Here is a 62749-nt window from a genome sequence, read left to right on the forward strand (position 1 = left end):
ATTGTGGTAATTACATGAATATTCAAACTTAATGCATATACTCTATTGAACACTTGCAAATAATATGTTGATAGTGATATAATTTTTTTATTTTAATAAAAAGCTTTCATGTTATGCTGATAATGATATATTACACCTTACTGTTTTAACTAGATATTATGTCATTAATATTTGTATAATTTTATTATTTAATGACAGTAAGATATCAAACATTAATATCTTAACAAAACATACACAATTCATTAATACTTGTATAAATTTATTATTCAATGAATGAGTTAATCACAATTAAAATTGACCTTATTTATCTACTCATATGTAATTAGTGCTTGTAAATTTATTGTCATAAGTAGTAGTGTTTTATTGTCAAACATTATTGAGTATTTGTTCTGATACACTTAATAGATTTATATCACTTAGGAGTTGAGCCCGAAGTCAATTTAAATACATATTATCCCCTTACTCTTCTATCACGCCTTTTAAGACACAACTTTGAACTCCAAAACAAACAATACCTCATGCAATTATTAACCCTAACAATGTTATCTCAATAGATTTGATGTCGGAACAACATTGACATCGTATGTGGGAATGAGAACATGGTTCTAAAGTAAAACCCTAATTACCCTTAGTCATCGACTGATGAGTTTGTTTTAGTACGTCCTATAATCCAACATCATAGACGAATTTAAGGATAATTTAAATATACTTTCTTTTTTTAACCCTTCAATGTGCATTTTAAAATAATGCTTTGAATTGGGTGATTGATCCTAATAATATTATTTCAATAGAGTTGAGGTTGAAACAATGTGAAATTAAATATGTAACTACTATTCCATATTGTTATAAAGTTTGATAATTAATATTTTTTTTTATTATGGATAATAAGTATTTCAAATTACTCACACTTTTGGCAAACTTTTCATCGCACCATAAATATAATTACCCTGTTGATGAAATGGTTTTGCAAAACAAGAAATTTTGTTTCTCTCTTAAAGAATTTTAAGTTACTTTAAAAGTGTTTAGTGTTAAAATCGATTGAATTTCCAAAAAAGTTGGATTTGAAAGTAAAGCAAAGGTAAATATATAAACAAAATTAAAAGAAGTTAAATGGTACACTTTAACAAAAAAAAGACTAAAATGTAAAGATAGATAAAAGAAGCTAAAATATGGAAACTTAGGGACTTTATCTCTTTATTCCAATATTAAAACAATCTTTAAATTATTATACAAACTCGAGATAGTCACATTCTTATTATTTTTATCAGATTTACCAATAAACTGACTAAATCAACTTAAACTTTATAACTAATCAATTTTCAACTCAACTCAATCTAGGTAAGTCTACTATTTTCCATAATTTTTTTTTTGTGAAGAAGCTTCAATAAGATTTTTTCATAAAAATCTAAACATACTCACTCAAAATCTATGAATATTTACTCACCTTATAATATTTACTCTTCTCAAATCCAAGCTGAATATAGTTTTGACAAAACATAGGTTAATTAGAAACAAATGAGAGAGGAGCATTCCAATGGCATAGATAGTGTAGATGGACTCAAGAAAAGAAGCAGTTGATGGGCCATTTTGTAAGTTTGGAGATGGTGTAATCCATAGATTTTGCATAGTAGGAGGTGATTGGATAAGGAATTGATGAGAGTGGAGAAAGGACAAACGAGTTGCGAGGCTTGCAGACTTGAGCTTTTTCCCTTTTCCTTTTTCCTTTTTCACTTCACTACTTCACTACTTCCCCCTTGTGACTTGTGTGTTCTATTGTGCCCATACTTTCTAAGGCTTAGGATAGCCCCAGCCGGAAATAGAAACTCAAACTTACCCACTCATCAAATTACTCAACCACCATGTTCTGATATTTCCTCCACCACACACACAAATTAACTCTCACATACCAACCAAATCAGTGCAGATGCAAAGCATGTCAACCACCATGGCTTCCTTTTCCCCTCCCACCCATTTCTCAGCAACTCCTTCCTCACACTCCAAACCCCGTCTCTTCCCCAAGACCAACTTTTTATTCTCTCTCAGGTCCAGGGCCCTTGCTCTCTCTCCACTGAAGACGGCTGCTGAGAACGGCGTCGGGACTGCCGTCGAGCCGCCGCCGGAGACTTCTCCCCCGCCGCTCGAGAACACTTCTGTTGGGACCAATGGGGCTGCTGCTGCTGCTGCTACTGTTGCGGTTCAGAGTGAGGAGGTGAAAGTTCAAAGTGGTTTTGTGGATCCGAGGTGGGTTTCAGGGACATGGGACTTGAAGCAGTTTCAGAAAAATGGCACCACCGATTGGGATACTGTTATTGATGCTGGTAATGCTATCCCTTCCTCACTGTGCTGTATCTCTTTCTTAAGTTTTTAATTTTTAATTGAAATCGGTCATTTCGTTTTCTTTAACTTCGGCTGAAAATTGAAGTTGGGAACTTTTTTTATTTGTTTTAAATTAAGTTTTGGCTGGTGCCTGTATCCTTTATAGATTCATAATACATGGCTGTTTCTTCTTCCGGGGCTGCCTAAAATGTCTCCTTTTACGTTATTTAAAGTAACCATTTTGCACAACCAATGGTAGCTCATTGCTACAAACTGTATTGATGTAGATTGTGATTTCGTGATGTTTGGCATAGGGCTTTCTCTTGACTCATATCCTCTTGTTGACAAGAAAAAAATGTGCCTTTTGGCGGATCTTAGATTTTAGATGTGTTCCATTATTATGTTACTTGTGATCACATAAATGTGCTCCGTTCATTTGTTGACCTCTTCTATGCCTTAAATGTGGTTTGAAGTTTGTGCCATTTCTATATCCCAAGAGAAACCAGTTTGCTAATAAAGTGAAGTAAATGGGTGTTCTGCCAATGTCATGTTGACAGAGCATGGGTTCATTTTGTGTTTATTTGATGGAGTGGTAAAACACAGTTGGTGTTGTATTAGATGCATATCTTGTTGGTTTCATTTTTTTGCCCTTTAAAACTACATCAACCTTTACTTCATCCCAGGATGTAATTGTTTTCAGAGGCTAGAAGGAGGAAATGGCTTGAGGATAACCCGGAATCATCCAGTAATGAAAATCCTGTAGTGTTTGACACCTCCATTATACCCTGGTGGGCATGGATGAAAAGGTTCCATCTCCCTGAAGCTGAACTACTCAATGGTCAGTTTTGGTTTGCATTCCAGAATGAAATTAAAGAATAATTTCTTATGTTACTAAGAGACAAATAAAAACTTTGGAAAACCTTCACTGCTAATGTTTTTCTTGTTTTGAGTATCTTGCAGGTCGTGCCGCCATGGTTGGATTCTTTATGGCATATCTGGTTGATAGCTTGACGGGAGTAGGCCTAGTTGATCAAATGGGAAACTTCTTTTGCAAAACTCTGCTGTTCGTAGCAGTGGTTGGAGTTCTTCTGATCCGAAAGAATGAAGACCTTGAAAACCTTAAGAAGCTATTGGATGAGACTACATTATATGACAAGCAATGGCAAGCAACTTGGCAGGACGAAAATTCAAGCACTTCCAAGAAAGAGTAGTGGATTTGCTGTTCTGTAGTTCTCCCTCTATCTGTCTCTTAATACAGTTCTCTATTAATATTTCTAGTACAAAGAAAGACATGGATATGAATTAGACATTGTATTTCCATTCCTTCTCTCGTCCTAGCTCCAAATGACCTAGATAGTTTGTGTTTGTTTGCAGTGCGGGAATTGTCTTTTTCTTATTTTAAGATCCCCTCAACTTCCAAAATTAATACACCTTTGTAGCAATTCTATTTTTTGTTCTTATCATTTTTTCAGTTTCATTTTTGTTGCAGTCTCCATTGTGATAACTAATATGAGAACAATGATTCTCCCTCTCCCCCTTTTCAGTCACATCAACTCCCATCTTCAACTTTCACCGCCATAACAACTCCTCACCTTCCCTTTTCAGTCACATCAACTCCCACCTTCAACTTTCACCGCCATAACAACTCACCTTAATCGTTTAAGCACACAAAAATGTTTTACGGATCGACAAATACAGAAGGAATGAATTTAATGAATTCTGGATTCTAGAATTCGGGATACAATATTTCAGATTCTACACTCCTGAATGTGAAATTTTGTATTTTAGATTGTAAATTTTGGAATACAAAGTTTAAATTTTAAATTGTAAAATTTGAAATGATCAATTTTGGTATTTATAAAATAAGAGAGTGGAAGAAGAAAAGAAGAAAAACTATGAAGATGATGGAAGAATTTCCCTAAAACGAACTTGCAAAGCCCATCATTCCCAAGTAGTGATACGTGGTTGACACCTTTGAATTGATTGCCATCAATGGCATCAGCTCTTTCAAGGGGATGATGATTGCAATAGAAGAATTACGCATTGCCAAACATCTAAAATGGAAAGCAAGTGTTGATTGCTCTTCATTTCCGCCTCAAAAAAGATTGTTCCATCACTGAACTAAACTTGCCATAATTCAATGAATTGAAACTCGAGATAGAGACCAATGTATCATTGTTTTTTAACACGAGAGTGGTCCTCCTAGAGGTGATCTTCCTTTAATGGATGTCATTTTCATTGGGGATGAGAATGAACATCTCTAATTGGATTTGTTTTAAAATAAAAATATTACTTAATGTAGATCTTACACATGAGTTGCCAAAATTGAAAAGAGTTTTTAAAATAAACAAATTTGATTTATAAGTAAATTTCTTCTAAGTTTAGCAACTTATTTGTACAACTCACATTTAAATAAAAATTTCCAAAGCTTCCTCCATAATTCCGTACAGAGTATTGTGTGATATGACTTCACAGATACAAGACTGTCTTGACAAGAAAGTTGTGGTAGCTTACAAGGAAGACGAACAACTATAGATGCAACTATAACCTCTGTTCTCAATTCTAAGAAATCTACTATGCTAATAGTTTAGCTTTGTCATTTTATCATTTTATGAACGATGACTAGGAAGCAATGTTTGGTACTTTCCCACTGTACCCTCCATGGTCTTGTGGAGATTGTTTATTAGTTTTTTTTAATGAAGATTATTTTCTGATAAGGGAAGGTGAGGAAATGAGTAAGATTTCAAAATAAAAAAGCAATGGCCTCAAAAACTGCAATCCTCATAACATTTAAAACTAGAACATTTAAAACAAATATGGCTGTAACCAAATGAGAAAAACCATACTCTAATCGCATTCTACAGACCAAAGGACGAGAATAATGTTTTATTGGCAAGTCTCTAATGCCTTTTTCTTGACTCACTAACACTAGATCTAACATAAAGAAATCACAGCCATATAAAATCCAACTATTGCGGTGACAGGACCTAAGCTTCCCAACCTCTGAGAAGGGTAGCACGAGCAACACGGTTTACTCCAAGAGTAAAGGCTCCCATTCGCAAGTCACAGTTATGAATCTTACACATTGTCTTGATGTCTCGGAAAGCTCTGGTCATGTATTTCTTCAACTCATGATTCACCTTTTCTTCATCCCACATGAAACCTTGAATATTCTGCACCATAGAACCAGAAGTTTAGCATTAAAACTGATACATACATAGTCAACACTGTCAAAATAAACTTGGTTGGTTCTATCTACCTGAACCCATTCAAAGTAGCTCACAGTCACTCCACCAGCATTGGCATAGATGTCAGGTAATATGATGACTCCTTTCTTAGACAAAATCTACAAAAGAAAAAAAAAAATCACTCATTATATCTTTACATTATGGCATATATATATATATAGTCTGAGGGCAATCAACTTACCTCATCCGCTTCAGGGTCAGTGGGATGATTTGCTGCTTCTATTATAAATTTTGCCTTCACGTCAGAAGCATTTTCCCTTAAAAAACAATATACTAAAGTTAAGTTCTTGTTAAAAACAATAGTAAAGAAAGAACTAAATAAGAGGATTTTAGTCAGCAGGATCAACTGATAAATAAAATCTATGGATTGGCAAGTGGGAATTGGAAACCAAACACACTCTTCAATATGTTAATGTTCTTCAATACTGATAATTTATATTTTAATTGACAAACACAAGCAAACAAACATAAAAATTCATACCTATTTAGAACTCCACCCAATGCACAAGGGATAAGCACATCACATTCATGAACAAGCAACTCATTTGGATCCATCACTTCTGCACCTGGAAAGTCCTTCAGGGTTTGATTGCCATCATCCTTGTGTTTCAGAAGAGCAGGAATGTCGATTCCATTTAAGTTTTTGATAGCACCACTGATATCACTGATAGCAATCACCTTTCCCCCCCTCTCATAAATAGACTTGGCAGCCCATGTGCCCACATTTCCAAAGCCCTGGTGTGATTAAAATCAAATAGATGTTAAAACTGGGATTGATATGTAAACACTATATCACCCTACCATGGAAGTGGAAATTATTACCTGGATAACAAATGTGTGATCAGAAATGGACTTTCCATATTCAGCAAACAAAGCTTCAGTTGCAAAAACTACTCCAAGACCTGTGGCAGCCTCCCTTCCCAATGACCCTCCAAGATCCTATAGGAAAGAGACATGAACATTCAAAACAAATTTTCTAATAACCCAAACTCAAATTTATTAACAGTTCCTAAGGTATGTGCATTTGAGACTTACAATAGGCTTCCCGGTCACAACTGCAGGTGAATGACCGTGAAACTTAGAATACTCGTCAAGAATCCATGCCATGGTCTGTTTCAGTGAAATGATAAGAAATATATGAAACCATAAAGTACAATCATTAATAAAAAAATGCTATTATCAGTACCTGGGCATTAGTTCCCATATCTGGGGCAGGAACATCCCTTTGAACACCAATGAGATCATGAATCTTTTGAGTGAAAACCCGAGTTAGACGTTCTAACTCACTAATGCTCAGATCCCTTGGGTTGCAGCCAATCCCACCCTTTGCTCCTCCATAGGGAATGTCTGCTACAGCTGTCTTCCATGTCATCAGCTGAGCTAGAGCATTCACTTCATCAGGGTCAACCTGGCATCAACATGCAAAAATGATTGTCAAAAGAACTGTGTAAATCAACAATCTCTTTTAGGCAAGCAAAGGATATATCAGAACTATGATGCAGTTAACCAAATCAAAGTTGAAGCACTATAAACCAACATAGCTAGCATGGTTTGTAACCGGATTTATTTAGCATTCCTAAATTTTGTTGTGCTGTGATGGAGGAAAATCATCTCAAATACAACTATAATATCAAACTACATTTACATTACTCAAGTAAGTAACAAAATGAATAAAAGATGCAACATGCATCTCATGATTGAATTCAGAAGATCAGATAGGAAGGTAAAATTTGAGAGGCATTCATGCAATTTCATTATGAGACAAGGACATCTGAAGAAACATGCAGATCTAGGAACATAATATCAGCACACAGACAAAATCACTGCATTACAAAAAGTAAAAGGTCAAGGTTTTAAACTGTAATTGCTATATATTGTGGTTCAGTTAGGTTGAGAAATGCAGCATGTATCTTGTGGATTCAGCAGATCTACATGAAAAGGTAACATTTAAAACTCAATTTGCTGCCTGTATCTTATGATTGTATTCGGCGTAGATCTCATGATTCTGTTAAGTGGAAGGAAGGTAACATTTATTTTTGGGATTTCATTACAAAGTTACCACAACAGAAGATAGATAAGGTTACAAAAGTTATTATTTATGCATCAAGTAAATCATCAACAATAAACAATGGAAACATCATAAAATTCTCAACCAAATTTTAGAGAAAATAACAACAGTTCACAATTTTATATCATCACTTTCACAAAATATTAATTATAATAAAACTGAGCAGTTCAGCACAAATTTTACATTTTTTTTATCGGCTCATTTTTTTTTACATGTTGACACCAGTATATACTCAAATGAAATACTTCTCGCAAAATTGCACACTTGAAAGCTAAATCATAATATCACAATATGAACATAGTTCGGTTTAACAAAATCAAAAATCAAATTCAAAATCCACCCTTCCCGATGAGAAAAGAAAATAAATAAAAGGATTACTGACAAAGAACAACAAAATAAAACACAAACAACAACCTCTGGATGATAACGAATTCCTCCTTTCATAGGACCACGCGCATTGTCATGTTGGATCCTGAATCCCACGTATGAAACCAGAGTTCCATCATCTTTCGGGATGGTGCATTCAACCTGCGAAGATCAGACACAAACAACATATAAATCCTTTTGGATACATCCCAAAAACAATAAAATGAAAAGATAATCACTTTTTTTTATCAGGGTGACTGAGAAAAACAAGCCATGCAAACAAAAGGAGTGAAACATATTGAAATCTATAAAAGGGATCATCAGGATGAATACCTTGATTTCTCTGAAGGGTATGAGGAGACTCTTCTCAAGCTTGGAATCCAAGCCGAGAATGCGAGCTGCACGTTGAAAGTTGCGGTTGGTAGCAGCTAGAGCATTCATAGTTGCAAAGGAGTAGATGCAAGAGAGAGGTGAGTGACTGAAAGAGTCAAGGGAATGCTCTGATATGGTTATGCAGCAATAGCTGTGTATCTATATAGCATGAGAAGAGAGAGAAATCAAGAATTCATTACTTTTTTTTTTTGTTTGGAAACACTCAAACTGAACTATACATGCCATCATGATATATTTCTATTTTCACTATTTTATTATTTAATTATCTCATTAATTAGGCATTGATATATTTTATCTAAATCACACCCTCTTCCCTTCTTCCATGTCATTCTTATCTATGAAATGATGATTTTAGTATCATTCTTATCTACAACTACTTTATTTTTTACATTCCTAACTCTTATAATATATTTTTAAAATATTTTTTATAAACTAATAATCTTATTGTATAGATAATTAAATGGAAATTGAAAATAGCTTATAGTGTCTATTTAAATTCAATTATTATGCTAATATACATAATGATTTTGCAAATGTAAGATTTGTTATTCACATATAAATTATCATGGAGGGGTAAATTAACTAATATATATAATAAAAAAAATTAAACTAATTAGTTGATATTAAATATTTATATTGACCAAAAAAAAATGAACTCTATATATAATCCTATCATGAACAGTCAAACATACTTTTTTTAGTAATAATATAAAATTAAAAAACTTAACACATTAATTATTAACATATAAATAATTTGGACAACTATATTTAATAGTTTAATTTTTATTATTAATTTAGTTGTTAACATTTATTTTTATACTAAATATTAGTATACATTAAATATTAAATACTAATGTACATTCAATGTTGATATTTATTTTTATATTAAATATATGAGATATTATCTTATAATACATTTAATATTATACATAAATATACATGACTGTAAATATTTATAATATAAATTTGTGTATGTCAGTAACTATGCTAAATTCTCCCTTAATTATAATTTATAACTATCAACATTAATTTAAGAAAAAATTTATGCAGTTATATTTAATAATTGTATTATTAATACTGTAATTACAATTATTATTCCGGTATATTAAAAAAAAATAAAGGTATGGTTATCCTCCTAATTTTTTTGTTTTTGACATTAATTTTTTATGCAAATATGATTTCTTATTTTGAGCAAAATAATTTTAATATTTAATTTTTATTAAAAATTTATGTCAACTTAATTAATTATTTTTTTTATATATTTTTAAACATTATTTTTTGAACTTAATTTACTAAATTAAATATTTTTTATTAATTATTAACTATAAAAGATTTATATTTTTTAATAAATTTTATTCATTTTTAAGTATTGATACAATCTAATTTTTTACCAAATTATAATGCAATATAAGGTGAACATATAGAACATGATTGTTTTGATGGTTAAAATGAATCTTGCATTAAGGGTATACATATAAGACCTTTCTTTTTAAAATAATAATTTTTTTTTTATAAAATAAAAATTCATCAACTTTCACACAATTTCCAAAAGTGATAAATTAAGGCCATTTTTTCTAATGTTAATGAATGAAGTGTTAGTGACATGGTGGAACTATATTTACTAATAAAACTTTTGTATATTTTTTTAGAACTAAACTACTTTATAAACATACTTAACTAGTTTAGCCTTATCCAACCGAACTTTTGTGTAAGTAAGAATTGGAAAGGACCAATTATTCTGAGAGAGAGTGATAATGAAAAAATGTGTGATTCGAATGCATTTGAAAACTTTGAAGGGTGTGCGAACATGTTGGGCAGTGTGTTTGCATTCAACATATATTGGGCAGCAGACTGATCATGCACCGATACGCTCATCCGGTCAGCGTAGTAGTGTCCACAACGTATCCGACATTCATGGTTTCAGATACGTATTATATATTTTAAATATGTATAAAGTATCATACGATGTAAATTTATACATAGGAAGAATGTACTTTGGTACACTGATAATACTGAGTTACGGATATTTTGTATCTTTTCAATTAAACCTTAATATAATAGAAAAAGTATCTTTTCAATTAAATCTTATTAATAGAACAAGACTTTTTCAGTGTTTTTGAGTAAGGTCCACAACTGCTAAATACAACCAACACCTCCTAGGATCCACACAAATATTTTTTTTTTTTTTTTTTCTAAAATAGTCTTATATGATATTTTACTTGAACCGACTTCCACTCTTTTGTATAATATTTAATAGTTGGTGTGAGATCAGAAAATTTAGGAGCTTGACTTTTACAGTTAAAGTGCAAATAAATTAAACATTTAATTAATTATTTAGACTAAAAGATTATGTCTGTACACTCTGAATAGATCATGATAATTACATGTTTTCAAATACAACTATTTAGCAACCTTGTTCTAACTACTTCTGACCCTTTCTTGTAGTGATTTCTTCTTTCTTTCTAAAGAATAGTGATTAATGATTCAAAGCTACACTCTGTTATCTTCATAATCATTATTAATTTAATTAAAAAAATAATAGTTAAAAACTTCTTAATTAATATTAAATATTAATTTATAAAATTTTATAAATAATAAAAATTAGTAGAATATTTCTTTAATTAAATATATATATATATATATATATATATATATATTAGAATATCTTGTATTGATGCTTGTTTATTTTATGTTATATTTTTTATTTTAAAATATGTATGATGAAATTTATTAATATAATTGTAATAATATATTTGGTTTATTAGATTGGTAGTGTCAATAATAATTAACATGAACTAACAGGAGTGAAGTTAATAAAAACATTTATCAAATATTGATATCACATAGTCTTATTAATATAAGTATTGAAATTTAAATTCTTGTTTGAACATTACAAAATTTCAGTTATCACCATAGTTCAAGGTAACTGAACAAACCCTGGATGCAGTTTCTATGAAAGTTTTAATTCACTTCACCCATTTTTTTTATAAAATTAAAAAAATTAAATATTAATTGTATCCTTCTTCCATGATAAATGATTTGTTTTATATTAATCTTATTTTTAATTTTAAAAAAAAATTAAGTTATAGAATTTATAATAAATTTAACCTTTAACTTTAGGATAAAGTAAAATTTGTTACAAATAAACTAAACTATATGCATTATTTCTTGAATACCTAAAAGCATGTGCACTTCATGTGATACTTGCTTCACTATTCCTTATTCATTGCAGGCAAATTCTTCCGGCACCATATCAATTTTAACGTTCACCATATCAATTTTTTAAATTTCCAAAATTACCTTCCTGCACCATATCAATTTTAACCTCCACCATATCAATTTTTTAAATTTCCAAAATTACCTTTATTCCAAATTAAAAAATCTAAAATAATAATTATAATTGAGAAATAAAAAAATACATTCTTAAAAAAAATTATGAACAAAAAACTAAAAATACATTATGGATAAAAAATTTCAGAATATGTTTCAAAAATTGAAATCCAAAATATTTTAGATAAAAATTAATAATTTTCCCCATTTTTGTGTAAGGTTATTTTCGTCATTTAGAAGGGATATTTTTATCATTTTTTAGAGTTGATTGAGTGCATGCTGAAATTGATATGGTGGAGGGAGAAATTGCCACTTTGTGAAAATAAATTGAAATGTGAAAAAAATTGAAATCATTAGTAGTAAAACAGTGTCCGTAACCTTTTGAAACAGGTACTATAGATTTTTTTTTTTTAAATTATTTTCAGAACTGGAATTCTAAAATTGTTAATAATTTATTGGAATTTAAAATTGTTAATAATTTATTTCGAAATAACGGTTTTCGTAGGTGTCTCTTCAAAAGTTTTGGAATAACAGTGTTGTAAAATTGCTATATATTCATATCTTTTAAATTAAAAGGTTCAATAGATTGGAGATTCTCTGTTGATGATTACAATAAGTCACTTTAATAAGATTGTATTAGACTTAATTCCAATACATAGAGAAAAAATTTTAGAATCCAATCCAAAACAATTTATAACTTCAAATTACATTATATTTTATGTTTGAATCTTCAAATTACATTATATATTTGGATAGGTTGAATATAATTTTCAAATTACATTATATTTTATATTTGGATATGTTCAATATACAATATAATTATATATCAATAAAAAGAAGACAAAGAAAGTTTTTTAAGTTACATTTAATGTCTAAATCTAATGCCTGCTACCAAACCAAAAAATAATTATATTTTATTTTGCATTAAAAGAAACTGAAGAGGGCAGTAGGGGCCTATAACCTTTCTAAGCACTTCACACTCACTCTCTAAAAAGAAGATGAAAAAGGGAAGGAGAGTATTCAGAATCAAATTAATAAAAAATAATTAAAAATTATCTAAAAGAATTGATAATTAATTAAAATAATTATTTTTTGGATTGATTTAATTCTTTCTCAAAATTGAATGTTATTTTTGAAATTTCGAAACAAAATCAAATTGAATTGAATTGAGATTAATTATTTAAATATTATTATATTATCTATTATTTTATCTTATGTACACAAAAGATTTGTGTGTAAGAAGGAAACATGATAATCGTATTCCTATAAATATGTTACATTGAGTAACCCACATGTTTATGAAAGAGGTGCAATAAGTGTTGTCATGTGAACTTTAAGTTATTAGTCTTTTGAACAATGTTAAAACAAGATAAAATGTTATTAAAAAAAAAGAATACAAATAACAAATAAGGAACACACTTGTTCATTTGGTATTTTGTCTAAGAATTGATAAACTGAAAAAGTAAACAAAAATGAACTGATCAAGTAGACAAAAATTGTTGGAAATCTCACGTCTATTAGAAATAAGATATTTTATAGTATATAACATCATCTTATGAGGGGTCGGCTTTTTTTTCACAATAAGACCTGGACGATTATCCCTACCCTCGGTAGCTTACGACTTTACGTCCATCCCTGGTTGGATACAGTTTCCTTTCGATTTATCCCGTGTAGCCGTTACCCGAATTCGCGCAAGTGTGTCCACACCCCTCAAACTTACTTGACGAGGAATCCATTCTCGCGAACAAACACAACCCCTACACACACCGACAACTGATGGCTGTTGGTCACGACTACCACCAAAAAGCTCCAATGAAGATGAATATTTCACATTTTGGAGTGTGCATCTGTACTTAAAATCTACTTCTTAAGATGGTTCAAAGTCATTTAGAATCTATATGAGTTTGTTGGACTTATCAGTACACTGCTATCAGTTCGCTATCAAACCTGTCATAAATATATAAAATCGGTTTTATATGATTGAGTTAAAGTTAAATAAGTATATTAGTCATGATTTAGCAGTTTCAATAAGTTAGTTGAAGATGTAAGTATTGAAGCTGGTGTGTGGGGTGTGGGTGAATGTAACAATCAAATGAATCTTGTTGAGGAAAAACAAAGCAAAGCACAAGCTGCCCATAAGATCCCAGGTTTAAGCTGATGTGGTCGCCGCACCATAATTGGGGCCCCATCATAGGTGATCACGACAAATAAATTGATAATTACGTCAAGTGGAATTTCGTTCCACCCAAAGAAACATACACAGTTATAAACTCTACATAAACATTGGTATTAATTAGTAACATGTCCTAGTCCTAGGCCTGCATGATGCATATATATATATATATATATATATATATATATATATATATAACTCAATTCTCATAAATCCTTCACTTCCTTCATCATCCTAAGATGCCAACGAAACAGGTAAATGAGTTGTTGGTGTTATGTGAATGGCTTTGTGGTGTGTGATGTGTGAGCTCTGACATATGATATGATATATAGGTAAGTTACTGCAGTGATAAAAAGGTGGTAGTGAGGCTATACGTTGAGAAGCCAAGAAAGAAGAACTCATCTTCAATTCAGCATCAGCTTCATGGCCCTATTAGTATGGGATGTGGAAGAAGAGCAGGGTTGCTTAGCTACTCTCATCTGCTACGTCAGTCTGCAAAAGAAGCATTATCAGCACCTTCATTCTCCAAGTGGGTTACAAACAACAATCTCCACCCACCAACCCAGGTACAGTACATTCTATATTGCATTATCATCTTCTAAAAATTTATCAAGAGTTTTTATGTTTCATACCTTAAATTATTAGTTAATATCAGAGTTTATATATGATTCCAACCTTCGTGTTTTCAAATTTATCAAGAAACGTACTTAATATATCTGAAGTTTTAGGGAGAAGTTACACTTAAATAAAGAAACAAAAAGATGTGATTTTGAAAATGTATTGAAAATAATTTTTGACCCATTTTGTATAGGATGTGCCTGAATTTATTATTACATTACCTTGTCTTGCAGATAACCCCTTCCAACATGAAAAGGCCAACATGGCTTGGAAGCTGCAGCTGGAAACTACTGATTCCAAGGTTCCTAAGGTCATGGTCAAAAGCCAAAAATAAGAAGAATAAGAAGCAAAATTGTGGAGATTTTTCAGGAAATGGAATGAAAACGATATGCTGTTATAGGTCTTGAGCATGTTAACTTCTGAGGTATGGAGAGGGAAAAGGTTCATTCGGAATGTATTATCAACAAGACGCAAGTTTGCTCGAGGTACAATGTCACCAATCTCATAGAAGTTCATATCATTTAATTGGATTCAACTTCTTATCTTCCATCACGCTAATCACTGCAATGGCCCTCAATTATTGCTGCTTATTTGAATGCGTATCATAAGTGCGTGTCACATACAATCAGACTTTCCACATCTTTTTCTGGTATAAGCACAGACTAAGAAAAGTGGGATTCACCTCTTTCATTCCGACTTTTCTCTGTTTTTGGTGATTTTAAACCAAATGAAAATATCCACATAATATATGGTTATTAATAATAATCTATTTATATCCCTTACTTTTTATCTTATACTCACATATGTGAAAATACTTTACAAAATTTAAAGGATCAACAAAATTATTGGAAATATAAACCACGTACTGTACCACTTGCGTTGATAGTCCCCTTGTGGCGCTTGACCACTCTTGTAAGTATAGAATACAACAAATATTTCAAAGGGGAAACCCTAACCTCGAAAAACCTCTCCTATAATTAATCTGACGTGCTTTTATCCTGTTACTTTCAAAATGGCAGTAATGTGAAACTTCAAAATTTTGGAGGACTCTTTTGCACGTTTCTAAAGTAACAAAACCAAAACACATTTGTTACAACAAGAAGGAATTTCCTAGAGTTTCACCTATTTTACATATGTGTATTACAACGTAATTGGCTTGCAAAATTAGTCTCAGTCACGGGCTATTGAGATCTCTGCTGTCGAGTATACTCCCAGAGAGCAATTGCACCACTGACATGAACATTAAGAGATCTAACAACACCAAATTGCGGAATTTCGATGCAAGCATCCAAAATATGAATTACATCTACAGGTATACCTTCTTTCTCTCGGCCAAGAACCAGGACCTGAGAAAATAAACAATAACATATTTAAACATAGGAATGTTATGCGGCATAAAGGTTGTCTAAAATGTAAGAAATTGTCAGAGATTGATAGAGAAAAATAGCCAACCAGTAAGTAAAATTTGACTAAACAGTAACCTATTAGCCATAAGCTTCTCACCCACCAGGAACACAAATTGAAAAAACAAGGTGAAAAGTAATAACTTTATTTTTAACAACTAAATATTCATTCCAGGCCACCATACACATACACACACGATACTGGTGAAACATCACACTGGTCATTCAATGATAATTCCATTAGTTTTGTCCTTCAACGACTAATTTGATATCATTAAGGACCAATTTGAAAGCAAAATCTGACATGGAAGAACCAATTAAAATACATAATGATGGAATTCTAATTTGATGTCACACCAAACTTGGCTATGCACCAACCATACCAAGATCAATTCTTTTTGCTCCCAAACTTTTCTCACATCACTTTGGTGACATTTGTGAGGTTTGAGTCCAGCCACATTTCCAAAACCATGATTTTCGTTTTTCACTCCCACACTACCAAGTCACAAAATCTAGCCAAAACATCAAAATCACCAAACTTGGCTATGCACCAACCATACCAAAGTCAATTCCTTTTGCCCCCAAACTTTTCCCACATCACTTTGGAGGCATTTGTGAGGTTTGAGTCCAGCCACATTTCCAAAACCATGATTTTCGTTTTTCACCTCCCACACCACCAAGTCACAAAATCTAGCCAAAACACCAAAATCACAAAACTTGGCTTAGCACCAACCATACCAAGATCAATTTCTTTTGCTCCCAAACTTTTCCCACATCACTTTGGAGGCATTTGTGGGGTTTGGGTCCAACCACATTTCCAAAACCAGGATTTTCGTTTAGTTCATAAATTCCAAACAATGTGTTCGGATGGTGAATTTTGAAAGGGTAATTTTTTTAGAGAATTAGAAATATTTTATTAGGAAATATATTGTTTGAGTAAGAAATTTTGAAAGAAATAGAAATTCTAAACATTTTAAAATGTAAGAATTTGAAACTCCGTACTCTTTTCTCACTTATTACATTTGTCTTTCCTCTTCATACTCTTTTCTCAGCTCGTGCGTCATCAGTTCAATTTTGGTTAGACTGAAACTTAAATGTGATCAACTCGGTCATTGCCAGAGCATTTTTGACTCAACATCGTTTCTTCTATTGATGTTGGTAGGGGTTTCTTCCAGGCAAAAGTCAATCGTGGTTATTCTTCAGAAAATGTTAGTTAGACTGTTAGACTTTTCTTTATCAATATCAACAATGTCTTTCAGCTCATGTTAAACAATTTTTTCCACTCCAACTGTAGTTATTTTTCAGTTGGGGTTGTCTTTGGGCCAACACTAACCAATGTTATTTTTCTACCAATGTTAGTTGAGATTATTTCCTGACCAACATTAGTCAGAGTTTTGTATGTCAACTTTAACATGAAATTTTTTCAAACGATGTTAGCCAGGTTTTTTATCTACGACAATGGGACAAACAGACCAAAGTATTTATTACAAAGTGGACTTTAAGTCTAACTCAACCCCATAAAACCGGCTCATAGAGTTGAGGTTTGCACCCACTTATATACAATGAAAGGTTCTAATCTCTAGTCGATGTGGGATCTCCAACACACCCCCCTCACGCCGAGACTACCAACTCGTGCGTGGGACTATATATTTATGGGTGGTCCGATAGCAGCCCGATAGCGGGTGGCACGATAGGTCCAACATAAACACTCGCTAGGATAGGCTCGAAAATGGCTCTGATACCATATTACAAAGTTGACTTTAAGCCTAACTCAACCCCATAAAACCGACTCATAGGGTTGAGGTTTGCACCCACTTATATACAATGAAAGGCTCTAATCTCTAGTCGATGTGGGATCTCCAACACACCCCCCTCACGCCGAGACTACCAACTCGTGCGTGGGACTATATATTTATGGGTGGTCCGATAGCAACCCGATAGCGGGTGGCACGATAGGCCCAACATAAACACTCGCTAGGATAGGCTCGAAAATGGCTCTGATACCAAGTGAAAAGAAATAGATGAAATATATTTCTGAGATATCTTACAAATGTGATTACAGTCTCTATTTATAGACTGTTTTACAACCTAATTAAGGAAAGAAATAATAGGTAATGAAAGCAAGAAATAATGGGTGTTTAAAGCTGTACAAATCAAATCACTAACAAATCTGTCCTAATAAATATAAAATGGAATATGCACTTAATTATAACATAATTCTCCTGATTATGCAACCGTATTGAACACTTCAAACAAACTCTACATGATACAAAGATAATAGACATACAGGAAAAGGAATAATGATTAAGAATGAATAGCAAATTCTAGGGTAATCTAATCTCAGAGGGTTCAGAAACCACACGCCCTAGCATAGCCTTTCTCGTTCAATACACCAAGAATACATATGATTATATAGACTTATCATTCCTTGCACATGATTATAGGATAATTTGTTTCCCCAAAATGAGATATACATGCCTATAAACAAAATTTATTACGTATGATTCAGAATATTTGATTTAATTATCACAACTATTATCTCTAAGAAGGTTTTTAATTGATAATATGATTAGAAGAGTAATTTCTCTTTAAATATAATACATAAGGTCCAATAAAGGAAATTCCTATACTGTTAATTCATAAAATTGAGGGTCAATGATTCTTGTACAATAATTATAAAAAAAACAGATGCCCAATCCCCTAAATATAGACATTAATAGAGTGCAACTACACAAGTTACATGCAGAAAGAGAAATTTACAAGCACCAAATACCAATTCAGAAGGCAATTCAACGTAAGCAGATAATGCAAATGCAAACCAGTCAATTGGTTTAACCATCATGTGATTAATTGGCTCTCAATTAGAAGGTAAAATCCAATAACTACATTTCCTGTAAGATTTTATAGACAGAAATTTCGACATTCTGATGAAAATGCACTATTGTATATGGTAGAAGTAAACACTACCAAGGAAGAAAATCTACTAGCCCTGGCGGCCAGAGCAGCAGCAAGAAACCACATAAAAAATAAGTCCAAACAACAGTATATACACTCCTGATGAGATATCCCCAATCATGAAAAAAATAGTTAAAGAACTCGAAGGTTGGATACTTACCATTTTCTTTGGAAAGATATACTTATCAAGGGGTACACTGTTTGCAGTTTGTTCCAAACCCAAGATGCAAAATCCTTCTCTCTTTTTCTTTTGCAAGTAAACCTTTATGCTATCTACTGGCACTTCTATTATAGGAACCCACTTTTCAGCTGTCACACTGCAAAGAACAAACAAATTTTGGAAAGATTGAAAAAATAAGTGTGCATATATATGTGTGTGTGTGTGTGTTTGAGTAATCAGTTCATTTGAATTTAAATCTGAAATTGAATTTGCACTTACAATTACATTTTTATTACTTTTGAATTTAAATTTAAATTTGAGTGCATTTGTACGTCTGAATTTGCATTAGTAAGGTCCTCTCAGCAATGTAAACAATAAGCCCCAAGCACAAATTCTATGAAAAGTTACAATATTTTGTTACTCTTACAATAGTAGAATTTAAGTTTAACTCAACCCTACAAAACTGGCTTGTAAGGTGAGGTTTCCACCAACTTAAACTATAATTTGACCTTATCTCTAGTTGATGTAGGCTCTTCAATATATTCCTTTACGTTGAAGACTGGAAAACTCAAGTGTAGGACTAGGGGAAACCTGATAGCGAGTGACACAAGGCCCAACTCCTTGCTAGGATAGGCTTTGAATGGCTATAATACAATCTTAAAAAAGTTGAATTTAAGCCTAATTTAATCCTACAAAAGCGACTTGTAAGGTGACGTACATACTATAATTTGACTTTATCTCTAGTCGATATCATCTCTTCAGCAGATACAAAGATATTATATATCAAGAGGTGATCTAACTTTTTTGAAACCAAGAGCTAACTATATGTTGCCTAGTCCATATCAGCCTTCAACAGATACAAAGATATTATTTATCAAGAGGTGATCTAACTTTTTGAAACCAAGAGCTAACTATATGTTGAAAACTGAGAAATTGAGAAAATATATGATGAATTCCATATGATATAGACCATAACTGAGTTGTTTAATTTTAAGTGGGTGAACATAATTACAAAATATTTAGTTACAAAAAAGTATAATTAATCCCAATACCATCAATTACTATATCTTTAGAATTTCAAGATATCTAAGATTTTAATGAGACCTCATGGTGACTTGGTGAATATATATGCTAGTTGATAATGGAAATTGAAAAGGCTAGTAGATGTTTCTCTGGATATGACTTTCTCTCTTGTAAAGTGACAATCAACTTTAATATTCTTTGTCCTTTCATGCAATATTGGATTTGAAACAATGTGTGACTACTTAATTATCACATATAAGTGATAATTGTGTAAAGTCCCCTAACTCTAGTTCTTGAAGCATCAGAGATAGAACTTCTATTCCTGAAATAATAGAAGTGGTTGTCTCCAAACAATATTAAAACCAGAGGCAAAACGTCTATCAACAGGGGAGTTCACCGGTTTGCATTAGAACACCTTACAACTCAAGTGTGTCCTTTGTCTTAATACAAAAGACTAATTTTTGGATCCCACTTGATGTATCGAACAATGTGAGTTACTACGTCCCAATGTTCTCTTCTCAATTTTGGTCATTGTTCTTCGTCTCTAAGATGGCTTCAATAGGTTCTGCTCCTTTCTTTTCGGCTACTTCAACCATTAAAAGTGCAAGACTCAATTAGAAGAATTATTCGTATTGGTCTTTATGTAATTATGGTTCCTTGACTAAGGATATCATGACTTCCAGATCTACTCTTGATGCAAATAGATCTCAAAGGTAAAAGATTGACTTCCAACCAGGATTATTGATATCAATGAAAATATCGAGGACCCCAAAATTCTTTATAAAGTTATAATGGAAATTGTAACGAATTATAGAGGAAGCATTGTTGAGTACAAGAAATTATTAGGTTAACTTATAACCTTTCAATTGGGTTGAGTATAATATGGCCTAATTTATTTCAGGGTTTTACTACTTGTTAATTTATTAGGGTTTCGTATACCACTCTAAGTCATGGCTATTGGTCGTTGTTTATGGGTTATTATTAGGTTAATATTATTACATTTCAATTGGGTCGGGTATTGAATGGCCCAATTCATTTTAGGTTTTGCTGCAACTTTTTTAATTATTAGGCTTCCTCACTCACCAATATAAGTCTTGGAGTTGTAGCACAACTAATCAAACATGGTGCTTAGATTTCCACCGTCACTGTCGCCGCCCACCTTCATTGAACCTTGCACCGCTATTGTTCATCTCATTGTACTTTGCACCGCCGCCGCACATCCTCCTTCTCTCCTCCTAGGAATCTTTTAACTTCTTCTGCAGCTATAGCCTTTGCCATATGTGAGACTATATCATGGTTATCTGTTTGAGAGAAGTTATTCTTTGAGTATCATTAAAGAGATGTTGGATATCATTAGCAAAAATTTCTTGTGCACTCTTCCAAAAATTGAATTATGTTTTGAAGGATATGGATTATCTAAAATATTTTCTTGGTATTGGAGTGGCTCAATCAAAAGAAGGTGTCATCATTTCACAAAGAAATATGCTCTTATTTGGAGGAGACAAGCCTTACAAATTACAAGCACATTGATAGTCTTATGGACTCAAATAAGAAATTAATATGACCAAGGTTGGTGGGAAAACTCATTTAGTTCACTTTAACAAGACTTGATTCTTATCAAGTGGGAGTTGTGAGTCAACTTATGCAAAACCCTCACATTAATCACTAGAATGTTGTGATTAACATTCTCAAATATGTAAAAGGGAACCACGACAGGAATTATTGTATGAGAACAAGGAAAATACTCGAGTCATAGGATACAGCGCATTACTTAGAGGGAACCATATATATTGGAAAAATAAGAAATAAAGTGTTTTTTGCTCGATCTAGTTCAGAATTTGAATATAGATCTATGGTCCTAACTACATGCGAACCTGTGTTGATTAAACAACTCCTTCAAGAGTTGACAATCAATCAACACTTCATCTTGCCTCCAATCTGGTGTTTCATGAGAGAACTAAACATATAGAAATTGATTGTTATTTTGTTACACAAAAGTTGTTATCCAAGGGTCTTATTAGAGAGTTTGTGAGTTCTAGTGAAAAACTTGAAGACATTCTATAAATCTCCAAGTGAACCTAGGATTCAATTTATATGTTCCAAGTTTTGTGTATATGATGATATGCTGTAGCTTGAGGTGAAGTGTTGAAATCTAAAGTTACTTTATTAATATTTCCTTTTTGTGTACCCAACTTGAAGGTTAGGATTTTGGGCAAGTGCCTTGCCTCTTTTTGTATCCTACCTATATACATTAATAAAAAGCACAACAATGTAGGTTGAACACATTGTGTTTTATCTATCGTATTTGTTTTAGGAGAAGTTTCAAATATAGATAATGCAAGCTCAACAAATGGAATTGCTTCAAAGAACACATCAACAAAGAAGAAATACTGGTGAAGATTACTGAAATAATGTTTTTTTTATATCATGGGTATTCACGGAAAACACAATTATGAGACCGACAGGAGTTTATCAATGCCCAAATTAAGAGTATGAGCAAAACAAATGGAACCAAAGACCCAAGGAGGTAAGGGATGGAAAGTGGTAGGGATTTAGAAATTGGTGAGGAACTTTATCTTTCAAGATGAAGGAGCGCATGCAATTGATGAGGAACATGAATGGAGAAGAGTTTTGGACGTCTTATGATGTCTATTTTTTCATTCAACCACTTCATTCTATTGTGAGTGTACGAGGACAATATGTTTTATGCAACACTACATGAGATGCCATAAAAGTTTGAACCTAAGTAGACAAATACTCACATTATTTTTTATTTAATGAAATAAGGATTAAAAATTAGAAAATAATTTTGAATGATCTTTCATTAAATATAACTAAGTACAACTGGAAAAATCATCAACTAAAGTAACAATATATTGACCTAATGTAGAGGGAAAACAACTCGTATCTCAAACATCTAGATGGACTAAAACAAAAAGGAGCCTGACTAATAAAGTGCAGCTAGGAAAAGAACTAAGAATATGTTTACCGAATTGACATGACTCACTAGGCAAATATTCTAACTTTGAAAGACTTGGCGTTAACTAATTCAACTTATCAAGACTTCGATGTGTTAGAAATGACACAGTCAATATACCTTGTAAGTTTATTAATGGACAACAGATTAGAGGGAGCCTTAGAGACATAAAGAACATTATGAATAGAGGGAGGAAGATAGACAACAACAACACCTTAGGACTATGTTTGAGAACCATTTGCCATGATGATGTAAGGTACATCACCAAAAGTAGAAAGAAAAGAAAAAATATTGATTACTAGTTATATGATTGGTGGCCCCAAAATCATGGATCCAGTGGCCCAAAGAGTGAGATGCCAACAAGATAATACCAGTTTACAAAACAAAAGTAGTGGAACCAAAGGCTTAAGGGTCCCTAAGGAGTGCAATCCCTTTATGTGAGTATAAGCAAATTCAATAAGAGCAGCCAGTGTAAGAAAATTGACAGGAGAAAAGATTACCACATTAGATGTTTTAGGAGGTCAACCATACAAAGCATAACAACGATCAATGGTGTGACCAAGTTTGAGGCAATAATCACACTGGAAGAATGGCCTACAATTACCATTATTTTTGTGAGACTAACCATGATCACCTCACTACAAGATCAAGGTTAAAGAGTCAACAGAGATAAAAAAAAAAAAACAAGGGTCCAACTAATTGTCAAGTTGTTGGTTATTTTTGCAGGAATTCAAAAGCAAAGAGGACCAAACAACAGTCATAGTAGGGAGACAAAGAGACTCTACATTTTGCTCCCAAACTTGAGAGTACTCTGTAGGAAAGCCATCCAAAGCTAATAACATGGAATAGATCTCATTACTCTACAATTCCTTGGCAGGGGTTGTAGCAATTGGCAGAAGTTCATTAAAATCATGAAGATCACTTAGATGACGAAAATAGATAGAAGATCATTAAAATCATGAATGTGAAGGAAAGAGAACCAAACAACAATCATAATGGGGGCAAAGAGAGATTCTAAATTTTGTTCGTAAAATTGAGAGAATTCTAAAGTAAGCCATACAAAGCTAGTAACAAAAAAAAAGTCAAACTACTACACAATTCCTTGGTACGGGTTATAGCAGGAGTCCCACCAAGAAGAAAGGAAACTCTTGTTTTATTACAGTGCAGAACAGAACACCCAAAAGGGTTATAAAGGAGAATAGCTCCTTTCACACAGGTTTATTCTTGTCACTTCATACAACAATATAGATACCGTTCCCCACAACAGGTTGGTCTTTATTTAAAGACCCCCTCACCACACTAACTAACCCGCTCAACCCTTATTTTTAAATTTCCTTCTATGATACAGCCTCCAAGTGCTGTCTTTATTTTCCTACCTAAGACTTACTAACATACTCTAGAGATTTTGTATGTCATTAGGATAATCCATTCAACGTTTGTGAGAATTATAAATCACAAAAAAACTCTACTATCAACAAAACCTGATTAGTTGGAATTGTTTGTCATTCATGACTTTTGTATCAGCAATGGCTAGCCCCGATGCTCTAAATACCTGATTTGTACAAAAAGAGTTAAGAAAAATACAATTTTTTTCCCAAAAACATGAAATGAAAAAAAAAAGTGTAGATAAGACTGACAAATGAGAAACTTACCTCACATGAACGAGCCAAACCAGCAAGATTGGGTATGCGGTCAAGCAATGATGCAACAAGAATAAAATTTTGTCGACTAGCTTTTTGTTGCTCAAGAGATGACCTTCTTGACTGCAACAATTGGTCAAGAAGGAGATCATCCCTTTCTATCTCTGTCATAACAATCTTGAAATTAAATGATGGTAAATACAACACTATGTATCACATAAGAAAATGTGAAACTAAGACAACACACAATACAAAGTCATAACTATCCATCAAAAACATGTAGACATACCAGACATTTTTTTGTAGGTTTCATCGTTTCCATAAAGGAAACCAGTCGCATTGTCCCCCTTGTCATGTTTAGAAACAGTAACCTTTTTCTGGAAATCTGAAGAAATATCTTTAGGCACAGCTCCTTCAATAACACCAGATAAAATTTCCATGCAATCCTTGTCTGCATTGAAATTGAGAGTCTCATTCCTGATTGTCACCACATCCTTTGCCATTGAACATCGTAGGTCTTCTCTAACATCCTTTAACGACAGAGGAAAAACTTACAAGATGAAACAAAAACTATAGCCTTTCTCTTTTTGATAAGTATGGCAAGGCACTTACATTTAAAAACTTGAGCACCTGCTCCATGAGAGAGGTTGGAACACATTCAAAATCATCTTCCTTCACACACCAAAAAAGAGAGAGAATAAACAAATCTATCTCACCATCGGAAATATAAGCTAATTCACATTGACCACACACATTGAAACAAATTTTATTTAGAGACAATAGTGTTAGTTTTGTTAATTCAAATGAGTAATCGGAAAATATTCCCAAGTCAATAAGGGGTCATAGGATAGGCTACATATGAAACAAATTTGACACATGATCTAAATTCTCAGCTTGAAAATGAGTGTTAGAAACAATGCACATAGGGTAATTATATTTTCTAAGGGTATTATTTTCAATGTAGGTATTATTTTCATCATAAATAATATTCATAGCCATGTAATTTCTGCACATGTGATTCACCATGTCTCATTTATCATAGTGGAAGCATATGGGTGTTGGTTGCAATCTATGGAAATAACTAACTACAGGAACTGTATGCATTCCCCAAACTCCAAGGGTTTCCCCTTCACAAAGGATTTCTCCTCTGACAAAGTGTAAATGCTCAATCTACAAATGAACATATGTCCCCTCCCTTCCCCCCTCCCTCTTTGCCTACATCCACCTATTAACTTCACTCATTACTCCCCTAACTAATTAATCAATATCGTCACTGTACTATTTTCTCTTAGTACTTACTATTAGACTGAGGTATGACCAGAATAGAGAAAAGGCAGAGCGGGACCAAAGTTAATTTTTTTTTTTTTATGAATTGCCTATATTTATATACATTTCAGAACTAATCACATTTAAGAGCCGTTAATATAAATGCAATGCCCAAAGTACATAAAATAACCACTATGCATACTTCTGAATATTCCTGTATCCTAGACTTTAATAAAGAAATTCCCAATATATAAGCTCATTTCCAACAGTAAGACTACTTGAGTAACCGTAGGACCAAGGGTGGATGTAAGCAGGTCCAAGAGAGAAGCACTTACAAGTAAAACAATATTATTTAGCATTTTATGGCTGCTCCAGGAAGGGGACTTCTATTTAAATACGAGGAGAGTTTATCCATGGAAATATCTATAAATGTTGACTAGGCAGAGCCAATTTCCAACAAGACATCCACCACAGGATATTTTACATGTTTTTAAGTGGAAATTTGATGATATGGTAAGTAAAGAACAACTAGTTGTAATATCCCGTACAGATAGAATTTAACTTGGGCTCAAGGGGAGAGATTTTATTATATTTAACACATTGAGTAGGTGGGTGATAATATACTTGACAAGATTGCCTGGGCAATTGGACCACACCCTACCGCAATCTTGAATGATCCAAAACAAAAACACTAAAATATTAAGAACCTCATAATTGAGATTGATATTCAAGGGTAGCATTTGTATAATTGTCCAAATACATGTTAATCACCAACACCGACCCTCACCTCAACTCGATTAATGAAAATTCCAGCAGGTGTGACAGAGCTATGTGGGTCATAAGCACCAAGATATCCTTCCATTGATGTTCGTAAGCTGAAACATTATGTAAATTAACGAGTTTAGTCCAATAGAAAGCAATGAATTTAGTCAGTTAGAAAGTGGCACAAATCAAATACAAAATATAGAAACTTCCTGTTTTATACTAGAAGGGAAAGAGAAAATGAACTGATGGAAAATGATACTGACCTGATTTTACAATTTAAAATGCAAGACATTAAACATCAATATTATACTAGTCATTAGATCACATACTTGAATTGAACTACAAGCTCAACACCAATCAAAGAATAAAATTAGGAAACATCATAAAAATCAGGAAACTGCCAAGATTGTATTACCAATTAGATTACTAATAATAGGTTCCACTATATATTCTACATACTGGTTTACAAAAAAGTGGAATAATGAAAGAATCAAGTGACATCTTAATTACCATAATTACAAGATAAGGTTATATTATTAACATTATAACAAATTCAAACTGCGCATGGAGATTAATTACTTTTAGATGGTCATATTCCTATTTGCATTCTTTTCTTGGCTTTATCTAACGAAGTGCAAAATTAAGGATAGATCATAATATACCTGAAGAGCATTAAAGATATAGATGTAAACATTCAATTATTCAACTCGATGTTAAATAGTTATCTGGTTTTCTGTTATGATTAGTTTGTTACTGTTGAACCTCTTCTTGAACCTATATATACTTATCTTTCTCATTCAGTCCAATAATAATTCCAATCTCTTTCTGTTAATCTTTTCTCCGTTTTCTCCCATACTAAAACTTTAATATGGTATCGTATGAGCCAGGGATTGTTCCTCAATGGCCAATTCTAATTCCAAAATCTGTAGCTGTAGCTGAAAAAATTGATGACTCAAATTATCTCCAATGGAAACAACAAGGTGAAATTGTCATAAAGTCATGTAGACTTCATCGATTTATTGTAAACCAAGTGACTCCTCCTCTTTTTCTTAAAGATGATGACCGTCGTTCTGGAAAAATAAATCCAACCTATGAAGTATGGGCAGTGCAAGATTAAATGTTGCTTTCTTGGCTTCAATAGATGCTTTCAGATCTTTCTTAGATTTGTCCACCCATATCAGATGTGCGAACAACTTCAAGACCACTTCTTCACCCAAACCAAGACACATGCAAGACAACTTCATATCAGAGTTATCTAAAACCAGTTATGGCAGCGCTACGACAAAAATTAGTGGCAAGTTTCTCATGGTGGATTTTTTGCATCACGAGATACTAGGGCTGAACGGAAATGGCAAAAAAGCGGGGAAGAGAGGTTTGATACCTCTTATTATCATTACAAAGGTTGCACCAAGATAAGGGGAATTTGAGAAATATGTCCATTTCAGATGAATGGAGCAACAATAAGTTGTCTAAGGAAGCAACAAAAATTGTTCTTATGCCTTCATTATGGAATCATGTGGTTTTTACTCTCAAAACAGTTCCTCTTGTTCATGTACTTTGTCTGGTGGATGGAGAAAACAAAGGAAACAATAATGAAGTTATTCGAAAACAATGAATTTATGAAAGTAAATACAAAAATGTATTTACAATTATTGATAATAGGTGGACATGTCAACTTCATCGACCCTTGCATGAAGTTGGTCACATTTTGAACCCACAGTTCTATTATTCCAACCCAAAACTGGAATATGATTTGGAAGGTACAAATGGATTGTATGCTTGCATCAAGAGGTTGGTGTCAAATAAAGATATGCAACTAAAAATTTTAACTGGGTTGCCTCTTTATAAGAGTGGAAGTGGACTCTTTGGTGATGACTTTGCCAAAGAATCAAAGAAGACCACAACCGCAAGTGAGACACTTAATGCTTTCTGAATTGCATTATGATATAAGTTATATTATATAATGGTTACGCAGCTCAGTGGTACGAGAATTATAGGCACGCAACTCTTAACATACAAAAGCTAGCAATCAAGATTTTAAGCAAGTAATAATTATTGTTCATGACATGACTAATTTCATTATCTTTTATGTAGAAAGAAATTAATTCCTAGTTTACATATTCATAATCCAGATTCATTGAAAAGAAAGGAATAGGTTGGTGCACAAAAGGTTGCATGATTTGGTTTATATAAAGTATAACCAACAACTTACTCAAAGATACAATATTAGGGATGAAATAGACCCTATTGTACTCAATAACATTGATGAGTGAATGAGTGGTTAATGAGACAAGTAGATGATGATAATGATAATGAAGAGGGGGGAAATGAGTTGGCTTTTTATGATGATCCCACTCTTAATTGGACCACTGTTTATGAGACTTCAGGTGTTGGAGAACCAATAATTTACTCAAGGAGACTATCAAGTGGTGGTGGTATTGTCATTGGATCTTCCCATGCTTCTAAGAAAGGTCCAGGTGCAACTTCATCCCCAACAAGGAGGGACAAAGAGAAGATTCAAATTGGGGTTGAGAATAAACTGCATGATAGCTCTGATTTTGAGTTTGAAAAATTACTTAACTTTGAGAAGAGTTTCACTGAAGGGGAAGAGGAGGAGGGATATGCCCCATTACATAATATTGAAGACAATTATGTTGGGATTGAATAAGACGCGGATAATTAGAAATATAAGACATTTCTTTTATGTTTTGTTGTTATTTTAAGTTTTGAACTTGAAATTTGTGGTATTTTAATTTGATGTTTATTGTTATTTGAATTTCTAGACATAATATTATTATTAGTTAGTATTGTCGCTTTCATTGTTCTTGTACTTTTTTTAAAATTATCTATACATATTTTATTTCATTTGACCAAAATGTTTTCGCCATATCCCATTATGATTTTCTTTATAACTTCATAAAGGAATTTTGGGGTCCCTGATATCCGATATCGATAACACTGCTTCACATTGATCCATGTGCCACCTTTCTTGACAACAAAACTATGTATGATTTCTTCGGACAAAAATAAGTGCATTGTTGATGAACTTGCAAGAATTGGATGTCCCGCAAACTTGACGAATATGTTGATGCAATTCCTTGTTACTGGTGAATCTCATAACATAAAGCAACTTCAATATTTTGATTGTGTTGACTAGATGTTCATAGGCAACGATGCAGGTTTGAGTATGTATGGTGTTGGTATCTTTTCATTTATCCCATAACTCAACTGTCATGCTCAAGACATAGTTTGAAGTCCAAAATATTCTTGAATTTTCTCCCAAACTTCATACGAATGATTTGCACCAAGTACATGAGAGAGAACTAATTTTGAAAGAGTGGACTAAAGTCAAACTAGTAACATTTCATCCTGAACCTCCTAAGCTTCATATTCAGGACTAATATTGTTGAATGTTTAATCATTTTCAATAAGAAAATGAGGAGGAACAAGTGGATTTACAACAAATTGTTGTAACTTGTGTGACTTAATTACCAGTTCAACATATTGTCTCCAATGGAGATAGTTTGTATCATTAAGTTTCTTAGCAATTGAGGTAAGGCAGGACTACGAAACGAAAGCGGAAGCCATAGTAACAGATATGTTACCGAAACAACTAAACAAAATGAATCCACGGTACAACTTGTAACGCAACACAAACAACAGAATTAAAGCAAACCAATTCCAATTCACGGAACAAACCACAAACACAATGTTTCTCGATCACAAATCACACATCGAATTGATGAAACGAAACAAAACATAATTTCATACAACAAGAACAAATAACAACCCAAGTACAATCACAGAATCACGAGAATGAAGAATAGGAGAAGAAGAAGCGCAATGGACAATCACATTCGAGTGATGAAGAGTCTGGATTGTCGAAAAGAAGCTCTACATACCATCTTAGAGAAAGTGAACAAGTGAAATTTTATTAATTGTTAAACAATTCAATGAAAAGAATATTATAAGTATTTATAGGGTTTGCACCCTTCAGCAGTTGTGTGCTACCGCCTAGCAATGTTAGCTAATATGAAAGTTGTTCACTAACGTACAAGTAAAAAGCTAGACATACACTAACAACTAACAATTTTGAGCTAGACACAAGTACATTAACATACAAGTAAGCAGGTGGATAGTTGTACACTAACAAAAAAGGCAAATAACTCAACGGTTGTACACTAACAATTCTTACTAACAAGGAATCTAATATTGATTATCAAAAGTCTACTTCTAGATCTACAATATTTTTGGGACCTAATCTCATTTCTTGGTGGTCCTGCACCGCAAGTAGTGTGTGGCTTCCAGATCAAGCACTGAACCTGAATATCACAACTTAGCTCAATCTACAACAATAATTACCTAGATTCCAGATCTACAACCTTATTTATCACTCTAGAACAAATCACATGGAGATTGATGTTTTTTTTTGTTCGTGATAAAGTGTTGTCCAAACAACTTGAAGTCTATTATATTCCTAGGATCAATGGGTGAATATTCTTACCAAGCTTATTTCTTCTAACTACTTTGAACTTCTTAGGAGCAAACTCAATGTCCAAGATATTGTTTGAGGGGGGGATTACAAATATAAATGCAAATATTTAGTTATTCAAATGGATGTTAGTTATTTGTTCTTTTGCATTTGTTTGTTATGCCTCTTCTTGAGCCTATATATGCTCAACTTGTGTCTTCTTTCTCATTCATTGCAATAATATGTCCATTCTCTCTGTGATAATCTTTACTTTGTTTTGTCTCACACCTAAAACGCTAATAACTCTAATAAAGAGCATCGTAAAAATGACTTAAAATTCTAACTATTTTACAAATGTTATAATATACACACCAAAGAAAGAAAAGATTAATAAATATACACACACACACATATATATATATAATAGGAAACAAAAAGTAAAAAACAATACCGTGCACAATCAGAATTTCTTTCGAGGTATGTCTTTAAATCTACAAAGCACCTCTTCTCTAACGGTACCATCTCAGAAGGTCCACAATTCAACAATGGAAACAATTTATGAAGAATTTGATATACAAGTAACTGCAACAATAAGCATAGATATTATGACCCATTTATTCTAGTGATACATGTGTGTATGAGAGATCAATATCATAATACGTAAATGATAACCTGGGCAAAACCACGTAAGCTGTGATGATGAGATGTTAGTAATGGAACTAGAGGAGGAAACAATTCATCCAAATGACGAGATTGAACATCTTTAGATGAATTGAGAATGACATTAGCTGCTATGAATACATATGAAGATAGTGCCTGCATATTAAGAGTAAAATTACAACCCTTTCATAAGAATAAAGCAATGTCTAAGAATTGTATTAGTAAAGTTTCAATCATTGTATAGTTAGTTATCAAAGGTGTATTTATTTTTGTGTATGTTGCATAATCAGGAGAATTATGTTGTAATTAAGTGCAGATTCCATTCTATATTTATTAGGACGGATTTGTTAGTGATTTGATTTGTACAGCTTTAAACACTCATTATTTCTGATTTTCATTACCTATTATTTCTTTCCTTAATTAGGTTGTAGAACAGTCTATAAATAGATACTATAATCACATTTGAAAGATACATCAGAAATACATTTCATCTATATATATTTCTTTCAACTTGGTATCAGAGCTCCTGATCTGGGAGACACTGCTTCAGCAATATTTTTTTAGCAGCCTTAATTGCTGCAACTTTTTTTCCTTATCTTTTCTCCATTGACCACAACTTTTTTTCCTTATCTTTTCTCCATTGACCACCACCTTACACCATTGACCTTACTGCCACCACCATTGACCGCCGCCGAACACCACCACCGATAGCCGACAGCCGGAAATCGCCACCGGAAAATTTTTCCGATGAGTTTTTTTTGTGAACAGGACCAAATTTTGCCAATCTACAAAACTTAGTTGTTTTTGAGGTCTCATGGACTCCCTTAGTAAGACATCTAGCTATTGATCCTTCACTATGAGTGGTAGGAGTTCTAGTTTCTTATCCTTTAATGCTTCTAGTACTGAAAATATCTGGATTATAGACTCTGGATTATAGTTTCTTATTCCTCTTCTTTGTCATCCTACACTGCTTTATCTGGAAACCAATATATTATTGTTGCTAATGGTTCCAATACCCCCCGTTACTGGTCGTGGTAGCATTCACCTTCAACCTTCATTTCCTTTAAAAAATGTGCTTTATGTTCCTAAAGTATCCAATAACCTCTTATCTATTCAAAAGCTTACCCAAGATTTAAATTGTGTAGTGGTATTTTTTCATTCCCATTGTGTATTTCAGAGGATCTAGCCACGAGGAAGACTATTGGCATTTCTAAAGAATAGCACGGGTATATTATTTACAACATGAAGAAAATAAAAAGTGTGCTAGACTACAGGCACACACTTAAAATCTTCAACAAGGTCGTGAATCTTGGTCATCCTCTCAGATATGGCTTCAACACAGATGTCTTAGTCATCTTCCATTTAGTACTCTAAAGTCCTTATTTCCTTTTTTATTTACAAAAGTGTCTGCTGAGTCTTTTTATTGTGATGTTTGTTAGTTTCCTAAACACCATCGGACAACTTTTCTTCCCAATGGTAATAAAAGTTCTAAACCTTTTGATCTTATTCATTCAGATGTATGGGGACCTTCACCTATTCTTAATATCTCGGGTGCAAAATAGTTTGTTTCATTTATTGATGATTGTACTCAGGTTACCTGGATATTCCTCATGAAAGATAAGTCTAAAGTTTTTCACCTGTTTGTAAAGTTTCACAAAATGATTCAAACACAATTTGAAAGTCCAATTAAGAGATTGCGTTCTGACAATGGAAGGGAATATGTAAACCAAAACCTTTCCAAGTTCCTTTAGGAAAATGGAGTTGTTCATGAATTAACCTGTGTGGACACTCCTCAACAAAATGAGGTTGCTGAAAGGAAAATGTGAAGTTACTAGAGCTTTACTTTTCCAAATGTTTGTTCCTAGATCTTACTGGGAGAAGCAGTCCTGACTGCCACTTATTTGATTAATAGATAGATTACCCTCTCGGGTTCTAGAGGGTGTTACTCCTATTCAGCTTATGACCACATTCTATCCTTCTATTCCCATGTTGACTAATCTTCAGAATCGTGTCTTTGATTGTCCTGCTTTTGTCCATGTTCATAGTCCTTATTGGGGTAAGTTAGATCATCGCGCCATCAAATGTGTCTTCATCGGTTATGCCCCTAACAAAAAGGGGTAGAAATGTTATCACCCTTAAAGTCGTAAAGTCTATGTTTCCAAGGATGTCACCTTTCATGAAACAAAGTCTTTCTTTCCTAGTTCTCAGCTTTAGAGGGAGAGTATTCAAGAAGCTGAGAATCTGGAATTGCACCTTTTCCTTTGTTGCAAGATTTCATTCTTAGGGAGGATGACAAAGACCCTGCACCACCATCATTACCAGAGAAGAATAATGAGGACAAATATTTTTGAAAACAATATCAGCGAAGGCAACAAGAACCTACCCTGGTCAAACAACAACTTCAATTGTCTGAATCGGAGGTAAGAACTCATACCTATGAGACTCTTGAGGACACCTTAAATACTACTTTTGAACCTAACCTAAATGATTTACCTATTGCCTTGAGAAAAGAAAAAAGGGCTTGTGCCATATATCCTATATCCCAATTTGTGTCTACAGAAAAAACTTTCTATGCAGTACCAGAGTTTTCTTTCAGCTATTGATTCTATCAGATTCCCTACATCAGTAAAAGAAGCCTTAAAAGATGAGAACTGAATTCGAGCCATGAATGAAGAAATGAGTGCATTAGAATGGAACGAGACTTGGGAGATTGTAGAGAGACCAAAAGATAAGAAAGCAGTGGGTTGTAGGTGGTTATACACAGTTAAGTATATGTCTGATGGCACATTGGATCGGTATAAAGCAAGGTTGGTTGCAAAAGGGTATACTCAAACCTATGGGATCGTTTATGAGGAGACTTTTGCTCTAGTGGCAAAAATGAATACAATCAGGATTATTCTCTCCCTGGCAGCACACTTTGGTTGGGCGATGCATCAATTTGATGTTAAAAATGCCTTCTTGCATGGAAGCTTGGAGGAAGAAGTATACATGGAGATTCCACCTGGTTATGGTAATGTTAATGAAGAAAAGAAGGTGAGCAGACTTAAGAAGGCCTTGTATGGTCTTAAACAATCACCTCGTGCTTGGTTTGGAAGGTTTACTTGGTATCTTTGGGGTACCGACAAAGCCAAGGTGACCATACTCTGTTTATAGAACATTCTCAAACTAGTAAACTCACTCTACTTTTGGTCTATGTAGATGATATGATTATTACAGGTGATGATGAGATTGAAAAACAAAATTTGAGGGAGAGATTTGTTGCTCAATTTGAGATGAAGGATCTTGGGAAGCTGAAGTACTTCCTTGGGATAGAAGTTGCTTACTCGAGACACGACATCTTTATTTCTCAAAGGAAATACATCCTTGATCTTCTCAAAGAGACTGGTAAGTTGGGTTGTAAGACCACTGGAGTGCCAATAGAGCAAAATCATAGGATTGGGAATGATGAGGAAAACCCAAAAGTGGAGAAGACACAATATCAAAGACTTGTGGGAAAACTCATTTATATATCACACACTAGGCCAGACATAGCCTATGCAGTTAGTGTGGTTAGCCAATTTATGCATGATCCAAGAGAAAGACACTTGCAGGCAGTAGATAGAATTATTCAGTACTTAAAAGCCTCTCCAGGAAAAGAATTGCTATTCAAAAAGGGAGGAAACTTATCCATATATTGATGTTGACTATGCAGGATCGATTATTGATAGGAGATCCACCACAGGCTACTGCATGTTCTTGGGTGGAAATCTGGTGACATGGAGAAGCAAGAAGCAAAATGTAGTTGCAAAATCAAGTGCAAAGGTATAATTTAGAGTCATGGCTCAAGGGGTGTGTGAACTATTATGGACATACTTGATGACCTAAAAATAAAATATGAAGCTCCTATGGGTTTGGCGTGTGATAATAAGTCCGCTATCAGTATTGCACACAATCCGGTTCAACATGATCGAACAAAGCACGTAGAGATAGACCGACACTTTATTAAGGAGAAGTTGGATGATGGTCTTATAGCCACTAAGTACATCCTTTCAAGACTCCAATTGTCAGATATGTTTACTAAGGGACTTCCCACAAAACAATTTGAAGATCTTACTTGCAAGCTAGGAATGATAGATATACATTCACCAACTTGAGGGGGAGTGTTGCATAATCAGGAGAATTATGCTGTAATTAAGTGCAAATTACATTCTATATTTATTAGGACAAATTTGTTAGTGATTTTATTTTATTTGTACAACTTTAAACACTCATTATTACTGGCTTTCATTACCTATTATTTCTTTCCTTATTTAGGTTGTAAAATAGTCTATAAATAGAGACTGTAATCACATTTGTAAGATACAACAGAAATACATTTCATCTATTTCTTTCAATTGTGTACTTAGTTACTATTGTATAATTGTCACTAACAATTCCTATAATCCATTATGCTCTATATAAGAGCATCTTGCATGCTGTAGTTACTACATTTTTAGTAATAACAAAACTTAATTTTCATTTATCTTTCTCTATCACTTTAACATGGTATCCAAAGCTTGAAGACTTTCTACAGCCGAAAATTAGGGCAACCTTCATCCTTCTCCTCCCTCCACTGCTTTTTTGAAAATCTTAAACAAGCTTGATGATCATAATATCTTGCTATAAAGTCATGCATCTAATCGCAACTTCTTCAACATTCGATGAATCAGTCCATTCCACTTCGCTTTCTCATTGAAGCTAATCACGATGCAAGAAAACTAAATCCAACATATAGTTTTGGGAACAACAAGATCAAATGTTGTTAACATAACTACATTCCACGTTATCGCAATCTTTTCTTTCTTGCTTGGTTGCAAATGGGTATTTATTCTTTAATACAACTTGGATAGCTCTTTGAAATGTACAAGGCTCACATAGTAGCTAAAATCTTTATAAAACGTAAGGAGTAACTTATTTTGAAACTTTTACATCAATGGAGAAGTGAAAAACTATTTAGGTTCATCCTAAAAAGGCTTGGTAGACTAATCATGTCACTCATTATCGAACCACCCAAAATATATAGTCTCATGCTTAAAATGTTCAGTCCGTAGTGCATATGAGATGAGTGTTGAAGGTCCTACATCAACTAAAGATATGACAAAAATTATATCATATAAGTATATGCAAATCTACAAGCTAGTTTTGTAAGATTGAGTGAGATTTTTAAGGCAAAATTTAAAGTCAATACCTAATAATAGGAAATATTTGCTACGACATTTCTCTATCAAATCACATCTCTAGCAACAACATAGTAAAATAGTGGTCAAATTAAAATTTACCTGTTGTCTCATGTCATAGTCTCGCAATATGGGGACCAATCGCTCTTTAACCTGGGGATTAGACATCATGAAAATTGGAAGAAAACATAATTTCAACAGACAGATTACAGAGAACAAATTGTACACATTAGACATTCAAAGGAGCATGTAATAGATTTGCAAAAAAACAAAGAATCCAAACAATTCTCCATCAACTTCATGCGAAATTAATTTGAAGGAAACTGAAAGAGTAGCCGCTTGTTCTAATCCGCACAAAAAAAAAATACTAAAATTGATTTCATATACACAACTTATCGAGCCACAGTAAACACCTAGCTTGTAGCTTCTTGGCCATGCTATAAACAGAAAGTTCTTTCTCTTTTGGCAAGCACTTTAAGATTTAAATTATATTTTTTGGTTCACTTTTATGATAATTGACCATAGGAAGGCCCTTTTTTCCGAGGTTTTAAGCAAAAGTGTAAACTACAAGGTAGGATTAGCAAAAGGGATTGGTTCATCTTGACATTAACCTAGCTGAGCAGGAAGCAAGTTGGTCAAGTCAACCCACTCCATTTTAAGGCGGGTAAGCCAGTTAACCAACCAAACAATTAAAAGAAATAATAAACTTGCACTCCTATGACAATTTAATTAATTGGAAATAATTAAATCAAGCTCATAATAGTAAGTAACATTTTTCAATTTTAGTTATAAATGTTAAAAAGCCACAACCCAGTGGGTTCAATATATATTGGAAGTGGGTTAAACAAGCCATGTTAAGAAGGTTAATGGATTCTAAAACCTGACCCAACCCACAAAATAGGACGTTGGGTAGGTCAACCCGTAAGTTGGACCTGTTTTGCCAATCCTACTACTGAGCTCTTTTGTTAACATGTACAAGCAGAAAATATGTTGTTAAGAAACAAGAAACTCTAATAAAGGAAAAGCAGAAAATCATCCTTTTGTATATTATATATTCAGCGGGAACTTAAAAAGAAAATTATCTATCTTAAGACCTTTTATGATGATTAATCCCACTTTAGAAAGATTTCTCTCCTGGGCATGACTCTTATTTCTATTCCAATAACTAAACTAGTTGCAAATGAATACAAGCATAATATAAAGAAAATGACAATCCAAAAAAGGGGGAAAAGAAAGTCTTACAAGAGATGGAAACTTCAAGTAAATGTTAATCGCAAATGTCTCTAAGTATTGACGAACAGCAGGCAAGTTATTTCTCTGCAAGAGAACAAAAATTAGTTACATATATAGGCATTGGCAAGAGCAATGCATGTAGATAACAGTAAGAAAAATGGTAGTACTGTATTAAATTCAAAATTGATAATTAGATATGTAGTAATTGATATGTCTATAGCAATTTTCCTTTTAGCAGTCAGAAGTGATTTCTATTTAAAAAAAAAAAGAAAATGCAATGCAAACACAATTTTAGCACACAAATACAGAAGCTAAGTATGCAACACACACAGAGAAAAATGAGGAAGGAAAACGTGGTAGTCTTAAAAATCAATAAAAAAAAATGATGTTATAAATAAAAATATTATAATAAAACATTTCAATGAAATTTAGATAAAAAAAATGTAATAACATGCATGGGCATAAAGGAGATCACAAAAGCTTCCAATAAAATTAAAAAATAACATATTAAAAATTCCAATAGGAAGTAAATATTAAGAAATATGATAACATGGAAAGTCAACTTACATTAAGAGCTATGTATAAGTATTCTAAGACTTTCCCAACTATATCTTCCTTGACAAATGGTGACAATACACATATTATTTGCCAGGCACGTATTTTGCGTCTATGAATCTGTAACAACAATGTAGCAAAATAAGTTGTCACAAATACTGATTGATGATAAGAGCAAACATTCCAGTAACAATAAAATTTCCCATATCATGCCATATTCAAACCATTGAAAGCAGAAAATCCTTAGACACATTCTCAAGGACATAAAGCTGACCAGTATAAATCCAGTTACACAGAAACAAAAGGTTACAGTTTCTAGCATCAGCTTGGTAGTTGTCACTGAGAGATATTGTCATGTCGTGACAGTACGGGATTGAAGTCCAAGTTAACAAGTAAGACAAAAAGTATCCAAAGACGAAGTAAATTTCGAAAAAATATGCTGTAAGTTATAATACTACACTGATGCCATATAAATTACTCATTGCTAGAAATTTCATTTTTAGGTAATGATTTATAATAAATCAAAGTTTTTTTTAGTTCAATAAACATAGCATGTGAATCTATGCAATGAAACATAATAGATGAGTAGAGGAGAGCTACAGATTTGGTGCACCAAAATTAAGAAGCAATTTTGTATCCCAAATATTCCAGGGCGTGATTATGCTGTAATTTTATCAGTGGATAGACCTCCACAACTTGATACCAAAGAGAATATAAGGAATGTGTAATTGTTTGAACTTGGTTACTTGTAAAGATGATAACGATGATCTATAAAACAATGACTCTAATACAGACCCCAAAAAAAACTCAGACACCAAGACATCAATTGAGTACATCTGTGAACGACATGACAAAAACTAAAATGAGAATTTAAGTTTTACATATTCATCTTCTAAAAACATGGTTGAGATTGGAGATGAATGCAAGATTGAGTGCAAAGATGTTTGTGTTCAATGGAAGAAAGGGTTCCATTTTGTGCTTCAAGGTATCCTAAATAATTTGAATTTTCAAATAATCTTTAATATTTACAAGTACACTTTTTAAGCAAAAAACTATGATAGAAGTCTTTGAGATGTCTAACAAAGAGTAGGTGCTGTCATTCATTAGGGCAATGTCCAAGTCAGGTCTAAGCAGGAAAAAAAAATTAATAGCAACATGGTAAGGGGTGCTTGTGTTGGTGACCAAGCAGAGACTGACATTGATACACCATTATGTAGGGGTGCCGGAGCACAATAGAAGATGGATACAATAAGTAGTAATTCAAAACTGTATTTTGGTTATTAATATTAAGGTGACGCTGTGTTTTTAACTTCATAATGTTTCTAATGAGTCTTCATTAGTCAGTTGTCATTGTCAAAGTACTCGGGTAGACATCACAATCCCTCGACACCATGATAAAACAATAACAAAATTATTTATTATTCATTTTTCCCCACTTTCTTACAAGACATGGCAAATATAATAACTCTCATCCCAAAAATAATTTCAAACAGAAATCAGGCAGGCTGCTCTAGCCATTTCCAATTCATCAAGCTGCACAATGAATACTTACAGCACTATACTTTTTGTATAACTCCTTAGCAATATCTTTATCATTCACCTGCATTAGCAGGTGTTAAAAATAACATAAGCATTCTAAAATAACCTTCTGAACTATGTAATAAATTAAAACTGGGCACTAAAAATGGCTTGAACAGAATCAAACAGGGCATCACAAAGAAAATTATTTGAAAGAAACTACACTCCAAAATTTGCATGATATAGTGGAAGCCATATTAGTTAATTTGCTAACATTATGCTCATACTCCGAATTTATAACCATCATGCTCTCAATTCACATTAGCATCACTCAATGTTATATTGTCACAATAATTTGTTATCAAAATCTAGCTCACAACATTTTAAGTCACCATTATTTACTCAAAATTGATAAATACCCAGGGACAAAAAAGTAGAAACACGCCACAAAATCTAGCATTGCAGTCAGAATTCTCAAGGCCAAATAAACCCCAACAAAAATCCTGCACTTCTAATGTGAGACTTTCTTAGGACTTACATATGCCTAACTCAACCCCAAAAGCTACAAGAGGTGAGGGTTTCCTCCATTTTATATTTTACTCTGATACTATACCTAATCAATGTGGGAGTTGATGTTCTGACAATACACTCCGTCATGTCCAGCACTATTGCCCTAACCATGCGTATATTCTTTATTTTGGCATTATCTATAATCAATCTGAGACTTGGGTTTTCTCCACTAGACTTAACACACCTCACAAACCCATTGCCGTAGTTTGATTATGCACTGGCCCTTTAACTAGTTTGTAATGCCAGCATGCATCAGCACTAGCCACTTATTTACGGGTCAAACAAAATAATGGTGAAAGGACCGATTGATAAAACCGTGTGAGAAATATACCACAAAATGTTAGCCAGTGTAAACGGAGAGCCAAAACCTTAAATGAAACCCACTCCAGACCCAAATCCCATAATTCCAAAGTGTGACTCGAGTACTATGTTCAAATCCAACTGGATCCTAACAAAAGCTTATGTTATTGATAGTTGGGAGTGTTCCTTTCTCAACTCAATATGTTAGTTAAGATATTATTCAGAACCACTGGACAGTATGAAACAGATGATCTCAAGCAATTTATAAATTAAAATAACCCAAAGGATTCTTTCAAAACATGAGACGAAAGATAACAGGACTGGCAGTGAAAAAATGGCTTGTACTGTATCAGCAAGAATAAAACCTAATAACAGCCGAAACCCAAATATATAATATACAAAACATATGTGTGTCATCAAAGTACTCTAGTAGCAGAAGCAATTTCAAATATAGCATGGAATATATTTCTTAGCATTAATTGATAATAATAGTAATCTACTACCACTGTGTCAAGAAGCTCTAATAGAAATGATTTGCCAGATGCTTGTGCTGCAATACAGTTTGCATCTTCATTTGGGGACCCCACAATCCTGGCCAAGTCTGCCAACTTGTAAAACAGAACAGCAACTGATACACGTGCATACAACTCTGTATTAATAAATGCCTGACAATAGAAGTGCCCAATTATTATAAAGTCATAACTTCATTTTTTTTCTTAAAATATATAATTGCAATTAATGGCAGTCAGCATATGTTAATTAAGATAAAACGTATTAAACTAATTCAGGTAAAGAAACAGATAATTAAACAAATTTTTTAAAATGTTCAGTAGCTCACTTCAGTCAGCTCAGGATCAGGACTACTGGCCAGTATAGAGACTTCCAGTCTAGCATCATTGTTGTCAGCAAGTTCAGCTTCAAAATCCTCATCAAATGCAACTGAAAGAGATAATTTCAAATTCATATATAATCTTAAAATTAAACAATAGACAGAGCCAAGTAATCACATGCTCATACAGCAAATTAACATGTTTTTGGTACCTGATCCATAGAGAGATAGCAACTTCAGCTCTTTCAGGTAAAACTTTATAGTCCCAGGATTTAAGAGCCATAATCCTGTTAAGTGCAATGCTGCAAGACGAATTGTACGAGGACTCTTTGTGCCCTCCTTCAGAAGATTTTCAATAAACTGAATCCGTGACATTAAAATAAATTTGTCACTATTTGCAAGAAATTAGCAGAAATAATACACGAACAAGAAATTTATACAAGAGAACACATACCCACTTCAGGGGTCCAGGTGCATTGTCTGTTTGGTGCATGCTCTCATCATTAAATACCAAAGGATGCAGAACAGATGACAAAAGAGCAGCAATTGATGCTACTCTTCGCTTATTGCAGTTTATATGCAATATCCAAGAGGAACGAACCAAATTCCACATCATCTAATCAATGATTGCAAGTCATTAGATCAGTGAGCTGCTGGAGGGGTTAGGACAGGACAAGTATTGAACAAAATACAAATATCCATATTCTAATTATAAAACATTGAACCATTGGAAGTGAGAACCATTAGTGGGTATAAGATGCATTGGTATATAGGATTCACGTGTTCAGTATGCCAATTGCTAATATGCCTTAATTGCCAAAGCAAACTAATGGTATTATCTTTTTTCACTTAGCATTCTACAAAGAGACATTTCACAGGCCCACACACATTGGACATCTCATACGAAGTTATAGAAAATTAGGTATTATATTATGAGATGCCTAAATCCCATATCGAATACAATGGGATGTTCAATGAATTCAAGTGTTGGTTATCTCCCTCTAACACTTAGCTTTTAAGGTGGGTTCCCTAAACTGGTAGCAGCTAATTGCCAATGTCTCAACCTCACAGAAGGTTTGGACCAGTGGAAAATTCCAGCCAACGAGAAATTCAAGTAAAGTGACATAAGGAAACAGTGCTATGATGCGGCCTTGGATGTTATGGGGTTCTTAAGTCTCACACCAAGCAGTATGCGATGTTCACTAGACCAAATGCCTCCATAATTTTGGATCCTATCAATGATAACGGCCCTCTGATTAATAAAAAGTAATCGCACATGCTCCATTTGGTCCTGACAAGTCTAGGGAAACTTTTACTCCTGATCGAATAGCATCTCAGAGGGCCATATACTTATTAATGGAAAGTCCCACACACCGCATACCCGGATTCTTAAAGTGCAGCTTATATATCTGGTTGACAACTTTGCCTAGTACCAATTGATTTTAAGATGAAATCTAACCAATGACAGAAGCCTACGGAGGGGGAGTGTTGGGAAATCCCACATTACATGCCTCAGTCGTTAGAGTACGGTAATGCGCACCAATGTCAATTGGTTTTAAGGTGAAAGCAGACACTTATCAAACTGGTAAATTTACAGAACCAGTAATCAAGGCTAGCTTATAAAGATCTTCAAAGTTATCATGACAGCTACAAATGCTTTATACCAGGGCATGATGCCAACTGCCCATTTTAAAACAGACCCAGTTTGCAACATGCTTACCACTAATTTCATTCAATTAAGGCAACAGTTAATTGCATGCAAACTAAACAACGAGCTACAATGTAAACCTGTGTGTTGATAAGGTGACAATGGGAAACAACTGCTTTTGACTTCACTTTAGCAACCAGCTCAAAAAACAGTCTGACTGATCTCAGCATGGGTAAAACACAGCTTTCTCCAGCATTTTCCAGACTGCAAAATATCTTTGAGTAAGATAAACTCCATAAATAAGACCACATGCAGAGAGAAAAAAACAATATATAGTCAACATATGTAAAACTCCCATGGTATTGACACAAAAGAAAATATATTCACAATGTTTGGCATCTAATTATAAATAAGCCTATCTGCAACAACACAAATCGCACAAAAATCACAACACACCTGCACAAATGCATAATCGCATATAGACCTTACTGTTACTTACCTCTCAACAAGATCACCAAAAATGCACTTTAGAGTGTCATCTGAGAAGAATGTGTGGTTTTCCTCCAAATTAAACTCATTCTTGAGAGCAAACGAAGGAACTGACAACAAAGATTCTAGGCACGCCCACTGAATCATTAATAAATCAGTTAAAATCTTCTATTTTATATCTTAACAACTTATAACTAGTGAAAATAAAAAGTTATTTAACTGCTAAGGCTTTATGAGATCATTAAATGGAACAGGTTAGTTAATATGCCAGGACACATAATGAATTCAGAAAATTTTAAACTAGAATAACAAAAGAGGAAATGAATATAAAATTTGAGACCCCAATTATACAATCCAAAAATCAGAAAATATGGCAACAAAAATATCCGCCTTATGGCGAAAGAGAGAGAATGGAACCTTTATATCCAATAAAACAGCCCTTCGAGTTCTAGCCAAAACTCCTGACCCTAGGAGATCATTAATATTTTGAATGAAAGACAGACACATATAATCTAGTGGAGGCCTTCCTTCTGCCTCCGAAAACATTTGCTCACTTTCGTCAACCAGATAAAGAAAATGAGGAAAAAATGTTGAAGCAAAAACCCTGAGAATAGAAACTAAAGCTTCATATGCTGCAAGGGAAATTTCTGCTCCCATCTGCAATAGACATACATAGCAACAAGTATATCATAATAGTTCAAAAGGGACAGAATTGGAAAATTAGAAATTTTGTAACGGATAATTCACTTAATATCTGCAAGCTACCTCTGAGATAGAAGGTGAACACCTAGTAGTCCTCCAGAAGAATTGCCACATAAAAGTGAAAGCAGAATTATGTGGCGTATCTCCTCTGATTTGGTTACACCACAAGAAGATTAATGATATAGCCTTTACTGACATGATCTGTTTGGTTAATAATGGAAAAATCAGACAAGATCCAACCAAAAAAGGTGTTGCAGATCGTAAAAAAAAAAGAGAACTGATTGGTGATTAGTACAAAAGTTCATAAATTGATAATGATAGAGCACAAGGTTACCACACTACACAATTGCATACTTGTGAGCACCCATGACAGTATTATATATAGGAAAGAACAAAATTACACTAATAGACCTTGCAAGTTCTACAGATAATTCCAACACGGAAGTTAGCGGTAAGTTAGCCATTGAAGTTAAAAACATGGTCCAATAAAGTATTTTCTTGGAATTTATTTTCCTCAGTGAAAGGAACCAATCTTTATTAACCACAGAAAGTATATATCCTAGAATTTGCTTAAGGAAGTTGGCTTATCGGGATGTAAGGTAGCCAAGACTTACACCCCTTGCGCAAAATGTAAAGCTAGACCCATCTAAACTTGAGGAAGTAATGATAAAGAACAGTCCTGTAAGAATAGTTTCTTAATTAGTTTTACTCTTCCCTTCCCTCTACTTATTGTATCAGAAAAACTATCAATATATATATATATGAGAACATTAGAGAGGTGATTCAAGCTCACTAAAACATAGTCTCTTTCTACTTATCTCAAGTTGGTATCATAGTGATTCGATTTTGCTTTGCTGGTCTCAGTCTAGTCCAGCGAAGTCTGTGTCACCATCCCCCATCAGCCACTACAGTTTTCTCTAGGTTACCACCGGATCTAGAGAACCTCTCAAAGTACGGCCAACCCCACAAATCCCGAAGGCTGAACTAGTTCCACCTGCCGCCAAGTGCAAACTTTTTACATGACGTCCATGCACCACCTTCCTATCACCGGATCGACATCACACCTCCTCCAATTAAGAGTGGGACCATCATCAAAAACCAACTCATTTCCCCCCCTCGTCATTATCATTACCATCATCTACTTGTCCCACAAACCACTCTTTATCCTCCTCAATGTCCTTCAATACAATAGTCTATTTCATCCCTAATATTGTATCTTTGAGCAAGTTGTTAGTTATACTTTTATGTAAACCAAATCATGCAACATTTAGGTCCAGCCTATTCCTTCTTTTTTCTAATGAATTTGCATTATGAAAAAGTAAAATGTGAATTAATTAATTTCTTTCTACATTCTACAAAAAAGATAATAATGAAATGAGTCATGTCATGAACAATAGTTACTACTAGCTCAAAAACACTAAATTTGCGCTCACATCGCAATGAACTACATGTCAAACTTAAAATCTTGATTGCTAGCTTTTGAAAATTAAGAGTAGTTGGGAAGAGGTGGTTGTTTTTTCTTTAAATAATTTTCAAAGTTCTTCTCTCACATTTTTTGGAGTCTTGGTCATTGGCCATTATGGTTGCTAGAAAATAGGAATATTTTTCAAAAAAATAATCATGGTGGAAGTGGAAAGTGGAAAAGAAAAAAAAATAGGAACAAGATTGCAAGTGATCAAAATATTTTGAGAAAATAAAAGCACTTGAAAGGAAATAGTAGAAGCGACAACAGCTATCGACGGCTATGGCGAGCGGCAGTGGTGGTGAGTAGCGGCGAAGAGCAAATGACGACTGGAGGGAACAATGAAGGCTAAGTTGTTGTGTAGTATTAGGTTAACTTATAATATTTGAAATGGACCAAAGAAGGCCTAACTCAATTTAGGGTTTTTCTGTTGCAGCTTATTTTAAACTAGGGTTTACCCTTTGCATCAACTTATTTTAAATTAGGACCCAACTCAGTTGTCGCACACCTCATCTCATCGCTTAGGGGTTCTACCGCCGTCACAACCTCATTGAACCTCGTGTCGCCGTCGTATAGCCTCATCAGACCTCACGCAGCTAGCCTCCTTCCACCTTTTTCAACATCTCTGTTCACCACTAACACATCCACTGATGCAAAAAGCGGCCACCATGGGCCGCAATGACAAACCCGCATCACCACCGCTATGTTGTGGCAGCGATCAAAAATCTGCTACAGGTTTCCACCATGGCGCAACCATAAACAGTTTTGGATAACACCAAAAATTACTAGATAAATGAGTACCCAAATTATTCAAGGAATTCCATTAAAGTAAAATGTTGAAGCTAGCTAGAAGGAGAGAAAAAATCAAAAGTTGTTGTGATGCCTACAGTTTGGTTTAATTTAAATTTGAAGTTACAAGAATACAACCTTCAATGCATAATTCTCTAGTATCAAATTCATGATGAAATAAAGAGTAAACCATAAAAAAGGTGTAGAATGTACTTACTGCCTGCAACACAACACTGGTAGCAGAAACTGACAACCTTCGTTGACTAGGGCCTCCAAGTTTTCCTTTCACAGCACCCGGCAGTGCAGTGTCCTCTGTAACAACACCAGACCAGAAAACAGAACAAGATTGCTTGGAAAACTGAACCAGATCAGGCTGCATTCCATTATAACATTTAAGAATTATTAAAAGTAGATGAATAACCACATCATAATATAAAAATGTATAAAATATGGTACCAATAAATATATAAATTCATCAGAAAGCTTCTCAGAGATGTCATCAATGAAACCCAAATCATCAACTACACCACCAGGCAAGGCTTTCTCTACATTTGCTCTGGCTTTAATACTATATTCAACTGCTCTTTCCTTTGCTCTGCGAAGCTCCATAACCAAGCTCAATACAAGAATCATGAATTTGACTACTACGTATCGTGTAGCATGGTTTTGTTTCAAGATATTAGCACTGTTGTTTCGAATGAACTGCAATAACAGTTGTCCTTTCATTGTTAGATTTTAAACATAATATTGGTACAGGGATACCCCTGCCATGAGCAGTATCAATTGTAGGTCATAAAACGATCCTATTACTCTCTTATAACAAAACAAAATATATAACCGAAGACACAAATGATGATTTTTATTTTTCCTAGAAATAATTAATTTCCACTAAGATTTATAAACATTATCGAAATTAGAAAGGAACAAAAGCAAACCACTAAAATAGGTTCCAGAAGATGGCCTTGCTTGGTAGAAAGGAAAAGCATTTTTGCCCATCTATTTGCTTCAGACTCCCATGCACTTAAGTCTTCATCATCATAAGTAAGAGAAACATCAATTGGAAGATTATTGCTGACAAACCTTTGTGGGAAGTCATAAAGACTCTTCCACAGCTTTATCTCACTATTACAGCAATTGGCACACCTATCCTTGTAACCACAACCGGAAAGCCACCTTTGCACAGTCACCCTTAACTGACCTGGGGAGGAAGAGGAAAAGAGTAGTCAAAATTTACTTATCCTATAGTTTTTCTCTATTTCATTAACAAATAATATGGTTTGGAAACACAAACATGAAGGTTTTTTAACAGGACCCCATACATCCGTATGAACAATAAAAAAGGAAAATAGCTCATCCTATTACTAATGGGGAAAGGTACACGCTTGGGTTTAGCAAACTCACAATCTCACAATGGAGACTCTCCACATTTAAACTCTTAACAAGGAACGGAAAATCACTTTTACAACTCAAAATGAAGGTTGTACTAGCCGACAATAATATAGTCGAGTTTTCTCTTTATTGGTCAAGGTGGATTCATTCAGGTATGAGTGGCTATTGATAGGTTGATTAGGGTCCACCAAGTAGTATTGGTCATTCCAATCTACAACATTTCCAATCTTTTTCCTCAAGTTCTTGTCCTGCAATATACAGAGGTGCTATGAAAAACAACATTACATGAGAGATCTTTTGAGTTTTTGTACAAAAATCAGACTGGTGGACAATTTAGGGACATGAAGGATACAATGTTGGATGGACTTATTTGGACCTCTACTTGTCCTGTTGTAGCTATAAATTTTCCATCTGTTGTGGAAATTTTCTTGTTGCTAGGACATGGAGAATATGTGGAGAAGTATTTAGGTAATAGGGTCACATGGTCAATGGATCCAAAATCTAGTATCAAATAATGGGTAAAGGGTGCATCTAAATCATTAAGACCAAAAGAAATTAGAACCTTACTGGAATATGTTAGGGAGCACATATTTGTGAGCCTCTCCGATATACTAAGGAAAGATCTTACCTTTTCTATCTCTTTGTGATCAAGCTCAACAAGGACAGATTCTTTACCTAATGGACAAACCTAGAGTGAAAGTCGTCATTGACATCGACCCTTAAAAAGACCGAAAATGTCAGCAGTCTCACACTCAGTAGAATGAACTACTTAATGTCACAATTAAGCCTTGAGGCTCTCCCACCTAATGCACTAACCTTTTGGGTTTGTGCTTTAGTTGTAGCAAAAAATTTCGCTCCAATGATTCATAGTCAAAATATTAAAGACAAAAGTATCCCCATGGTTGTATACCTTCCCACCATATCCGTATTATTTTTTAGTTGAGTTTCCTCCCAAAGGTGCTTCACATATTGTTGACTATGTTTATATTCAGTTATTGATTTCATAACAAGTTATAAGGCTATATGACCTAAAAAACTAATATCTATTTTTTTTTATGTTTTTAAAAACTAATTAAATATTTCTTTACAGGAAAACATTTTATGTAATTTAATTATTGCATGTGCTTATAGTTTCTGATAAGATTCAATTCACTCACTTCAGAAAATAGATGATGTTATTCACAAATCAAATTGTTGATTAGATAACAATGATGAGTAGTATTGATGTCTCCCATACAGCCTCTTTGGATTAGATCAGAAGAATATCATGAATTTCTCATTATGCAAACAACTGAAGGGAAAATGGAGTGTTTGGTATTATTTTTCCTCAGCTTTCAAATACTTTCATGACAACAGAACGTAGAAAGCAATTGACATTATATATTTCTCTTACCACCATAATCCGTAAATTCCTTTGGCAATGCTGAAATGAAAAGCAAAAGAATTTCAAGTGGAATATCAAATGGGCACATGACACAAACAGCAGCCTCCAGAATTTTGCCACAAACTGTAAACATCATCAAGACATAAGTTGACCTATATAGTGCCCCCTAAATTTGATGATTATTATCAAATGAATAATATAAATCGCATAATTAAAAAGAGTAAATTAAAAACCTTGAAGACGGTAACTGGGATTAAAATGTTGTTTGCTGCTCTCAACAACATATCTAAAGATATCCAGTAATTCTTTTTTATCATATTGATTTTCCATTTCAGAAACAAATTCCACAGAAAAAGTTCCTTTAAATAATTCTGTCCTGACGTGATGAACTATTCCAATGCCAGAAGCAACTGAAGCAATGCAGTCAGCAAGGCCCATAAGTCCAGCTCGTCCAAATGATTGATGTTTAGCAGTAGATGCTAAATTGTACAAAAATGCAATGCATTTCCTGTAATAAACTTCTAGACAATAAGAAAAGTAAAGCCAAAGCATTGCATCACATATTTACATTAAAAAAGAGGTATGCAATAGCAGTATGGATAGCAGTACCACTAAACTATGGACAGACAAGCAATCATGCATGCATGTCATCATCATCTATACAATTCGAATTTGTGAAGGTAAGGAGAAAAGAAAGAAAAAAGACAATCAAAGACCCCCCTAACGCATATCATAATGTAAAAACTAGCAAAAAAAGGACAGAGAAGAGTAAAACCTTTAATTTAAAATCTTCAACTACTAGACTAGGGCGTTTGAAGCCATACTCTGACTTTGAATGAGGCTACTTATTAATGCTTCCACAGAAAAGCTTAATCTCTCATCCATACCCCAAAAACTGTCCTAATCTGTTAAAAATTATGATTGATATTGTATTGTACAGCTTTCATAAAACTGCTTTTTGGGTGTATGTACCTAACCTAAGCGAGTGTTATGGGACAACTTTTCCTTGTAAAGCACTGTTCTCAATTTCATATGTGTGTCTGTGTACATATACATCAGTTGAGCATGTAACTCACTAATTTTTTATCACACCCAAATTAAAGTTGGTATCAAGAGCCCTTGTCACCGGTCAGCCATTTCCTCTGTCTCCAGTCGTTGCCCACCGTCATTCCATTTTATTTGGCAGATCAAGGTTAGGTGTCCTTGAGGAGCGAGACCCAACACTGGTGGTCGAATGATCTAAAGCTTCACAATGGAAAATCACACCGAACAGCCACCATTCATCTTGTCAATGTCTTGTGGGCGCGTTTCTGCCTTCTCTTCCTAGTTTGATACACTTAGATAGGTCAAGGCTCTCTCCACATAGCTTAGGGGTTTTCTCCCCTCTCTCCTCAAATCTGTTTGTGGCTCTATCTCTAGAATGACATCTACTATTTCTGCTCCTTCCTTTTATACTACTACTAATAACACAGCAAAAACTCAACTGGAAGAACTGCTTATCTTGGTCCACCTTTCTGGAGTTATGATTCCTTGGTCAAGGATAACATGACCATTTGGAAAGGAAGTTGTTGTCCAAGGAGCTCTATTGGATTTATCAACTCCAAAGACCAACCTGCAAACATTCACACCGAGTCCTTGATTGAGCCTAGAATTCAATTTGTATGTTCCAAGCTTGATGCATATAATTTATGCACTCCAACTTGAGGGGAGTGTTAAAAATTATGATTGCTATTGTGTGATACAGTTTTCATAAAGCTGTTTTTTGGGTGCATGTACCTAGCCTGTGACTATTATAGGATATAACTTTCCCTAATAATGTACTCTTCCCATTTTCTTATATATAAAATATATATCAGTTGAGCATGTATGTAACTCACTGAATTATCTCGTCCAAATTCAAGTATGTCTATTTGTTGTCTAAACATACTTTGAGCTTGGAATCTACACTGGACCTATTATAATTTTTTAAATTGGAAAAGGCTTTTGAGAATCAGAATCACAACTCCTTCATATCTATACTGATGAAAGCACACATTTTCTTATTTTTTCTATCATTTTAATTGATCGTATTTACAACTCCTGCTTGTTTAAATACATTGCAATCACAATAGTTCCTATTTGTTCTCATCTCAACAATTCACAATCTATCAAATAAATATTATTTTGAACACAATTGGAATTAAATTCAACGTTATAAACCTTTAAACAGCACAAACCTAGAATTTGTAATGCTAAACTAATTCCAATGCTAGCAGAATTAGAATTGAAATACTTAAAACCACAATTTCAATTCCATCATGCAAATAAAACCCTATCATGTCTTCATATTTTATTCATAAATATATATACACATGTATATTCTGTGTACCCAATGTAGTCAAACTCGTAACTCGTACGAGGATCGGGAAGGAGCTAAAAGATCATAACTCGAGGATCGTAACTCGACTCGTAAGAGTTACTAACATATGAAAAATAATATTTAATACATAACACAACTGGAAACAGTTTCATAAATCATAAACTGTTCATACAGAAAACAACTAAGTTCACAAATATCTAATGAAGTTCTGAGGTGCAGTAGGCACTGTGCTGTTTAGGGTTTGTTATTTTTTTAGGTTTTCTTAATTTTTTAGGGTTTCACTCTAAAAAACACACATTGGGCCGCACTGGCCGCATTGGGCCGCATTGGCCACATTAGGCCGCACCATGCTGCATCAGATTAAAACAAATTAGGGTTTTTTTAGGGTTTAGGGTGTGTCGCGCCACAGTGCGAGGCGACTCGGAGACAGCCTCCGAGGCAGCGAGCTCCGCGGCGAGGCACCGTTCCGCCGTGCGAGTCAACTCGTTTTTGGCTCCAAGATCGTTGAATCGTGCGTTTTTGCGAGTTTACTCGCGATTTTAACTACATTGTGTGTACCTTTACATGTATGATAAAGCAACCCCCTAAAATACCCATGTCCTGTGCATGTAAAGTAAGGAGCTTTGGCCAAATACTATCACTTTGCACTCAAGTAAAACGCAACAGAATTCAGTACCAACATTTTTACTTGCAAAACATTAAAATAGAAAGATTATTCCATTGGTTAAGCAAGCAGTGTGCTATTCATCATATCATCATAGGGATTATTTCAATAAGATTACAAAATCATAGCATTCACACACAACTATAGACCTAAAATCCAAAAAACAAATTTCACAAACAAATATAGACCTAGATTATAATAAAGGACATGTACACAATCAAAAACCTAATGCATCTCCTTAAAATTATGCTTAAGTGAATACAATAAGAGAACTGCAATACTTAAGCTCTCTTCCCTCAATCAAAATATGCATGGGAGGTCTTATAGTTTAAAAGAAATTGAAAATTTCTCCCCATGGCGTAATCCTTATTGTACTCATTCTCCTTGCAAAAATGGCAATGATTCCAATCAAACTAAGGTATAACCCAATGCAATCAGTCCAGACACCATGATATCTGAAATCAATATTTCAGTCAATTCAAACAATCAAAATCCAACAAACCAAAAGTAGATGTATCACATCCATGTTAAAGCTCAAAGAGAAAGAAAAGAACATTAGGAAGAAGAAAGAAAAAGGACCAGAGAATAGGTGGAGGGCAAGATTTTTGTTAGCACATAACAGACGTTGTGTACTAAGGAAGGGAGGACAGGAACTGGAAGCCAGGTCTGTTTGGCAGAGATTTACGAGTCACTTATCTAATTAGAAATAAAAGGGGGGAGATGAGGATTTAGTCAGAACATCAATTGATAGAGAGGAGAAACTAAGCAAAAGTCCAGGTCTCTTTAACACCTATAATAGTAGGGTCAGTGCATCTATTATTCCTCATCTATGAGTAAATCCCTCTGATACATACCAAGAGATAGAGATTTATGTCAAGAAACATTCTTTTTCTATCTATATTCTGATGCACTTTCCATTGATGTCCTCCATAATTAGGGGAGAAAATAAGGTTACAAGGACAAACCCATCATGTAATGATCAACTGCAATTAATAAATATTTATGCTCAGTGTATATCTTATCAATGATGCTGGGTCATATTCTCTACTTCATCATCAATGAGAACTTTTAATCCAGATGGATAATACATGTTGACTCTTTTTCACCTATTCCACACCTCCAGTGTTATTCCTGATGTACTCTTCTATATCAAGAACAGCTAAAACCAAAAACTTTCACGTCCAATCATCTCATACAAACATAACATGTGTATAGACCTTGGAGAGATGGATACATGTCTCACAAAATAAATAAAAACTGATATTTTACAAGCGTGGAGTACATTTTTTGGGTTGTTCTAGAGACTGCAGGATATATCCACCTAACCTGTAAGTCTCTTTGCTGATTGGCATGAAGGTCTCGGATGTAAAAAGGACAATAATAAGCTGATTTGATTCTGTACAACTTTAGCAGGAATCGGTATATTCAAGTGGAGCATAACTTCAGAAAATTTTTCTTAAATTCCTTCATCTTCTCCAATTATGGAACAGGCTTGTTTTCTTAGATTCCTTGCAAATTTCTACTCAAGAAGTTTACAGGATTTTCAAGTTTGGACCAGAGCAATTACATTGTTCTATTGAACCGGCTTTTTTTCTGCAACCTGCCTCGGCCCCATATTAGAAGCCACCAAGAAAGCTTTTTTCGTTGCTAAAGTTTCTTAGTAAAAACAAAAGGATTCCAAATTCTTCTATTTTTTTTATGATAAACCTTTTTACACCCACAGACACACATACCAGTTTACTTACAGAATTTCTAAGCATACCTTGGAGCTAAGGAACGAACATAATGGCGGACAAATTGGGCTGCACCTTCAATCACCTTTGACGTATAAACTCCTTTTACACCTGAAAAATCTAAAGTCAATCAGGGTGGAATTAAGTAGAATATAATATTTGGGTAAAGATTATAGGGACTCACTTTATCGTTCAACAAATGGAACACAGATTTGGATAAAGTAATGATTTAAGTGAAATTAAATAATTGCATAAGTAGCTCAAAAAGAAAAGGCTTAACATAGATTCAAATATGAATAAAAAGGAACCATTTGAAAAGGTCCCAAAACGTAAAGCACTAACCAAACTCTTTGTGGTGTATTGGGTCATTTAGCCCTTGCATAAATGGACCAAGAACAAAAGTTTCAGGTACTTGTTTTATGTCTTTCCCATAATTCTCCCAATTCATGTCAAGAAAAGACTGCATGATCAGGCACCTCACTACATTTATTAGAAAACAACATAAAATAAAAAATGGTAAGCAAGAAAGAAAGACTAATTTAATACATAACAGTATAGAATTAGCTAACGAGATTTGTATCCTGAATTTAATGTTGTATTGTACTAATAAAAATAAAAAAATATAAGCTTATTCAACACTGCCACATAATCATGAGCACACTAACCCTGAGGATTGTCATGATGAAGGCCTCGTTCCCATAAAATAGATAGCCAATCAAAAGTCTCGCCATACGTTTCAAATTGATATTGAATTTTACTAATACTGCTTCCAACATTGAGATATGATCCAGAGAATTGAAGCAACAAAGACACCTGTATGAAACAATTAATTTAGCACATCATCCATTGATTGTGCAAACAAAAAAGTCAGAAACCAAAATACCAATGATATACATTAAGAGGATCTGACAGTTGGTCAAAACTATGTGCAACAAAGTATACATTTGGAAACAGACCAAATAAAAATTTGTACAAGGATTATTTGATCCTGAAAATTCTAAAAATAAAGCCCTGCAAACAACAATGTCCTCACAGATTTATATTCCAAAATACGCTAAATTCACTTGAACTAATAAGGATTTCTGGACCTCCACAACCATATAAAAAGGAATTGTTAATAAACTAATGTACAACATATGACTCTGAGGAACAAATGCATAACCTGTATATTGTATACCAATATCACAAAAAAAGAACCCAGCTTTTGCATTTTCACCTCAATTTTTTAAATACTAAAAGAAAATCTCTTTGCAACTATTAACAAACAATGGCAAACAACATATCTAGGAAGGATGATTACAACTTGCTATCTCTTCATTCTTCTCACTTGTTTCCGATTGTCCAAATTACTCCAAAACATCAAAGCATTACCCTCTCCCACACACACAATCTTCATCAATCCAAAACCACACATTTACAATAAGATGTTGATATTTGATAGAATAAAAACAAAGTAACACATTATATCATTGGGATTGAATCTTAAAATATTGTCTAGTTTAGTATATTCGATGATCTCATTTGTATCTTAGCATAAATCATTATTCATTTTGATATTCAATTAAGATTGGAAGTTGTGTATTAGTATAAAGAGAAGTGAACTGTGCGTTGTGAGGTGTAAGATTAGAAGTTGTGTATTATTAAGTCAGTGAACTGTGTATTATAATCTGTAAGACATCATTTCACACCAGATATCAATTGTTCTATTATAAGTTTGTTCTCTCATTCCCCTCGTCTCTACCCTTATCTATATAAATTCAACAAAGATGAATATGAGAAAAAAATTTAGAACACCTGATGATTCCAAGCTGCTTCAACTAAATGAGTACCATATTCTTCGAGCATCTCATACAAAAGCACAAATGCGTCCCAATACTGCTTGCTGTTAATAATCAGGTCATCTATCATCAAAAGGTTCCCAACACCAAGTGACTCGGCTTCCTTGTAAGCCCATTTTTCCCTCTTTGTCACACCATGAGGTACTGAATGCTTTTCACTTGTATTTTTTTTCAAAATGCTAGGCACGGAATCCGTTCCTCCTTGTATATTGAGAGCCATCTTCAGTATATGTAAACTCTGTTTCCTCACTATACTATCCTTGTCAACCTGATCAGATTCAGTTTGATTCCTAAGTAAGCAAGACATTGACAAGTTAAATAAACACACAGAAAATCATCAAACAGTGCTTGAGTACCAGCCCTATTTTTATTTCATTCCAGAACTCTTTTTCTGCTCTTATGTCAAATTCTTCAGTTATATTGATTGTATCACGGTCATCATGTACACATTCTTCTGTGGACCCGGAAAAAGAGAAATACAATGATAGAATATTATATGCCTCTCTTCTCTCTAAAGGTCCAATTGAAAACAGTGTTCTGCAGCAGCTCCAGATTTTGAGGAATAAATAGTCCCTGACAACCAATAATTTTAATATACAGGATACATTTATAAACAGATGAATAAATGCATACAAATCAGATGAACATTACCGAGAAAACCCATGTTTCTGCCCATGAATCGAAATCTCAAATGAGTAAGGTAATGCTTTAACAATGATAGGAAGAAGCACGCCTGCTGCACAAGACCTGTGCTCAGGACTATGTAAAAGCATACGTTCAATCAAATTGCATATTTCCCAAATCAAAACTTTAACTAATTTATCCGCAAGGCACCCTTTTCTTTTCACTGATTTAGATATTGTATCTGTTAACATGTACTGAAGGGCAGCTTCCAGAATTACAGACAGAACAGTACATGATGTTGACAATTCGAAACTATTTGACAGAGATAGCAATAGCTCATTGTCCATCAGTGGATCAATCGTGACATCATTCAAGTCTTGGTGAGATGAGTCAATACTCCATTCATAGAAGTCCAAATCATCATTATGAAGCATACCCATTGAAAGACCAACTGATTTTAAGAAAATTGGCACCAAATTTTCTTCAAGAACTTCCCACGTGCAAGTTTCAATCACTACACCCATTAACGATTCTGTGATCTGTCATCAGAACGATGCACCCATCCAACAATAATAGAGGCAACACGGAAAAAACATAGTTAAAATTTCTCCAATCACCTATAAGACACAATTGTTTGCCTACTTCTGCAATAATACCTGATTAAGTAAGTCATGCCGCAAGGGTTGTAGCACCTTAGCTAAAGGAAGAAAACATCTCCGCACAAACAATCCTACAGCATCACAATCAGTCCCTGTAAAGAAACAAATTAGATAGAAGAATATGAAGAGTAATGTGACAGCGGCAAATGCTCCATTCAGCATAGCATCCTACTTTCAACTTTCAGACCGAAAACAGAGCAAAAGCCATACAAAATTTGAAAAAAATCTGGTAAATTGGTAACTCACCCGATTTCTTCAGGAGATGGCAAAACACGCCCACCAGCGACACAAGGTGGGGGCGTTTATCAGCATCCAGATCATCACCTTCTTTGATAACATCCTGTTAAAATTCATCAAATAATACAAAATGTGAACAACAAAATAAATGAGAGAAATGGATGTCAAATCCAGAAGAAGAATTAGTGGTACCTTGAGAATTCGAGGGAAATCATGGAGAAGTGAAGCGAAGAGTGAGGGCGGAGACAAACCAGTAGACACAAGAATGCAATCCAGCATTGCAGGAACCGCAGGCGGAGGCACCTGAAAGACGCTTTTGGATAGGGAAACAACCACAGAAGCCATGGAACCTGCCTCTGCTTCTGCTTCTGCTTCCGACATTGTAACACTCTTCTTGAACGGGATTCGTAGTAAAACCCTAATTATCTTGTGCTAAACCCTAATTATCTTGTGCTAAACCCTAAACCCTGGACAACGTTATGGTTCGCCAACGTTATCTGTCAAATCTTGGCGCCCTAATTACTGTGCATTCAATTCAATTAAATAATATTCGTCTTTACATTTAAATAATAAGTTGGTATATTTTTTTTCATCCTTGTTTAGTGTAATTAGTATATCTTGTCAGTTAAATTAAAAACGTCCATAAATTTGAAATAAAACAACTACATTAATATACTGTACTTGAATTCTTGAAATAATTTATGATTAAGAAATTTATTAGTGAGATTTTGCACAACAACAAATTTAAGTTTATATGTGGGAATGGCACTTTAACTTTGAAATTAATAACTAAATAATAAAAAGTTAGAAGTGAAAAGTTAATATTAGTGATGTTAATATATACAGAATGTGTTTGACAAAATCCATAAGCTATTTATTAGACTAAAGAATAAGTTAATTTAACAAATATAAAAATATTAATAAATACGTAAAGTAATTTTAGAAGTTTAAATTTATAATTATAAGTTATTTCAGGAAATTTGCAACTTCTAGCTTATTTAATTTTTTTAATTATTATTTTTTATATTTTAATATATTAATTTGTACCTATTAATATTATGAAACTGAAATAACTACTATTTCATTACATGGTGTAATATGAAAATTCACACTATCACAGTGGTAAAAGAAAAGTTCAATATAATAATAGTTTACATTGAGAAAATAAATAAATATTCAATTTAATTAATACTCAGGTTATCATTTCATTTAAAAACAAAATTACTTGTACAAGTAAAAAATTATACAACTTTAAAAAAAAAATAGAAGTACTGACAAATTAATAAGAATCTAACTATTTTAAATAAATATAAAATTATAACTACATAATAATATATTTTTATCTAAAAAAATATAAAATTTATTTATATAATAACATTTATGTAGTTAAATCCATTTATGTCATTTTACATGAGTATAATGGAAATTAATGTTGAGTAAATAGGTAATTCATTGTAATTGATATGTTAACATTTGAGTTATTATTAATTTATTATTTTGTTTATACGACTTTTCACAATAAAGTTGAGTTTAACTTGTTATGATGTTAATATTAATTTGTATAATAATTATAAACTTAAATTTAAGTAGCTTGGATGCAACTAGGCACACAGACTCTAGACATCAAGTTTCATATAAACTAAGTGGAGTAACACTTGAATTGATATTTTAGTGAGAATGACAACACGTTAAATAACCTTAATGTTTTGTTTGGATTAGAGGGTGTGGCACTCGAAGTGTGAAAGAAGTGTAAAAAAAGTTGAGGTTGTTTGGATTTGAATATGTTAGAGTGAATGTATGATAAAAGTTTATTGAAATTGGTGAATTATGTGATAATTGTAAGAATATTTTAATTATTTTAATGGTATAAATTGTAAGATTACAGATTTATCATTGTGTATAAAAAAATAATTTTGTGTACATTTTAATTAATTAAAATAATAATTGATAATAATATTATTATTTAATACATTTGTTTAATTATTATTAATTTATTTAATTTATATTTATTATCATTATTTTAAAAAATTATTTGAATTAACATTATTATTTTATAAATTAATTTTACATATTACTTTTATTTTAATATTTAAACATTTATATTATTAATATTAATAAAAAAATTACTGTTATAAATATATAGATATTTATAATATTATTATTTATTTTATTATTATAAAGTCTGAAATTTTAAATCATGTATTTTATTAATTTCTTATTAATAAGGAAAAAATAGATATATAGTGTATGATTAATTCATAGAAAATTTTATAAAAAAAATGTAACACATGCGTGATTACTATATTTTTAGGTTGCTGATAAAAAAAAAAAAACATTTTTAGGTGGCCTTCTTTCTTCTCCTTCTTCTTTCTTTGCACCTGTGAGAAGGAACTTTCACCTTCCAACAGTTTACTCTCCCGTTCCCGCACTCTCATTAGTTAGCTGATCCAAACAAGGGGTGATTGAGATATTTGTCGTCGACTATAGTCCACACCGAGAATCAAACACTACCTAAGTAATTATTGTATGGTTTGTATTTGTATGATTTGATCTTATGTTTTATCTCAAAGTAACTTTTGTAATGTTAATTTTGATTTGTCTATATAAGATGATGTTGAAGTGTTTCAAGAAATACATATAGTTAGTTAATGTGAAACTTTCTCTAGTAATGTTACACATAATGTTATCAATTAAGAATAATTATTGAGATAATAATAAAATCTCATGTGATTTTTATTAATCTCAAAATGTCAAATTTCTTAGAACAAACTAAGCTTTATTTTCTAAAAGTTACAATTAAAATTTTGAATAATTCAATTTCAATGTGAAGTATCAACTTTGATAAGTTGTTGAAAACTAATATAAAGTATTATGAAAATTATTACTTTTTAAAATGAGGGAATTGATTCATTGACTAAGCTCATTATAGTTAATAAGAATGTAAAACAATATTTGCGTTATGTTATGTAAGGTGTAGTATAGAGTAATTTTATCTTATACTTAAGTATATCTTGATGCTTAGCATAATTAAATGTTTTAACTTTATAGTTTGATTATAATTATATTAGATGCTTACACTTAATATAGCTTAATATCACAATATATTTGTGACCTAGCTAATTACTTATATTTTTAAATATAATTTAATGTCATTATGTCATGTGTAGCTTAATACCACTTTTCATATCTGTTTTTTTTTTTTTTTCCATTGTTTTTATTGCTAATTTTTTTTTACTATTCATTTAATATATTGAAAATAGTTAAAAATGATTTTGACCCAAATTTTTATGTAGTAACTTTTTTTAATGTAATTTTGCTAGTAGAGTCCTTATATTTTCTAAATTAGTCATAAATAAATAGGTATAAGTTTGTAGTAGAAGACTTTTTTTTTTAAACTTCAAATATTTGTAATTTTTGCTACATACTCAAAATAGATGCGCATCATACATGAGAATTGATTAGAAAGAGCTAATGAATGTGATTATTAATACCGGGGTGGAATAGGGAGAACAAAAAGTGCCAAAAATGTCCATTTAGTTAAATTTCTTTTATTTTTTTGAGTATTTTTTTTTATTTTTTTTACATTTTCCATTGTTTTTAGGCTTTTACGTGTCATAGTTATAAAAGTTGAATTTTTGTATGATGTTTTCTTACAATGAAAATATATTTATATAACATCATCCATATCTCATACTTTTACTGTATATATTTTTTGCACTAACATTGTTCATTCATGCATAGGGTATACATATTATTTTGATGATTTTTTTCATGTATGAAGATGCTTAGTTTTTAAACATTATATACATTTGATTCTGAGATTGATAATACAATACGCTTGGCAAAATCAGATAAAAAAAATACATGCTAATTTAGTTAGTGAGTTTTGATAGTGCAGTTCAGTGTGTTTTGGTGACTTTTTATTTATTTATTTTTATTTAAGTTTAATTTAGTGTAAATTTGGTGTGTTTTAGGTTATTTTCAATTTTTAGAAATCATTATGATCATATTTGTATTTTTAATTTTTATTTTCACTTTTTTTTAACATGGATATGGATTTAGTTTTTTTTATTAAGAAAGATATTTCTCATTTCAACATGTTCAACAATATGAAATATGAAATGTGGATCATATTTTTAATATTGAACAATCTTTTCAATAGTTTTATTATAATTAATGTGAGAAAGTTCAATCATCTTTTCGACAATATTCAATACCACAATATCAAAAATTAGTGTGAACTAACGTATATATTATTTTTCATAATTTTAAAAAATCATTTTTTAAAAAATAATACGAGTCAAATGATGTGAATAACATTAAATTTCAACATATTATAAAACTAGTTATAAAACTAGTGTATGATAATAATATATAAAATTAATCAATTGACTAACTGTATGCATAAAATTCTCTCAACAATATAACCATCATCATCTTGTAAAAAAAGTTAATAAGATTTAAGAGCTTGTATCAATAGAAAATGACGAAAAAAAGGAAGAAGATAAAAAAAAAATGAAAATCAAATAGACTTGTATTTTGACTTATCATAATTTTCATAAACTGATACAACACTTGTGATTCTAACATGTATATTATATGTGTTGAAATTAATTCTACCATACATTTTACTTTTATTCCACTTGCAGGTGCAAGTAATTATTGGCAAATGATGATGTTCCAATATTTGCATTGCCATACATTCACCATTATAAGAAGCTTTCAAATATCATATGTATC

General features: G+C 33.1%; 4 protein-coding genes across 4 annotated transcripts; 2 read left to right on the forward strand and 2 right to left on the reverse strand.

Annotated features, from left to right (window-relative positions):
* The first annotated feature begins 1698 nt into the window (after positions 1-1698).
* On the forward strand, positions 1699-3774 carry LOC137808127 (light-harvesting complex-like protein 3 isotype 2, chloroplastic). The gene is given in 4 exon segments (XM_068609083.1): positions 1699-2318; positions 3017-3154; positions 3277-3494; positions 3496-3774. Coding segments are annotated over 4 exon segments (801 nt in total). The 5' UTR covers positions 1699-1924; the 3' UTR covers positions 3547-3774.
* A 1303-nt stretch (positions 3775-5077) lies between these two features.
* LOC137808126 (glutamate dehydrogenase 2) lies at positions 5078-8600 on the reverse strand. The gene is made up of 9 exons (XM_068609081.1): positions 8332-8600; positions 8047-8160; positions 6751-6972; positions 6600-6674; positions 6387-6503; positions 6046-6299; positions 5746-5821; positions 5576-5662; positions 5078-5489 (listed from the first exon to the last, which is right to left on the reverse strand). Exons 1-9 carry the CDS (start codon positions 8437-8439, stop codon positions 5304-5306), a joined length of 1239 nt encoding a protein of 412 aa, XP_068465182.1. The 5' UTR covers positions 8440-8600; the 3' UTR covers positions 5078-5303.
* Positions 8601-14078: 5478 nt separating this feature from the next.
* On the forward strand, positions 14079-15047 carry LOC137808129 (uncharacterized). The gene is made up of 3 exons (XM_068609085.1): positions 14079-14148; positions 14227-14460; positions 14746-15047. The coding sequence occupies exons 1-3, from the start codon at positions 14134-14136 to the stop codon at positions 14917-14919; spliced, it is 423 nt and encodes a 140-aa protein (XP_068465186.1). The 5' UTR covers positions 14079-14133; the 3' UTR covers positions 14920-15047.
* A 289-nt stretch (positions 15048-15336) lies between these two features.
* Positions 15337-58546, reverse strand: LOC137808128 (uncharacterized). Its single transcript, XM_068609084.1, has 35 exons — positions 58202-58546; positions 58019-58112; positions 57770-57864; positions 57141-57652; positions 56846-57062; positions 56446-56757; positions 55317-55464; positions 54994-55131; positions 54681-54762; positions 50129-50403; positions 49905-50018; positions 48058-48320; positions 47579-47824; positions 47340-47495; positions 44935-45072; positions 44587-44826; positions 44180-44307; positions 43821-43944; positions 42487-42648; positions 42245-42392; positions 42042-42142; positions 41707-41868; positions 40368-40415; positions 38828-38935; positions 38270-38344; positions 37130-37180; positions 31845-31988; positions 31624-31754; positions 26724-26811; positions 25283-25342; positions 24960-25200; positions 24683-24834; positions 24512-24582; positions 19031-19187; positions 15337-15858 (listed from the first exon to the last, which is right to left on the reverse strand). Exons 1-35 carry the CDS (start codon positions 58388-58390, stop codon positions 15694-15696), a joined length of 5535 nt encoding a protein of 1844 aa, XP_068465185.1. The 5' UTR covers positions 58391-58546; the 3' UTR covers positions 15337-15693.
* Between the last annotated feature and the right edge of the window lie 4203 nt (positions 58547-62749).

The sequence above is a fragment of the Phaseolus vulgaris genome, chromosome 3, assembly GCF_000499845.2.
Source record: "Phaseolus vulgaris cultivar G19833 chromosome 3, P. vulgaris v2.0, whole genome shotgun sequence".
Classification (NCBI taxonomy): domain Eukaryota; kingdom Viridiplantae; phylum Streptophyta; class Magnoliopsida; order Fabales; family Fabaceae; genus Phaseolus; species Phaseolus vulgaris.

Bases quoted from the DNA above. Each gene is read 5' to 3' on its own strand.
- LOC137808128 (XM_068609084.1), bottom strand. From the start codon at position 58,390: ATGTCGGAAGCAGAAGCAGAAGCAGAGGCAGGTTCCATGGCTTCTGTG. The intron at 44,827-44,934 runs GTAGCTTGCAGA...TGTCTATTGCAG, and splicing joins GTTCACCTTCTATCTCAGAG to ATGGGAGCAGAAATTTCCCT. The intron at 42,649-43,820 runs GTTTACATTGTA...ATCATTGATTAG, and splicing joins GTCACCTTATCAACACACAG to ATGATGTGGAATTTGGTTCG.
- LOC137808129 (XM_068609085.1), top strand. The intron at 14,461-14,745 runs GTACAGTACATT...CTTGTCTTGCAG, and splicing joins ATCTCCACCCACCAACCCAG to ATAACCCCTTCCAACATGAA.
- LOC137808126 (XM_068609081.1), bottom strand. From the start codon at position 8,439: ATGAATGCTCTAGCTGCTACCAACCGCAACTTTCAACGTGCAGCTCGC. The intron at 8,161-8,331 runs GTATTCATCCTG...TGATCTTCGCAG, and splicing joins TACCCTTCAGAGAAATCAAG to GTTGAATGCACCATCCCGAA. The intron at 6,675-6,750 runs GTACTGATAATA...TCACTGAAACAG, and splicing joins ATATGGGAACTAATGCCCAG to ACCATGGCATGGATTCTTGA.